This window comes from Arvicola amphibius, chromosome 1 (assembly GCF_903992535.2).
Source record: "Arvicola amphibius chromosome 1, mArvAmp1.2, whole genome shotgun sequence".
In the NCBI taxonomy this organism is placed as follows: Eukaryota; Metazoa; Chordata; class Mammalia; order Rodentia; family Cricetidae; genus Arvicola; species Arvicola amphibius.
Window position 1 is genome coordinate 48,672,414 of NC_052047.1, and position 72,089 is coordinate 48,744,502.

Sequence of the window (72,089 nt, forward strand, 5' to 3'; positions counted from 1 at the left end):
AACGACCACCAAGCACATGGGCTGTAATGTTGTGGAATTCTGCCATCCGATCCAATGACCAATTGGATGGCACATTTTGGCCTTATGCGCGTGTTTTTTTCTCTAATATACATGACCCCTTAAAATAAGTAGGGGAAGGGTTGCACACTCTCTTGGGTGGTCCAAGCAGGAACCAGTTTCCACCCTTGGGTGGAACAGCATGAAGGTGGCAGAGGCTCAGCTCTCTTCTGTGCGGTGAGTGCATCTTATAGTATCTTATAGATTTCATTCCTTAATAAGAGCCTTTTTTTGTTTTTGTTTTTCTTTGTAGCTCTGGCTGTCCTGGAATTCGCTCTGTATACCAGCCTGACCTCGAATTTTCGGAGATCCACCAGCTTCTACCTCCGGAGTGCTGGGATTAAATGTGAATGCCCAAACCCAGAAGTGGTGGCAGCGCAGGCCTTTAAGGGGGGGGGGGGGGGAAGAGGCGGGTGGATCTCTGTGAATTCAAGGCCAGCCTGGTCTACCAAGTGAGTTCTAGGACCGGATCCAACGCTAGAGAGAAACCCTGTCTCGAAAAATAAAAATAAAAATAAAATAAAATAAGTAAATGCGAATGCCACCACCACCTGGCTACAGTAGAGTCTTAATGGCTGAGTTTATTAGCTGATCTCCTCCTTCAGTCTTGGTAATCATGTCTATAAAATGCCTTTCCAGGATCACTCTACTAATGACAGAAGTCGGGTGCTCTGTCACAGGCCTTTAATCCTAGCACTAGGAGACAGAGACAGACAGCGCCTAATCTCTGAATTCGAGGTTAGCCTCGTCTACAGAGCGAGTTTCAGGCAGCCAGGGCTACACAGAGAAACCCAAACCAAACGAAGACAGAGGCAGAGCAACACTCTGGGTGCCTTATGTATACTCATATACGCACAAACGAGGAAGACTAGGGCAGAGGCAAAATAAGGTGCACAGTACGATTACTGCCAATTTTCTGCACCCTATCCAAAACACCTATAGTTTGAATTAATAGATTTTCTCTGTCCTGTGGCAAACGGGCAAAATGAGTCGAGGTAAATTAACATTTTTCTCACCCTGTTGGGCATAGGGCATAACAACTGCAAATTCCGGTTCTGGAGTTATGAAATAGTTGCGTCCCGCTCTGCCACTTATCGGCTGAGTGATGATCATTAGTTTCCTAACCTTGCTGAGCTACAGACCCTAAAAGCAAAAGAAAAGACACAGACGGCTAGATTTCCTAACTCGGATCAGGCTTTTTCAACTTTCCGAGTAAACTCCAGACTGCAAGTAACAGCTCGAGGCGCGTCTCCGTCCCGCCCAGCCGCCACTCAGACTGCCGCACCACTTCGAGGAAGAGGGAGGAGCCTGCGGAGCTCAGAACCTCTTAGCCAATCGCACGGCGGGAGGGGCTGGCGGTCACGCCTCCGCTCGGCGTGCGCGCGCACCGCACCGGCACGCCCGCCGCGGAGGCGCGTGCGCAGGCCCAGCCCTCGTCGCGGCCGCCATTTTAGCTCCTGGTTCGGGCCGCAGCGAGCGGGCTGTGGTGGCGGGAGGGGTGGGGGTCCCCGCGAGTTGAGCAGCGGGCCTCTCCTGTGCGGATCAGGCCGCCGGAGTCTCTCTTCTTCCTTCCTTCCTAAGCGTTCGCTCTAGGAGTGCGAGGATGTCCAAGCGGCACCGTTTGGACCTTGGGGAGGATTACCCCTCCGGCAAGAAGCGTGCGGGGACCGATGGGTAAGGCAGGCCGGGGCGCGCGGTCGCGGCCCAGGCTTTTGTTGGCTTGTGGCGGGGAGCAGGCCCGGCGGCCGAGTCTTTGTCTGGCCCCGGGCGGCCGTGGGCGCGGGCTGAGTGTGTGCGGCGAGGGCGAGAGGCCTGCGGCGGCCACGAGGCCGCGGGCGGCGGGCGTGAGGAGCGGGCCGCGAGGCCTCGGTACTCGCGTGAGGCCGTCTGCCGGGAAGAGCGGCCGGAAGCCGGCGGGCAAGGGCACCGGGTCGCGGACGGCCCTGGGCGGCGGCGGGAGCAGTCCGCTTGCAAAGAGAGGCGCTCCCACCGCGGGGTTCAGTGTTTGGCGGGAGACGACGGGCCTCCTTCCATTGAGGCACTTCAGAGGAGGCCGTTGCCAACTTCCGCCCTCCGTCTGCCCTCCCGCCATCTCCTTTATTTCCTGCTTTGCTTAAAAATCGTCTCTGCTGAGCATCACTGGGGTAGGGTTATGAAAAGATGTGTGCCCACCTCCGCTCCATAAGTTATTTTCTTTCCGTTCTCCACTTTGGACTCACTTTTCAAAAAGTGTTGTTAAGCATGTAGGAGCAAACATACCCCACGTGTCGACTGAGAAATGTTCGCACCGATTCCTGATCTGGCACTTGGGCTCCTTTCTTAGACTTTCGCAAAGGGAAGAGGCATGTATCATGTAAGCAGTTATACATGTAATGCAGTTACCATTTTCCAGGGTTTTGTTTTTCCCAGTTCATACTTAAGATGCAGTGTGGTTTATAGTCCTGCTCGCCGCCTCAGGCCGTCGTGTGTTTTCACTTCGGCAATACAGAGATCTGTGTGGTTAATTAAAGCAAAACAGAATCCAGAGAAGACAGACTATCCAAATTTGTTGCATGATTTCATCGTTTTCTTTTGCCCTGTGAGTTTTTAATTCACGAGCAGCCCTTTGGAGTTTTGAGTTCTAACACTGTGAAGTATAGGTCAGGATAATGTGTTCTGATAATCTCATAAGATTGAAGTACTGGATATGGAAAGCAGGTTTGTCACTTGGATTTTGTAGGGTTGTTTTTTGTTTTTTTCTTAAATCTTGCAATACTGGGCATTGAGATAACAGCACCACAAGACAGCTTCTTAGTATCCTCAGGCAGAAATCCCACTGTTAGTATATGAGCTCTGCCACAGTACTTAGAAGTAGAAACACAGTGTATGATATTTTCCAAGGGAGAGCAAAGTTACAGTGAGCTTTTCCATACTTTCTAGTGGTGTCTAGGACTCTGTCTTTCTCAACATGAAACTTAGTAATGTAGTTAGACATCACCACCTGTCGTAATGACATTTATATTGGGTTGGTAAAGGCGGGGACAACATTTGGTTCTGAACTTCTGTGAAGCTGAAATGTCACATTTGGCTAAGGTGCAACTGACTTTGTCTCCTCAGGGGTCACATTGGAATAAACACTGGAAAAGGGTTCATTAAGTGCTTTTTGTGTGTATTTTCACCATTCAGAAAGCTTTTATTGGGATTAGGGGTTCCATGTTACAAGTGTAGTGGTTTCCTTTTAGCAAAACAACCGTGGTACAATGGACTTTTGGGTGTAGCATGGTAGCTTCATATTTGTTTTGAATATTACATGTTTGTCAGTGAGTATAGGAGAGTTAGTTCATTTGTACAGTAATTCCTTAATTTCTAGAGATTCTGGAGGGTAGCTTTTACTCTGTTTCCTAAGTTTTTTGAGTACCTTTTCTTATAGAAGTAGTTTTCTTTAGTAATGAGTTTATACAACATTTGTGCTTGGTTCCTTCTCCAGCCCCCTTCACTTAGTTTGAATGTACTTTGGACCTCCAGGGAGCCTTTACCCCTCCCTCCCTCCTCTTGTTTATTGTATTTGACAGCATAGGCTTGTGAACCCAGCTGTCACCAGACCCTGTTGTCTTATCTTTCCAATACTCTTTTGTGTGTGTACGTGTGTACACGCCACTGCTTGTGGTGTTTGCAAGAAAACATGGTAGTTACTTTCTTCCACCATGTGGGCCTCAGGGATCAACTCAGTTTTCCAGTCTTGGTGGCAAGTGCCTTTACTGGCTGAGCAGCTCACCAGTTTGGGAAGAATCTGAAGATATGGACATTTTCATTTTAATGCTTTTTAGTATTCCTGATCAGAACTTTTAATTACAGAATAGTACCCGATACTGTTATAGGTGCTTTGTATGTAGACGTGTGTTTCGGTGCAATCTTGTGTGGTATCTGAGATAATAATCAGATGCAGTGGACAAGAAATAATTCTTACGTAAAGATATAAAGGGAGAAAAAGCTGAAAATTCCTCCAAATCTTCATTTACATCTTTGGAGAGCATATTTATTCATGAGTGAGAACAGTAATAACAGTGAGCTCTCAGAATTTGTGTGGATGTATGCTTTGATTTTTTTCACTCATCATTAACATCAGCCTTCCCATAGGTTGCATAGTATTCCAGTTGTAAGGCAAGTCTCCCGTCTTGCTCAGTGATAATAAGTAATTCCCAAGTTTTTGTTATTTTGTAGATGGAAAGTATTTGCATCGTGTGCTTAGAAGTTCTGAAAGTGAGATTGTCAGCATTGATAATGATGAATATTCTAATGTAGACTAGTTTCATCATTATCAATATATTTGTGCCTGTTATTATTCTATGTACAATTTAAACTGAACCATCAGTAGTAACCAGTATTTGTTAGTGCATTTCAGATATGCCAAAGAACATTACCACAGCATCAGCTTATTTAATGTTTTTAGTTCCATATCAGTGGACACAACTTACATGCATGCAAGGAAACACTGACTGTTCTTGAGAAATTTCAGTGTTGACTAAAGAACTATTTAGAGTTTGCTCTTTTCTCTCTCTTCCTCCCTGCCCTCTCCATCATCCTCCCCCCCTTCCCCTGGCCTGCTGCAGCCCCAATAGCTCTGGCTGTCCTAGAAACTCACTGTGTAGACCAGAGATCATTCTGCCTGTCTCCCAAGTTAGGGGATTTAAGATGTGTACCACCACACCAGGATTGTTTTTACTTTCTTTAAAATTATGCTTAACTAGCAAATTTTTATGAACAACTTTTATGATCAGTGCCTATTTAAACAAGAAACCATGCACATAGACAAGTGGACCTATGTATGGAGAGGGATATAACATTTTTTTTAACCTTTGTTTGTCATTCAGAGTAGCCAGTGTGAACTGCAGCATTATTTCTAGGCAGTTGAATTAGTTTTCTGCATTCCAAATGTTTTCTTGATGGTTTGTTAATATTTTCATTTTGCAGAGTAGATAAGCGAGTCTTATGTCTTTCCTGTGGTTTTGCAGCTGTGGTTGCCATGCCCCTCTTTTTGGGCTGTGTGTGAAATTCTCACTTTATTGATCAGCAGGTTCTTGTGTTTTGCATTGCACTTCTTTCTCTGCTATAGTAATAGCGCTGTAGGTGAAATGTTTCCTGGAAAAGGTGTAAGTATAGGTATTATCACATAGCATTACATGGATTGCTTTGTCTAGTATCTCTCTTTCCCCAGGTTTTGTTGAGTCGGAAAGGTTAGGTCTGTATCTTAACTGTCTGATTCCATATTTTTAAATAAGGAAGATGCTTATTCAGCTTCTTTCTGTCCTTTGTAATGAAGAGATATCTACAAAAAAACCCTTTCTGTATGTGGGGGTGTATGCACATACACATTCCTGTTTGTTATAAACAGGGTTTCATCAGAAGCTGACTGTTACAGCTAAACTGGCCTGCAAACTCAAGATCCACCTGTCTCCTGTCACCATCACCAGTGCTGAGGTGACAGGTACCATGAGGCCATGCCTAGCTTACAAGGGAGCTTCAAATTTGAACTCAGGTTCTCTTGCTTTCACCCACTGAACCACTAGGCCTGCAAAGGTATCTAGTCCTTGAGCTGTTTAGTCTATATGATTCTTTCTTTGCTTTATAAACTTTCTTAACTCACATTTTGCGGTGTAAACACCCACTTAAGGAACATCTAAATAAGAAGCAAAATTAACAAAGGTGATGGTTGGGAATATTTTTTAGATAGGTTAAGGTTCAAGTTTGAAATTTTGAGACTTGTATTTCTGTATTTTCTTTCTCTCTCTCTCTGCCTTTCCCTACCTCCCTCTCTCCCTCCCTTTTCCTGCTCCCTTCCCCCTTCCTCCTTCCCCCTTCCTCCTTCGCCCTTCCACCTTCCACTCCCCCTCTCTGTTTTCAAGGCAGGTTTACCTATGTAACAGTTCTAGCTGTCCTGGAACTCTCTTTGTAACCCAGGCTGGCTTTGAACTCAGAGATCTGACTTCCCCTGCCTCCCAAGTGCTGGGATTAAAGGCCTACACCACTATGGCCTGGTCATTTTTCTTAGTATTTTTTAAGTAATCTTTTACCTATATACTTTTGGTTTCTTTGGGTTGTGGGTGACAGATGAAGCTTTGTTTCAGTTTTGTGTCCTGTGTTTTATAATTCTGTAGTGGGTGGATATTAGGATGGGAGAAGTCTCGTGCTATTAAGGCTTTTCTTCACTGCATGTTTGTATAGAATAGAATCCCATATTTTTTTTTTCGAGACAGGGTTTCTCTGTGGCTTTGGAGCCTGTCCTGGAACTAGCTCTTGTAGACCAGGCTGGTCTCGAACTCACAGAGATCCGCCTGCCTCTGCCTCCTGAGTGCTGGGATTAAAGGCGTGCGCCACTGCCGCCCGGCAGAATCCCATATTTTTTTTGTTGTTGTTTTTCAAGATAGGGTTTCTCTGCAACAGCCCTAGCTGTCCTAGAACTAACTCTAGACTAGACTAGCCTTGAACTCACAGAGGTCTGCCTGCCTCTGATTAAAAGTTTGCCACCACCACCCAATGAGAATCCCATATTTTAAGAACTGGATCAGATAAAGTTATTAGTTTACCAGTGCTGTATTTAGTAAGCATTTTAATTGTTGTATTCTGCTTAAGGTCGCTCCCCTACTTGACTGGAGAGTGAATGCTCTTTCTTGCTATGCTATATAAATACTTGAGTCACAGGAAATGGACTTTATTTATGTGTTGTAAGTAAAGAGCAATGACAGGCTTAAGGATTTGTTTCTGTCATCTCCACAATGACTTATTTTAGTTCGAGCCAACCATATGGCAACTTATGGTATATGAGTTGGATTTACTCTTTTAGGATTATTTGTCATAGATGCGAACTCAAAAAGATCAACCTGCCTTTACCTTCCAAGTGCTGGGATTAAAGGTTTGTGTCACCGTGTCTAGCTTCAGGTTTTCTGTTATGTTATATTGCATTTTTTGTTGAGGAGAGTGTGGAAGAGTTGGTCCTCTCAACTACCATATGGGTCCTGGGTATTGACTTCAGACTCTCAGGCTTGATAAAACCTTTATCTGCTGAGTCATTTTGGTGGCCTATGAATCAGTTCTTAATGTTGTCATACTTCAAGTTTTAGAAGGATGAAACGAGAGACCTCTTCTAGTAAAGATGTTAATGGTTGGTGCACAAAGAATCTGATCATTTCTAATAGTTCATTGAAACACATGTTTTTATATATAATCCTCTGATTTCTCAATTTTTGTATTTCCAGGAAAGACCGGGATAGAGACCGGGATAGAGAAGACCGATCTAAAGATCGTGACCGAGAACGTGATAGAGGAGATAGAGAGCGGGAGAGGGAGAAAGAAAAGGAAAAGGAATTGAGAGCTTCCACCAACGCTATGCTTATCAGTGCTGGATTGCCACCTTTAAAAGCTTCTCATTCCGCTCATTCAACCCACTCAGCTCATTCAACACATTCTACACATTCTGCCCATTCAACACACACCGGACATGCAGGACACACATCACTTCCACAGTGCATTAATCCATTTACCAACCTGCCCCATACTCCTCGATATTATGATATTCTAAAGAAACGGCTTCAGCTCCCTGTTTGGGAATACAAGGATAGGTTTACAGATATTCTTGTTAGGCATCAGTCATTTGTACTTGTTGGTGAGACTGGGTCTGGTAAGACAACACAGGTGAGTTGTTAAATATGATGGTAAATATGTTCATGTTTAAACTTAACTAAATGTACTGAATGGTCATGGTGGTTGTTTCCCATTGTCGCGTAGAATACCTTGAAGAAGAGTACTTTGCTGATCACTTTTTAGTGACTTTTCATGGTATTATTCCACTAGAGAGTATTGGGTTTTTTTTAGTCTGTACAGGAAAAATAACTGATGTTTTCTCATCTTGTTGAGTGGCAGGGATAATTTCCAACACATTTTAGCCCTGAGATCGTAAAGTTGTGAGTACAAAGTTCGCTTTCTAGTGCTTGTGTAGGGAGATCTGAACCACTGGGGTAGTTGTTTCTTTGTTAAAATATTTGAATTATGTGAATAGTGTCAAAAGTTCTCAGTTGTGGTAACATATCCCTTTTAATTCCAGCATTTAGGAATCAGGTAGTCAGGTTGCTAAATTCAAGGCTACCCTTGTCTACATGAATTACCATCTCACAGAAAGAAAAAGGTTAGAAGCCAAGCGGTGTTGGTGCATGCCACCTTTAACTTGAAGGCAGATGCAGGCAGATCTCTGTGAGTTCGAGGCCAGCCTGGTAGACAGCAAGTTCCAGGACTGACTCTATAGCTATAGAGAAACCCTGCCTTGAAAATCAAAAAGGAAAAAGAAAGAATGAAGATTGAATTCAAGCTGTCAGGTTTAATGGCAAGTGCCTTTAGCTAGCGTTTACTTGCTGACCACAATGCTTTGTTTGCTGGCTTTGGGGGCAAGTATGTTTATAGATTTTGAACTGACTGGATTTATTGTAGCCCTTCTTTTCTTAGGGAGCACTGTTCCATAAGCATCCATAAACTGTTTGGTTATATCCCTGAACTTAAACTTTTATTAATCTGATAAGTGAAAAGTAGTAGTGCTTATGGGGATTAATAGGCATTTCTTTGCCGAGTTGAGTGAAATTTTCATGTATTCTGAAAATATGCAAAGATAATATGCTTTTATTGGATTATTTTATTCATGCCTGTGAATAGAGGTGAACATTTATAATTGAGTATACTGCTAGGCAAGTGCATTGATCTGTATGCTTTTTTTTGAGCAATGATCTTGCTATGTAGTCTAGGCTTGCCTCTAGTTTGGCATCCTTCTGTAATGTTATTACAGACATGGAACTTCATATATGGCTTAGGATTTATTTTTAAATTTCTTTTTAAAATTATGTGCTACAATTTAAGTATTTCTTGGAGACATTTTGATACTGTAGCAACCAAAAATATTAAAAAGACTTAATTGAGAGACGACATGATATTAAGAGCTCAAAGTTTTAGCTCTGTGTGGTGACACCTTTAATCTCATTGTTTGGGAGGCAGAGGCAAAAGGGCAGCCTGGTGAACAGAAATAGATTCTGTTTCAAAAAACCCACCAACTTTTATGTGTTGAAATCTTTTAAAAAGATTCTTGAAGATTATAGATCTAAATTTATTAATGTCATTGAATTATAAATTATTTCATATTTTACCAGTAAGTTTACATAATCTTTGTTTAACTTGTTTATTACTTTTGGAGAGACAGGGGCTGTAGTGGGGAGCTGTGGGCTGCATTCCTGCCGCCCTGCTTTCGGCCTCCTGACTAGCTTATGCCCCAAAATAACATCACACAAATTGTATTCTTTTAAACACTGCCTGGCTCATTTGTTTCAGCCTCTTACTCACATCTTGATTAACCCATATCTAATAATCTGTGTAGCACCACGAAGTGGTGCCTTACCGGGAAGTTTCTAGCTTACGTCCATCTTGGGCTGGAGCTTCATGCGTCTCTCTCCTTGAGGAGAGGCACGGCAGTCTGACTAACTTAGGAGAGGCGTGGCAATTGTCTGAGCCATCTACCTCAGGGGCTATGTATTTTTCTTACTTTATCCATTTTAAGTTTTCTTATAGCTCCAACTTTTAAGATAATTTGCATTGTGCAGATGAGCATATAATGAGAACCAAGTGCTCTCTATCAAGGCAGACATTGTTATTGGGACTATGTAAAATATGTACCCTACTAGAAAAGTTTTGTTTGAAAAATTTTTTGTAGAAACAAAACGCAAGTTTACAGAAGATGGGTTTTTATTAGAAATTAATAATTAAGTGTATTGCTTTGTCATCAGTTAAGAATACAAAGAACCCCTAAAAGATTGAGATTTGCCAAATTAACCTAACTCTCTTGTTTCTAAAATGAGGTTAAATCATTCATTTTATTGGAATGGATTTTTTCCCAAAATCCAAACACTTTTAAGAATTAAGGATTAATTGTTCGTTTGATCTGCTAGTCAGTGGTTTGAATTTCACATTACTTGGTCACCACATTTTATTTTCTACTTTTGGAGGATGATCTGTGAAATGAAGGCAAATACATAAAGTTTTCCAAGAAAAGCACCTGACCATGGGTCTTTTGGTTTACAGAACTAGGGGAGATACTGTTATTTTAGTTTGTAGTTTTCTTTATATAAGCCCTTGAAAGATACTATTTTCTTTGGAGAATAGCATGGTTACCTCCCCTTTGTGTTATTTTTTTATGCAATAGTTAGCCTATAATGGCTAAAGTAATCTAAATTATGTAACAGTGTGCTAGCTAAGGTTTTTCATCAGATAGCATGTAAATGTTTAGATCCAAACCCTCTGCATTCTGTAGCTTTAGAACCTGTTGTGATCTCAGAAGCTTTGATGGAGGCAGGCCCAGGTAGTTGTAGCAGAGGATTCTTACTGAAGGTGGTGAACATCGGCGTCAGCCTTTTCTTTCCAGTTGAATGACTAGAGAACCAAACAGTGGGAGAATCCCTTCGAGTCTTCATAGTGTAACAGCTCACTATAACGACTACCTTGAGCTTGGAATTTTCTTTTCCTTGGCTACTGCTCTCAATCCTATTGAACTTGAAGGTGGCAATTTTAAGAACTTACTTTTAAGATGGTGCCTAACGTGCTATCATTATGCATACCACTCCTGGAGGAAAAGTAACATGACCTTTTGATGGATTACAATTTATAGTCATAAGATGATATATATATATATATGGTAGTTGTGCTTACATTTTATAATTAAAAAATGTGTTTTTTAGAACTACGTTATATTTTACTTTTGAGACTTAAAGGAAGGGTAGAATTTAAATTGGGTGTTTTTTTCCCCATTGTTTAAAAAATAGTTACGGTATAGCTTACTCTTACGCACATTGAGCAGAGTGAGTAGACTTAGCCCACCCAGGAGTATAGTTATATCACATCAGTGTTACCTATGAACACTTCTAGCTTAGAGAGTTCATGTTATCGTAACCTGAGTTATAAACAGTTTATTTGCATAATAGAATTTTGTCTTAAATTATTAGAGTGAAATAAAGTACTTGGTGGGGCATATAGTTGGTATTTAAGTAAAGTATAAAAAAATTTAAATGTGAAATTGCTTCATAGATACCACAGTGGTGTGTGGAGTATATGCGATCATTGCCAGGACCCAAAAGAGGAGTTGCCTGTACACAGCCCAGAAGAGTGGCTGCAATGAGTGTGGCTCAGAGAGTTGCTGATGAAATGGATGTGATGTTAGGCCAGGAAGTTGGATACTCCATTCGATTTGAAGACTGCAGTAGTGCAAAAACCATTCTTAAGTAAGTACTCTTTAAATCTTTAAAATGGATGCTTTTCTAATTGTTGTTTTCTACAGTTAGCTACTGAGCTGTACTGGTGGAGTTACCAGTTTTAGAATAGTATGAAGTAGACTGTCTTAGACATGCCAGGTGGCTTCTTAATTTTTTTAATAATTTTTTTCTTGGTGATAATATATCCCTTCAGTAGAAATTCCATTTTAAAGGTCAGGTTTAGTTACGTGGAACTACATCTTCTGTGAAATGTTACAGATGTCATAAAATGTGAAGTATTAATAGATTGTTCAGTTGAATATGGTAAAGTAAAAAAAATCACTTATTAAAAAGTTACTTTTAGAACAGTAACTAATATGATTTATTTGTGGGTAAGGGAAATTAATAGTATAGTACTTGTATGTCAACTCATGGAGGAATCCTTTGTAATAATGTATTTATGATGGCTCCTTAAGATCCTGCTTCCTTATAGCTGCTATGCTTATGACCATATTGAGCCTCATCATAACTTGCCTGCCTAGTTGTTTTCTATATCTTATGGTTATGTTCTGCATAAGTAGCGATATATATTGTCTCACAAATCTTACTTTCTTCTATTGCTTTTATGTGTTGGCATTTATAGGACATTTAGTCAGTTTTAGAAATAATTTGGTTACAGTGTGATTTTCAGTTGCATTGTAAGAAGATGATGTGTAGCACGTGTTGAGTGGTCAGTGACACGAGCCTGGTGTGGATAGAACTTATAATGAGATAAATGAGACTGACTTGGTTGAATTAGGAAAAGAATTTTAACTGTCTGGAGAAGTAGAACAGATGAGATGTTTTTGTTTTTAAATATTTAGTATGTTCTTCTCTAAAATGTATAACTTAAAAACACTTCTTTTATTAGACTATCCAGTTACTTTTTAGCTAATATACTTTTTTCTACTTCTTGGGTGTGCTTCCTCATCTCTCAAAGGATGACTTTTTAACATTTGATTAGTACATTTATCGGGAGAAAGCAGTTTGGAATTTAAGGTTACAAGCCTTAATAGCGTGTGTGGTAGAAAGTAGATGAAGGGTAGATTTTCAAAAGATGCATCTTTGTGAAAAACCAGCTCATTTTAAAACAGTGCAATAGTTCAAAGAGAAAACATTTTTGATATTGTATTACCTTATTAAGCATTTCCTAGAAATTGTAATTAAGCTTTAGAAAAAAAATGTTCCTGATAAACTTATTGGTATTTTATAATCTGTTCAGTAGTTTAAACTAACTTGGCATAGCTAACAGCCTTGGAAATGGGTTTATTTCTTCATTTTCTTAAAGAAAAATTTAACTATTATTTAATGAGAAGAGTGCTAGTGGTAGTTTTAATTGACAGACTGACTCCTTCACTAAGCAGCCTTTGTAAAAGTACCTGGATATGTTTGCTATAGTAATGTATTAACTCTGAAAACTCATGTATTAAAAATAGCTAAAGCTTTAATAAATTTAAGGTCAGTTGTACAGTTGATTGAATAGGAAGAGTGTATGCATAGAACAGCTCTTTACAGTAGATTAGCTATTTTCCTATCTAGAAATTAAAGTTCTCATATGTTCATCAAATAGTCAAATGCACTTTTATGGTTTTTCGAGACAGACTTTGTTTGTAGCTTTGGAGCCTGTCCTGGAACTAGCTCTTGTAGACCAGGCTGGCCTTGAACACAGAGATGCACCACCACCACCCGGCCAAATGAACTTTGAATACAAAAGAATAGTAAAGAAGATTTTTCTTAGCGGTATGGTGAGTGGACAGGGTTTTGTAATTGTTAGGTGTCTTGGGGCCTCAAGCTTATTTTCCCTGTTGCTGTTTTGGGATCAAAACTATGAAATACAAACAACAAACAAAAACTACATAGTTTTGAGGAAGCTAAAGAGTCAGTCCGGCTTGTGAAAACTAGTGGGTGAGGTAGGGATGAATGCCTCTGTTAACTGTCATACATCCTGATGTGTCAAAGAAGACATTAGCTCGTAATACCTTTTCAGTGCACTGAAGAACTTTGTAGTATGGAGTGGAGTAAATAATAAGAAACTTCTCAGTTATTTTCATGGAACAGATAGTTTATGAAAGGGAACAGTTTGATACTCATGCCTATAGAAAAATATTTTAGAGTTGACTTCATAGCTGATATTACTGGTAGTTAGGGTGATAATTTTTTTTTCAGATGCACAATTAGAAGAAGCTTGATATTGAGGGAACCCAGCATTTAGCAATGCATACTCAGCTATTTAGCTATTTAACAGTGCTTATGTGTTCGACAGTGTGGTAAGAAATTAAAAAGCAAATAGCAAATACAAGGTTTTGGATCAGAACCTGGTATTTACATGGAAGACTAACTTAAGGATTCGATTTAGATGAGAAATTGGTTTGTCAAGGTATTGGTATGGAGTCTAACCCAGGATCTGCGTTCACTAGGCACGTGTCTCAGTCTTGAAAATTACTGTTTAAAATCTAAGACCCAAGTGAAGCTAATAGAAGGATTTATGTATAAGGTGAAAGAATTTCAGACATGGAATAGAATTTTTTCTTTGTTCCCTTAAGGGAAAGGTTAGTTTTTAAGCCTTTAAATATATAAAATTTGAATGTGGGTTTTAGCACGGCCCACCCTAATGCATATGTGTGAGTATATAACAGAACAACATGTGGTTCTCTCCATCATGTCGATTCCAGCAGATCAAACTCAGGTTATCAGGTGTAGTGGAAGTTCTTTTAAATGCTGAGCCATCTTTCTGTGGTAATTACAACTGTGCGTGTGTTTGAGATAAGGTGTCTGTAGCTCTAGCTGTCTTGGCCTTTGCTAGTACAGACCAGGATATCCTAGAACTGAGTTATGTCTCTGACTCTGCTGCCTGAGTGTTGGTTTAAGGCATGTGCTACCATGAGGAGCAGTTAACTTTTTTGCTTAGGAGAACACTACAGTATAAATAAAAAATTTATACATCGAACAAACTTGTATAAGCATTTTTATGCCAGATTGTTTTTAAGATAATGTGTCTTGTCTAGTTGAGCCATAATTATCTTTGGAATAGGATTTATGTCTCCCATTTTTTACACTTGCCTTGTATGTAACTTTTGTAGGTTCTTCCCTTCTCCGCTTAATCTGAGGAAGTGAAATAGGCAATAGAGGAATGTGAAACTTCTAACTTCAAGAATCTTAATGAATAGCAAAATTAGGAAAGGAAGCAGATTCAGTAAAATCCTTAGAGGTTCTGTTGATGAAGTGGGACACATGGGGATTTAGTGATTTATGTAATTTCCTTTTCATTCTGAATATGTTTTGGTTATCTGAGTAACTTTGGTTTTGGAATGTTAAAGGGGACCCAGTCTGGGGTTAGTATATTAGACAAAGTATTTCTGGGGGACATGAGATTTTTTTCTGTTGATTATTGTTCTGATAGTCTACTTGGGAATTTTATCTGGTGTATAATTTGAGGGTAAGCTGCTGGGAAGCCAAGAAAAAGTAAAGTCCAAAGGAAGTGGTTGAGATATGTGAGAGGGGAAAATGAGCGGAAATCTTGGGTTTCATTATGATAAACTACCTCGTGTAAAGCTTGAAGGAAATACATTTTTAACAAAAAAAATTATACAGTCTAGGTCATAAAATTGGTAGACTTGTTTTAATCCAAAGGTAAAGAAGAAGATGAAAGACACTAAAAGGTCTTACCAAGCAAAATACAAGCCCTGCTCAGTAAGTATCTTGGTACAGAACATTTAGGACTGGCACCAGTGGATTATGAACTATTACATGGCAAATTTAATACTGAAGTGCCAACTAGTTATAAGAATTTATAATCTGAAGTGCTGGCCAACAGGGCACAGTGATCTAGCACATGGGGAATTTAAGAACCAAGATGATGTCTCCTCTGTCCTCTGTTCTTTAGAGTTGCTACCTACCCTCCTACTTAAAGTATGAAAATTAGTTTCAGGTCTTCAGAAGATGGAGCTGGTAACTGTCTCAAGGATTATTCTGAATATGTTGATCTGTGTACAGCCCTAAGTAATTACACGCAGATTAGCAGTGTGTAGTCAACATGGCTAATAGTTGCTGCTGGTGGTAGTGGTAGTGCATATCTGGGTTATGCAATAAATTGAATCTTATTAACCAGTTGTGGTTTGTGTGAGAATGCCCTTCATAGGCTCAAGTATTTGAATCTTTGTTTCCAAATTGGATAGTTTAAGAAGGAAGTGTGGTCTTGGAGAATACGTGGCCTTATTTGAGGAGGTGTGTCACTAGGGGTGGGTCCTAGTTTGTCACTCTCCCTCCGGCTTTCTGGTAATGTAAAAGCTCTGAGCTACTGTTCCAGTGCTATGTCTCTTTGCTCCCATCCTTTTTGCCATGGTGGTCATGGATTCAGCCCCTGAAACTGAAAGCAGGTCTCAAAAAAAAAAAAAAAAAAAAAAAAAACTTAAGAAGTTGCCTTGGTCTTGGTGTCTCCTCACAATAATAGAAAACTAAGATACCAGTTAAACACATTAAAAGGGGGCTTAATAAAGTAATATAATAAAGTTCTATATATCATGATATTTGAGTTCAGTTGAGGGACATTAGCATGTATTGAAATTTGATGTTTGTCATGGGATGAATGTAGGCAAATACTTTTAGGACTTAAGGTAAAAGGTAAAAGCAGGTCTGCTACTACTTTAAGTCCACAAATTGTACAATTTAAAAGTAATTTGTAGTAGTAGCCTCAGTAGTACTTAAGCTAAATGGTTTAGTTTGACCTGTTAGATATAATAAATGGTTAGTTGGCTCTTGAAGCAACTAAAAGACCAAAATAATTGTTAGCATTCAAGTCGAATTCTTTATTTTTTAAATGTTTGTGTAGGAAACTTGTGCCTCACAACTTGTGGAGGTTTGAAGTTGAGTTTTCAAATTAGACTGAACTCGGATCCTTAGTTTATAAGGGAAATGCTTCCCCTCCCCCCTAGAAATAGAATACTATTGACTTGTATCACTGTAAACTAATTAGATTTTCTACTTATATTTCTAATATTATTTATGCACTTGCCAAGAAGTGCTTGTAGAAAGGCTCACTTTGTTTACACGCTACCATTGTTTTAGAAGATACTGCATAAGAAATTACAACCTCGGATTTCTGTCATGTTCTGGTGTAAGAGTATTGTCTTCAAAATTCAGAGTTGTAGGAGTTGTAAAAGTATTTTAAAATAATTTGTTTTTTTTGTTTTGTTTTTACTTAAATTTTTAAAGTTTTTATTCTAAGTCTCTGAACTATAACAAAGTGTGTGTTTAGTGTGTTTAGGGGTCTGGGCTAAGTATTTCAGCTAAGAATGAATACGTATGTATTGGAAAGAGAGTTGGATGCTTCCTGGTTTTTGTTTTGCTTGCTATATTAGAACATTAAGAATATTGTATATTCTTTAGATGAGCATCTACATCTAGTAGTTCTCACTGTTGCCTGGTGATTGTCAACCTGTGGGTTGTTACCCCTTTGGGGGTTACATATCAAATATCCTCCAGATCAGATATTTACATTATGATTCATAACAATAGCAAAAGTGCAGTTATGAAGTACCAATGAAAATAATTTTATGGTTGGGGGTCATCACAATTAAAGAGCTATATTAAAGGATTGCAGCTTAAGGAAGGTTAAGAATTGCTACTGTAGCCAGTAATGTGATATTCTGTTGTACTTTTATTGTTCAGGTTTGTCAAATTATACTTGATCCTGTGGAAGTTACCAAGAAATGTTTGTTGATAAAATCCTGAACTATTTTGAATTAGTAGTAATATTACTATTTACATTGTTAAGATGAAAACATGATCCAATAGACCTAAATTATCTAGGAGATTTTCATTAATTTAAAATAATTTTGGGTGATAGGCTCATAGCAGTAGTTATTCAATTAGTTGGCTGTGAATATATATACAGACACTGAGATTATTAACTATCCAAACTGTGTTTGTTGGAATGTCTATGACATAGCCAGGAATTATAAATAGGCTGTTTGTAAAGAAATCTTAGTATTAGACAATAGAATATCTTTTTGTAAAACTCTTTATTCGTATTGACTAAGTTTGTTTGAAGTTCTTAGTTAATGGCATAAGTGTTTGAGTTAGCCCATCAGAAGTTCCCTGTTTTAACAGGGTAAAGTTGAACTACTCCGGGTTGAGGGCAGTCACTATTACAGAACTATTTTCTGTTAATGAAGCCGTTTTTGCTTTGTTCTGTGTTACTGTTGGCATTCAGAAATTCTATAGCTAAAGGAATGCAAAAAGTAAATAGAGTTGACACTTATTTTGCATTTGTGAAAATGAAAATAATCCAGAAAAAAATCACTATCTGTGTTAAACGTGGACACTTGCTTGTCATTCCTTAAAGATTAAATAAAACTTTATGATTATATGTTGGGCATCTAGAAAATAAAATATGTATAGGAAAACATTCGGACGTTATGCAAATACCAGGCTTATTTATATAAAACCCAGATTTTGGTATCCCCTTGGTGTACTGAAACCAATCCTTCAAGGACACCATATTCAAAAGGTCATAATGTCTTTGAGAAATGTTGATTCTTTACAACCTGAAGTTGCTCTTGCCGAGTATTGGTGGCACACACCTTTAATTGCAGCACTCTGCAGCCGGAGGCAGGCCTGGTCTACAGAGCTAGTTCCAGGACAGGCTCCAAAGCTACAGAGAAACCCTGTCTCGAAAAACAAAACAAAAATAAATGGCCCAGCAAATTGTTTCCTATACACTTCTTTAAATAGGCATATTAATTTGGCTGTATTCATTTTTCTCTTTGCTGTGACCGTATACCAGACAAGCAACATAAGGAAGAAAGCCTATTTTTGGCTTACCTTTTAGAAGGGATGGGAAACACCATAAAGAGTGCATGGTGGTCAGAAGTGTGAGGCAGCTGCTCATACTCTATCTGCAGGAAAGAAGTGGAAATAAAGCTCTGGTGGTAGTTTCTAATCCGGGAGCCCAGCCTGTGGCATAAGGGCACCCAGCCCCACATCTAGAGTCTTCCCTCTCACTTTAAAGTTTCTGGAAACACCTTTATAAAAACATTCAGAAGTTTATTTTCATTAGCAGCCGTAAGTTAGGAGTAACTTTCATGCAGTTTATTGGTCACTCTCTTATGTTATTTGTATATATTAGTTGAAAAATGCTTAAGCTAGGATAGTGTTGCTCATCACCAGCTTTTTGTTTTACTTGGTTTTAACTAAGTAATTATGATTGTAAGCCTGTATAATTTAGAGATATTAACACACCAGTTTTGTAACTTTCTTATGGAAGAGTATACCAATTGGAGTACACCTTAGAATCAGTTGAAGTCTGGTAACTAGTAGGTGTTTGGAGGTTATTACCTGTGAATATTTGATACTGATTGTAACTTCAGCTACACAGTATGAATTTTTGGAAATAACAGACTGCTAATAAATCTGCTAATAAAAATGTTTTCAGAAATGTAGGGTTTCCTGTTGAAAGATTAGCAACTGATAGTCCAGAAAGGTGTAGAGGCAGCACTGAGGTATGATAATAGGTATTTGAACAAATATTGTTGAAATAATTAGTACTTTCTTGTCCCCCTAAAAGTTAAAATAAAAATTTTGTTGACACCAAGGCATTTATCCACAATTACTTTGTCACTCATTTTAGTAACTCATCTGAAAGCAGCAATTGCCAGTGCTCTCAAATAGGTGAAAAATTTCAAGACATCTAGAAGCCACTGTGACTTATTAGGTGCTATGCTGTATTGTTATGACATTCAGTCATTGTTTAATTGACGGTGTCTTTTTTTCTTTCATGTCCTTAAAATCTTGGGAGTTGATTCCAGAAGTGGTGGTGGTTTTTATTTTTAAAAGAACACCAAAGAAACACAAACTGTATAAATAGGGGCTAGGTATGTTGGCTCTTGTATAACAAGCCCTTTCCTGAAATTTGACTCGTGTGTGTGTGTGTGTGTGTGTGTGTGTGTGTGGTGAAGGTATGTTGTCAGGGTTTTTGTCCTGCCCAGTTTCCACAGCCGATAAGTCCCAAAGAAATCACACAGGGGTTTACATTAGCTGTAAACTGATTGGCCCATTAGCTCAGGCTTTGTATTTCTCTTATAACGTATATTAGCCCATTATTCTTGTGTGTTAGCCACATAGCTCAGTACCTTTTTTAGCGAGGAAGTTACATCTTGCTTCTTCTGTGGCTGGGCGAGGACTGCAGACCAAGCTTTCCTCTTCTCAGAATTCTCCTGTTCTCATTGACCCGCCTATACTTCCTGCCTGGCTACTGACCAATTAGCATTTATTTAAAATATAATTGACAGAATACAGACCATTGTCCCACACCAAAGGTATACTTTGCTAATATTTTAAATAAATTTATGATTGCTTAGATGAAATAAAGAGAGGGGTTCATTATTTTGTACGCTGTCAGAATACTGAACTTAACTGCTTCATTGGATGGCATAAACTGAAGTCAAGTTGGCTTCTGAAAGATTAGGGATGGTTAGACATAGGACAACGAGCCAAAATGGAGTCATAAATGATGGCTTCGGATTTAAATTTCTAAATATAATGGTTTTTATTTAACTGACCATGAACCATGGCTTTAGCATTGAAAGGCATACTATGTTTTTGTCTAAGAGCCAAACTTAAAGATAGTTCTGTGCTAGTGACAGCACTGACCTGAGTGGAATGGTCAGGAGATGACTGGCAGTGTTCTACAAACCACCCTTGATCTGATACTGACTCTACTGGTTCCTTCTGTAATGGTTGGATTCCATATTAACTGCCTTCTCTGAAGCCATTTCTAAGCCTAGCTTCTTTCTTTCCTTTTTTTTGTTTTTGATTCACCATTCAGTCTGATGTCATTTACTTTTTATTTTACACTTAAGTATCAACATTCTTATGGTACTGATGCTGTCATTCCCAGAGCTTTTATGAATGAACCCGTTTTTGTCCTTTAGATCATTTCATTGGTGTTGGGGAGAATAGCAAGCAGACTTATATGCTGTCAGCTATTGTTAACATTATCACCTTAAAAAATTAGGGTTTCATTTTCCTCCCAAAATGTACATTTTGCATGTAGTAACATTTTAATTGTTTGATAGCATGAGTTAAAATGGTTTGTTTATTGGCTTGTTTTGAAATTTTTTGGGAATTTTTCCTTTTTTTTTTTTTTAGTTTATGACAGATTGGTTTTAAGTGCTTGTATGAAACCATGTGAACATTATATGCCACAGTTAGGAGTTATATTTCTCAGTATATTGCAGTATTTGGTAAGATTTTATGATTTTTTTTAAGATTTATTTTTAAGGTTTCATGTACTCTTAAACTCCTCTTGAGTCTAATTTTTGCAGTTGTTACTTATGTCATTATGCTTAGTTTTAAAATCACACAGCTGAGTCTTGACTAATGTTGTCTTTGTGATTGTAGGTATATGACTGATGGGATGCTACTTCGTGAAGCCATGAATGATCCCCTCCTGGAGCGTTATGGTGTGATAATTCTTGATGAGGCTCATGAAAGAACATTAGCTACAGACATTCTCATGGGTGTTTTGAAGGAAGTTGTAAGACAAAGATCAGATTTAAAGGTGAAGTCATTTTATTTTTAGTCATGTGTTTGTGTGTGCATGTGCGTATAGGAATGTACACATTAGTGCTGATGCTAGCAGAGGCCAGAGGTATTGGATGCCCTAGTATAACCGGGTGGGAGCAATTATACACAGAACCAGCATCCCCAAAGAAACAGTCTTATAAGTATGGTGACACCTTGTAATCCTTGGGCCAGAAATGTAGGTATGGGAAGATGCCTGGGTGGGCCTTGGACCAGCCAGCCTGAAGACCCTAACATAACTAAGGTTTTCAAAATACACTGCTCATTAAGATAATTTAGGAGAAATGAGCAAATTTTATTATTCAGTAATCGTATTATATTAGCAAATCTTCATTGTCATATTGTATAATGAGTATCTCTTACATAGGGTTTACTTGTCAGATAGTCTCGTATTTTAAAATATAGCTACAATTTATTCCTTTCCGCATTTTTTTATTTATTTGTTTGTGCATTAATTTATTTTTTGAGAGGCAGTGTTTCTCTTTCCTTGGCTTATCCTGGAACTCGCTCTGTATGTAGACCGTGCTGGTCTTGAACTCAAAGAAATCTGTCTGCCTCTGCATCCCAATTCCTGGGCTTAAAGGCATGCATCACCACCCAGCTCTGTTTTTTAAAAATAAGGTTTCACTACATAACCCTGGATGTCCTTGAGCCCATACAGTGATCTACCTGCTTCTGTCTCCTGAGTGTTAGAATTTAGGGTGTGTGCCACTCCACTGGCTTCTACTTTATTTTTAATGTTTCTTATCTTTGAAGATTACCTTTTTTGTGAGTGTGGGGTGTTGAGACAGGTTCTTGCTGTTTATGCTGTCCTGAACTCACTCATGTAGACCATGTTGGCCTCAATCTCACAGATATGCCTGCCCATGTCTCCCTAGTGCTGAGATTAAAGAGGACATACACTACTTAAGGACTGTCTATATAGCTGATAGTATATGTTTAATTAGGACCATAACTATTTTTTCCCTTTGAGATTATGTAAATCTTTAAAACTTCAAAAGTAATTTGCTGTTTTCCTCCTACAGGTTATAGTTATGAGTGCTACCCTAGATGCTGGGAAATTCCAGATTTACTTTGATAACTGTCCTCTCTTAACTATTCCTGGCCGAACACATCCTGTTGAGATTTTCTATACTCCTGAACCAGAGAGAGATTATCTTGAAGCAGCAATTCGAACAGTGATCCAGATACATATGTGTGAAGAGGAGGAAGGAGACCTTCTCCTTTTCTTGACTGGTCAAGAGGTATCATCCTTTATGAGTTTTCGTTCAGTGATTTCTGTTAGCCAGGAGCTGTAAACTTAATAGACAAACACTGGCCATGTTTATGTCACCTTAGTCATTCAAGGTTTTCTTGTTGAAAAGTAGACAGTTGAAATGTATGGGTACCATTTACACTTGAAGGCCTGAGTCCTATTCTAGAATGTTTTTCTCAATAGACTTCTGATCTGAAGGAAGAGAATTTGTTAAAGCAAGTTCTTGTTTCTGTTCAATTTTTTTTTTTAAATAAGTGAAGTTCGAGGAGGAAATGCAAGAGTCAACATTGCATACAAGCTCTTTAAGTCATTTAAGGCGTTGGATTGCTTTTCCAGAGAAATGTTTATAGTTCCAAAAAATTATGGTACATAATGATGCCTATTCGGTGTTACGGAAGATTGCTAGTGTCTTAGACTTCAACAAAACCTTTTTATTGTGTCCAACTCCTATGGTACTGTTATTTAGCAAATGCCATTCAGTTGAGAGCTGTAAATTTTGGATAATTTTTTAAACCTGGAATTGTTCTTAATGATTTGTGCTTTTAGGCATGGTTCCCTTGTAGAGTTTGACTTTTCAGCCTAAATGCTATTTATGTTGTGAGTTGAAAATTTGTCTTGTCAGATGCCTATCATTGTAGGACATTTATCGGCATGCCCAGCCTTTTCATATTAGATGCAGCAATACTTCATGAGAGGTAGCCAGCAAAGACATGTGTAGACTTTGCCAAATGTCTTGGGGAAAGGTGTTTGTGCATTCATTTCCTGTAGAGACTTATGCTTAGTTCTTTTGTGAGCTAAGGTGTGTTGCAAATGCAGTTTTCTGGGTAAAGTTTCCCTCTATTGGAACTACTCGTCCTTTTTATGCAGTTTTAGTGGAAAATTTCCATAAAGCTTCTATAAGACTTTCTGCTTTTCAAACGGCATGTAAACAGCATTCGTCCTGTAACTGTTGGTGCTGATGTTGTTGGTGTGCTCATTTTGTCCTCTTTTTGTTTGGTCTCTACAATTTCTTACTTTCCTCTTTGTTTAAACCTGCTTCAACAACTAGGCATATTTGAATAGTATTGGAAATTTCGGGTGATCTCTTGAGGAAAACCAAAAGGATCTTTTTCTGAGCCAGCTTAATGTAATTTATTTCATTCATAGAGAAAAGGAAGGCTTTTATGTGATGTTTACACGTGTGTGCTGGCATGTTATGAAATGAAGTAGCTATGAACTCTTCATATGTTTTGAATTTGAAGACTGGTTTGTTTTTCGTAGATTTCATTTACTGTGTTTAGCATAGTCTTAATAGGTGAAGTGTAGATGTTAGGTTGATGACTTATTTTTCAATATGTTGCTGACATTAACAAATCTGAAACATTGAGGGTCTAATTGTCTTACTGAAAATCTTTTCACTTTGATAGGGTTCTTAATTCTGTATTTATATGCCAGCAGGGGGCATTCTGATCTAGATAGAGCATTTAAGAGCAATTTTTTTAATATATGGCATTCTATTTTCATTTTCTAGAAACTTGGTAGTCTCAAGAAACAGTGGATTCTTTCTTTTTTGTTTTTGTTGTCGTTTGTTTTTGTTTTTTTGAAGACAGGGTGTCTCTGTGTTATAGCCCTGGCTGTCCTGGAACTTGCTTTGTAGAGCAGGCTGACTTTGAACCCGTAGGGATCCACATACTTCTGCTTCCCAAATGCTTAGTGTGCTGTCACTGCCTGGCTCAAAACATTGGATTTTTAATAGCAATTTTCTTGTGTCAAACAACCTTACAATAGTTAAGAAAATTGGTATTTTATAGTAGGCAAAAGGGTTTTGTTTTATTGTATCCAAGGATTGTATATTTTTTAAAGATTTAATTTTATGCATGTTGCTTGTATTTGTTGTGTACCTTGTGTCCAAGAAGCTAGAACAGAATACTAGATTCATGGGAAGTAGAATTACATAGGCGGTTGTCAGCTGCCATGTGGATATTCAGAACCAAACTCAGGTCCTCTGGAATAACAGTCAGTGTGCTTAGCCTCTGAGCCAGCCCCGAATTTTATATTCTTTAACACAGAAATAGTTGCAAATCATTGGTCTAAAATCATTTTTTGGAAACTTAGTTTTATAGAAACCTAGTTTACCTGAAATTACTTTTTTCTCTTAATGATATTCCTAATGAAAAAGAATTTAAACAATAAACAACTTACTGGTTAGAATAGGTGACTGCCTCGTTATATACATGACAGACTTGAGTAAATTAATGTACTTCCAAATTTAATTGTTTCAGCAAAATATTTGCCCACCAACCATCCCTTTTTAAACCATTTGCCACCCCAGAGTTACTGCTCCTCTTCCAAATGCATTTATTATGTCTTTAAGTTTATATTTGAATATGAATGCACTGCAATAGTTTGCCCTGGTGAGGAAAATTCTGAAGCAGCTCTAAGGCATTTGCATGTCAGCTTGCTTTTAAATATCTATGTTGTTATTGTTGTAAAGGTGCTTGTTCTCATTAGGTACAGTGAAACAATTCTTCCATATAATTGCGGTAGTGATATGTGACATTAAAGCCTAATTGACTTATTGTAAATATCTAACACATCGGCTTCTTTTAGATTGTGAAAATTGAAAAGGTTATGAGTGCAGTTAAATGTTCCTGGGTGAGAAATTTCAATTTTAATACAATTTGTTGAGAATTAATTAGGACATCTGAGTCTTCAAGAAAAGGGGCATGGAATGCAAATATAGCAGTTACATATCTGACTCAATACAGAAATCAAAATTTCATTGGTTGTTTCAATATCACACTGAAATTTGTTTAATTTTTGGTTACCAAATTTAAAGTAGATTATTTATGAAATGATAGGCATTGATTATCGATATGAAAATGAAGGCAAATGATTGATGTCAAATGAAATGTAATGAGGATTACGATGAATACTTTATATTCCATGATTTTTGTTTTCATCATCAATGTTTTTGTTTTGTAGGAAATTGATGAGGCCTGTAAGAGAATAAAGCGTGAAGTTGATGATTTGGGCCCCGAAGTTGGAGATATTAAAATCATTCCGTTGTATTCTACACTTCCACCCCAGCAGCAGCAACGCATTTTTGAGCCACCACCTCCAAAAAAACAGAATGGAGCAATTGGAAGAAAGGTAACATTAAATATTTTGTATAGTTGTTGATAATAGAAAAGTTAGAGAAACCAAATAAAAACAACTACAGATTATAAGCTGGGTGCCATGGTGCATGTCTGTAATTCTAGCATTCTTGAAGAGAAGTGATAAATATTTTAAAATTTTTATCACGATAAAAAAGAATGTAAAATCATCCTGGGTTATGAATAGAAACTTGCTTGCTCTACATAGTGAGACCCTATCTCCACAAAAACAGCAACAAAAAAACCACACCCCGAGGAATGATTGACCACAACAAAATACTCTACATTTCAGAAGTAAATGGAAAAGTGTGTTAAGATGAACTCTACTTTTTTTAATCCTTGTATCAGAAAATGAACTGTGGGTGGATGGTGTCATTGCACATCTTTAATCTCAGCACTCGAAAGGCAGAGGCAGGTGGTTTTCTGTGAATTCAAGACCAGCATGATCTGCAAAGTGAGTTCCAGGACAGCCAAGGCTACAACAGAGGAAACCCTGACTTGAAAAACAAAAGCAAAACAGAACAAATTGCTTTCTCCTACAGAGACATTTGCTTCTTAGTAGATGGAAGAGTGTTTACAGGAAAGCTAGGGAAATGTTGCCTTGTCCTGTTAGATGTATGACACTCCACAGGTAAACGAATTTTTTATTTTTAGTTCCATGCTTTGGCCCCTTTCTAGAGTTTTCTGTAACAAAACAGAATTTTAAGTCAATAAGTACTAAATGTTGACTCTATAGACTCCGAAGCATTAAACACACTGGATAAATACATGGATTCTTTGAAGGCAGAAACCATATTACATTCTTTTGGTAGAGAGATGTGTAATTGGCCTAGGTATATGTATATGTATACTATATATATATATATATATATATATATATATATATATACTAGGTATATGTATACTAGGTATATGTATACTAGGTAGGTATATGCTCAGTACCAGTTTCAAAATAAGCTAAGATGTTGCGATTTCAGGTTTTAATAGTCTTGAAAATAAGACTGCCCTGTGAAAAATACTAGAGCAGTGAACTCAACTTGAAAGTATTGCTACTAATTTCTGATCTAATATGCTTCATTGGGTTGAAGTTCTCTTAGACGTTAGGTAATGCATTCCCTGGGACATGTTAAAACATTTCTGTGGTACTGTTCTGTGGAAGATTCTGAAGGAATACATTTGTAGTGAAAATATTTGTATTTTGTATGCTTTTTGTTTGAAAATACTGATTTATTTGAAGTATGTCACTAAGCTCAAAGATGCGGCAGTTTAAGGGGAGAGAGATTGATTGATTTTAGTTCAGTCTGATCTCAACGTCATTCTACTTGAGTCTCCTGAGTTTTGGAATAGCAAGCATGAAAGAACATTCCAAGCTAAAATAATTAGCTGGGTTCTGTTGCTTAATTTTTAGCTTACTAATTACTACATCTCAAAGTAGGTATTGTTCAGTAAAAGAGATATATAGCTCTTGTAGAGATGATTCCATGGTTTTGAAGAAAGGGTTATTGTTCCATTATTTAAAGATCGTTAACTGCATTAGCTAAGAAATGTCTTTGAGCCAGTGGTGGTGGCACACACCTTTAATCCCAGCTTTCAGGAGGCAGGGATTGCAGATCTCTGTGAGTCCATCCTGGTATACAGAGAGAGTTCCAGGACAGCCAAAGCTACACATAAAAACCCTGTCTCAAAAAAAAAAAAAAAACGTGTTTGAATTAAAGGGAAAAACTTCCTTAAGTTACAATGACTTTTAAATTTTCAAATTATCTTAAATAGATTGTTGTAACTAAACAGTATTCATGTAGGGCAACCCAGGCATCCTGAGTTCTATTTGAAGAGCAGTTGATGAACTAAATATTGGTTCCATTTAGAGGCTAGTTATTGAGGATAACTTATACATTTTATGAATTGTAGTGCTGGTGCCAACTAAGGACATACTCTATATTGTGGGTAATTTATCTTAAGATATTTTCTTAGTCCTGAGATTTTTAACACTTTGTAAGGCTATTTTTGAACACTTACTACACAATTAGTCTAGAAAAGTCTTGTAACATTCCCACTTTGTCTGCTGACTAATTCCTTATTGGAGGGTGAACTGTTTTATCTAGATCTGGTTTACTACTTGCTTTACCTGAAGTTGCAAAACAACTCTATAAATAAAGTAATAAATTTCATTTATTTAACTTTTATCCATTCATTGAGTTTATGTGTGCTTATGGGTTTGTATGTTGTGTTATTTAGCTGCACCTGGTATTTTCAGTTTTGTGAAATCTATATAAGAAATAATATTTTAATTCTAAAAACTTTGTGAATTTTGTTCCCAAAGCTAAACCTCTCATGGTTTTTAAGTCCTATCCTTTTGGTGGTAGAGAGTTGGTGACTATCAAATGAAAAGCCTCCAGCAGACCTGAAGGACTCAGTGAATCCAGTGTGTGATTAATTTTTTTTCTTCCTAGCAAGAGACATTTAAAAGTAACGACATGGAGCTTGCTGAGTTCTCATGATCCTCTTTTTCTAAACTACTGTGTGTGTATATGTGTTGTTTTGGCAGAGCATATATATATTTTATAATAAAAGGTTTCTTTGTGAAGCCTTGGCTTTCCTGGAATTAGCTCTGTAGATCAGGCTGGCCTTGAACTCACACAGATCTGCCTGCCTGCCTTGTTTTCTGAGTGCTAGAATTAACAATGTGCACCACCTTCTAACCTATTTTTTAATTGAAGTAAGGACGCCCGTCTCCATAGTCTTGCTTTCCTTGGTGTTAGTTATTTGTGGACGTCATAGTCTTTAAATACTGAAATTTTAGAAAAAAGAATAATGCCCATGTCTTATGGTCTTAATAACTACAGCAGCTCTTAGAAAGGAAAACATTTGTTTGGGACTGGCTTATAGTTCAGGTGTTTAGCCCATTAACATCATCTCTGGGAGCATGGTAGCACTCAAGGCAGACATGGTGTTGGGAAGGGAGCTGAGAGTTTTACACCTGAATCCCCAGGCAGCAGGAAGTTGCAATGACACTTGAGCTTCTGAGACCTCAAAGCCTACCACCTAGTGACGTACTTCCTCCAACAAAGCTACACCTAACTACAAGACCACACTTCTAATAGTGCCACTTTTCTGTGAGCCTATGAGGGCCATTTTCTCTTCAAACTACCACAGCCCAGGTTTTAAGTTAAAGTTGTTCTAAGCAGCATGATGACATTTCCCACCACCCAGTTCCCTTTTGTACTTGATGTGAATTTTCATCTGTTTGCCCATCCTACCCAGAGGGTATATATTACTTGAAAATTGTCTTGTGAAGTGATGAATAGTGCTTGTGTTCTAATAGAGATGTTTATTTTTCATTCCTTATAATTGATCACTTCAAGAAATTTTATCATATTGTATATTCCAAGAACCCTATGAAATGTACTTTTAACATAACAAAAATAATTATATTCTTTAACTGTCTCAAATGTATTTAGAACCATGATCTTTTGGTGTAGAAGTCAAGTGTACACACGATTTTTGGCATTTAAAATTTCAGATCTCTAATTTTGTTCCTCACAACTGTTAACTAGTCTAATATAGAGATCTAAAAATAAGCTGACACTAAGGGATATTAATACTTAGACATTGTTCTGTTTTGATTTCTAGCTCTGACATTTTGTGTCTCTTTGTTCCAGTTACAACAAAAACTTGACTTTCTACAAGAATAGTGTACTTTCTTTCCAAGGACCGTACTTTTTTCCCCATTACTGCTGTATATTTTATGTGTATTTCATTTCAAATTATTTGTTGTATGATCTATAGATAGAAAAATGGTTTATGCCATTTGTCTTTTTTTTTTTTTGAGACGAAATGGGGTTTCTCAAGTGTAGCCTGGATGGATGTCCTGGAACTCACTCTTTAGACCAGGCTGGTCTTTAACTCACAGAGATCCACCTGCCACCACCACCCAACAAAAGTCATTAAATGATTCTGAAATATTCATTGTTAGATCTAAGGTTTTATGTTGGCATTTTGGGTAATCTTTCCCGTTAGAAAGAAATCAGAAAATAACACTGTCTTTATTATTTAAAGTATTGAATATTAGTCACTGGATTTAAGACTCTTGAATAACAAAATTATTTTTTTTCCTGAGTGAAAGAAGAGAGATAAATATGTGTCCTTTGAATTCTTGAGTGTTTCTGTAGTCTACTTAAATATAAATTCCTGGCTAAGCTGACCCTCTTGTGGCTCAGCTCTTCTGAGAAATTTTGTGTAAACATTCAAGTCCTATGCTTAAAAAATTATTTTATCTTCAAGTAGAAAATAACTCCTTTTTAATTTCAAAGCATTTCTTTGTCATTTGCACTTTCTATGTCTATAACCTCACCTTCCAAATTATAATGTATTAGCATACTTTGATATATGTGTCAACTACTTGCGTACCTGTCTCCAAATGTCAACATTACCAGCAAGAAACATCTACTTCCTTTTGTTTCTATAGGAAAAAAATTCCACCATTTCCCAAGTCAGACCTGTTTTTCTCTTTTCCTCTATTTTTGAGCAAGCATGGTTTCTTTGGCTTGTTAGTCAAGCACTCCCTGAGGTGAATGAGCTCAAACTAATTTTTGAAGAGATTCTAAAATCTAGGAAAAACATGCAGATTCTGAAAAGACTGTAATAGTATGTGAATGCATCAAGTAGTATTCCTTGTTAGTAAAATGTGATTTTTTTTGTTTTGTTTTGCCAAACAGTGCTTTGTATGCCATAGACACTGCACTCCGTTTTGTAAAACTTAACATTTCGTTTTGAGAATTTATCAATTCTTACTGGATGGTAACTTTTCTTCTGACATTTTAAGAACATTATTGGGGTGTGAGTTTGTGTTATGTGTAAACTTTTTCTTGTAAATATTGCCTGAAAATAAAGAAATACATGCTGTGTGAACTTTGAAGAGATACTCATTTTGTTTATAACTATGCTTATTTCTCATTATTGATGCTACATTTCTGTTTCTTTGGATTATCATTGTGGTTTATAGTCAAATTTTGTTGATAAAATTGCTGTTGTGACATAATTGAAATGGTTAGTCTTGCACTTTCAGATTGTCTTTTAAGGTCTTAGTCATTGAAGAAGAATACTTAGATCTTTTTTTTTATTTACTGGTTTAAAAGTCCCTTTGTCCCTTTGTCAGTGTCTTAGCATTAAGTCATGGCAATTGTGCTTCTTGAACAGGTGGTTGTGTCAACTAACATTGCAGAGACCTCTTTGACAATAGATGGTGTGGTGTTTGTGATTGACCCTGGATTTGCAAAGCAAAAGGTAATCGTCCTGGAGCTTACTTCATACAGTGTGAGCTTGAGTGTGCTAAATGGTTGCTCATTTTGTGGTTTAAATAATTTTTAGGGTTACTTCCCCAATTTGGATTTCAGTTTCAAATTTCTGACATGATCCTTGTGTTCTGTCTAGCTTTCAGAAATTAATGCTGTGTTCAGTAATAAATCTAGGCTACATGCCCCACATGTTCTAGTATCAGGCTGCTTCCGTGTCCCTTCTGTGTATGATAGTGGTGATTTAAGCATATGATAAGGAGAAAAGTGGTAGTAATAGAAAATCCTGGATCGTCTATTTGTTTGAAAATTTTAGCTTCAGTCTTTTGGAATGGTAGCCAGAATGCCTGAAAGAAAGGTAGACCATAAACAAGCAGTTCTCATCATGGGAGCTGATATTCATGGTCAGCAAAACTACCTTTTATTTTGGCATTAATCGTGGCTCGTGAATGATTGTATTGGATTTAACTTTGTGTTTTGCTGAAGAGAGAATCCTTGTTTCCATTTCAATAGGTATATAATCCTAGAATCAGAGTTGAGTCTCTCTTGGTGACGGCAATTAGTAAAGCTTCAGCTCAGCAAAGGGCTGGTAGAGCTGGACGGACCAGACCTGGGAAATGCTTCCGACTTTATACAGAGAAAGCTTATAAAACAGAAATGCAGGTAAGGAGTATTGCTGTATCTTACGCATTTGGGAGAATATAAATGTATTATGTTCTAGTTGAAGGAAAGGAATAAATTTCGGTTAACATTTTTGAGCCTTAGCTCATCTTTACACTGAATGAGTTATGGCATAACTTATTGACATACCTGTTTTATTTCTATGGCTAGCTCCAAAATGTATAGATTGTAGAAATACTTGGAAGGAGTGACCTGTTTTTTGTTTTGGTACAATTCTCAAGTGTTTTTCCCCATGAGATAGTGATATACAGGTTATGTAATGACAAAGCAAGGGGCTAAGGAATTAGAGATGAAGGGTATTATTACCATAACATGTGTTTTTCTTTTATTAGGATAACACCTATCCTGAGATTTTACGCTCTAATTTAGGATCAGTTGTATTACAATTGAAGAAGCTTGGTATTGATGACTTGGTACATTTTGATTTTATGGACCCACCAGGTATGACTTAAAACAGGACCTTTGTCAGCTCTGTATCCTGTAGAACATAAATGTATTAAGTACATTTTGCCTATTGACTCCACTAATGCATTAAGCTTGGTCTTACAAAGTAGTGTTAAAACTTTAAAAAGGGGGCTAGAGAGATGGCTCAGAGGTTAGGAGCATTGCCTGCTTTTCCAAAGGTCCTGAGTTCAATTCCCAGCAACCACATGGTGGCTGACAACCATCTGTAATGGGGTATGGTGCCCTCTTCTGGCCTGCAGGCATACACACAGACAGAATATTGTATACATAATAAATAAATAAATATTTAAAAAAAAACTTAAAAAAGGGTGGCAGTTATGTTAGTCTGGGATTTTAGGTTTGAATTATTGCCAGGGCATGGAAATGTAAAAATTGTAATATTTCTAATTTTTTATGAAAAAGTAATTTTCTGCTGGCTTCAATCTATCTTAACAAAAGACATCCTTGAACTAATTCACCTGGTTTACATATAGGTACTTTTTGAAAGTCATTTTGGTATAGTGTTGTTTGCTATATATGATTAAATTTGATGACAATTTGAGTTCTGAACTGGGTCCAATATAGGGTGAAAAATGAGATTGCTATAATAGTTTGTGCTTTGTCATATATTTGCTTACTTAAGACAACTTGTCTAATAAGATTGCCTTTTTCCTTAGCTCCCGAAACTCTGATGAGAGCCCTAGAACTTCTGAATTACTTGGCTGCTTTAAATGATGATGGAGATCTAACTGAATTGGGATCCATGATGGCAGAGTTTCCTCTAGATCCACAGCTCGCTAAAATGGTTATTGCAAGTTGTGACTACAACTGTTCTAATGAGGTCCTATCTATTACTGCTATGTTGTCAGGTAATAGAGGGAGAGGGACCTTTCAAAAGCCCAACTCTTCAGAGTTTGGGTGGACTTCCCTTTTGTTGGTTTTTATTATCATTATTCAGCATGACGGTAGATTTTATAGATGGTTTTAAGGATCTTAGTTTGCTTCCTAAATACCTTGTAAATAGCTTTATAAAAACCCTTACAAAAGTAAAGTTTGTGTTCATAAAATATAGTAAAACATTGGCTCTATTGAGTACAAATAGAAGTTGCAATAAGAATATGTTTGAATGCAATTGTAACTGCATTTTTCTTTAGATCCATTAGTGCTATTTTAAAGGTTTATTGAAAGTACAAAAACTTGGTTAGTACTTGACACTATTCAGGGAGCCTGTCTTATTTAAATTGAGCCTTTCCTTACATGTATGTGTATTAAGTGACAAACATGAGTTTCTGATTCAGTGTCACATAGAAGTAGTAATGTATAATTTGGGACTTAAAAATCTGATTTTGATACTCTTTTACAATGGCAGAAACTTTTTGATACACTTGATAATTTTAAAAAAAATTGGCCCTTACATTGAGAAAGTAGTACTATTTCTTAGTGGCAATGAAACTTAATCTAACTTGGAAATTAGATTTCCTGAAAGGAGAAGAAATACTGCAAACATGATTTTTCTTTTTAAAACTAAAAATAGAATATAAGAATTCTGATAATCAAAATACTGTATACTACTAGTTTCAGTCCTGGAGAGAACTGACTTCTAATTGCAGAGTGGTTTATTGGTCCTGATTACTTAATACTGTAAATTCAAAATCTATGGAATTAAAGGATAACTAAACTTTCTAAATATAAAATTATGGCATAGTTCAGATGTATGGTATATTCTAATGGTGTGACTTATCTAAGCAGTAGTTAAATGTTTTCTTGCAGAGTTATGACTGATCAGACTCAGAGCAGATGGGCAGGGCAGTATCAATGCTTTAAGTCTTATTTGCAGAGGTGGTGGTAGGTTGTTGTCTGCCTTGCTTATATGTCTTGTTATATTCTCCCAGTTGTTTTTCTCCCAATATAAAGTTTTAGAGGAAAGTTGGGGCAAGAATTATTAGTGTGCTTGTCTGTTACCTACCAGGATTTTTTCCCCTCTAGGTTCTCATATCAGATATAGTAAACAGTACTTTTGTGTTTAGAATATTAGTCCTTTGGAGTTGGTCATTGTGGTGAGAGTGAACTCATCCAGCTAGATCTTAGTCTTATGTATAGTAGTAATTAGGGAAAGTAATTTTTTGGTGGTTGTCTTTATCAAGAGATTAAACGTACAGTGGTTTTTAAACAGGCCATTTCTGGACAGTGTTAAAATGTGCAGTCAGGGAGAAGTCATGCCAAAAGCAGTTAGCTTGTGAAGCTTGTTTGCTGGTTAGTTTGAGGTTCTGAGTTAGAAACCAGAGGCCTATGGAGCTCTATTTTCTCCTATTCAACTCTGGTGGCTGTTTCATGTTAGTGCTTAGAGCTGTCATGTTTCTGTACTTACGAGTTACCTTGCTTCAGTTATATTAAGCAAGATCTTTAAAGTTTACTATGATTGCATCGATGTCTTTATTTGGCTACTTTGGCATCTTTAAAGGGGAAAACTGTATGGGAAAGAGTAATACTGTATTTGATCTCGATGTTGATTATTCCCGTTATCTTCTATCTTAACTGATAATTCATGATTTTTATTGGTAAGGTTATAAAAGCTTCAAAACATTGAAAAGTCCCAAGCTTGTTAAGTATTTATTTTGATACTACTTTTTATGACTATGAAATTGCTAACGTGAATTAAGGAAGGTTGTATTTAAAAAAATGTAGTGCATACTTTGTAAGAACTTAAAAAGTTTGTGAATTAATGTTGAGGCTCTAAACAACTACTGTAGTTCAATATTTTGACCCTTGAAATACTATTTCAGACTAATTGTCAACTCTTTAATATTGGATTTACTTTTATATTGAGGGTTTGATTCAGTTTTTTTTTTAACTTGGGGCTTTCTTTACTACTTTTTAATTAAAATGCTGCAACATTAGATTGAATATTCCAGCCTTGAATTTTCTTAATTCTAAGGCGGTTTAACCTTCCACCACTACTGTTATCATCAAGCCCAAGAGTTCTCAAATCTTTTTTTTTTTATGTTTACATATGCTTTGCTCACCGGTGCTAATAGTGATACCCACCAGTTGGTAATAGCCAAAGATTTAGGGAAACAATTTTGATAGAAATGTGGCAGTAGAATGGTTGCAAAGTTGTTATTGTTATTCAGTGGGCAAGTACAGCTTCCTAACTATAGCCATTCAATGGGTTGAATGGATGGCCTTTTGAAAAATTAGTTAATTAAAAGGCTATTGATACCATATTTCTGGTTATTGGTAGAGCTATCAGCACTGGTTTTTGAAATAAGTTGAGCTTTCTAGTAATTGATGGCCTTCAGAATAGCTGTTTTGATGCCTACTTTTAGATCTAGTTAAAATAATCAGGTACTCTGTAGCTTTGAAACCCTCTTGTCTTACAGATGTGGTTAGGTGATGTACCAAATCAAGGTAGTAAACAGTCCAAGATGCAGTTGGAGGCCATCCTGCCCTGCCCTATGCTCTGTGAACTGACCTAGCTAGGCCTTGTTCCTCTATCTGTGAATGCGTGACTCATCGATATGGGCGTTTGTGTTGGGCCCATACCAACCTTGTTTAGTCCCACAGTGTTTTGTTCGCCCCACGGAGGCCAAGAAAGCTGCAGATGAGGCCAAGATGAGATTTGCCCACATAGATGGAGATCATCTGACACTGCTGAATGTCTACCATGCTTTTAAACAAAGTAAGTAGAAGTAGATTGAAGGACCTCTTTTGTCTAAATGTCACTTGCAACCTAGGAGATGTTTCTTCATCTCACTTTCATTTATTATCTGTGACAACTTTACATTAGAAACCCAGAGGTTGGCTAGAAAAACTCCTGATGAGCATTTAAAATAGAATTGCCAATCTTTTTCAAAATTGTTTGGGTTTATAATAAGGGAAAGAGGAGCAATCACAGAAAACTTGAGAAATACAGTAATAAAAATGGGCCCTGTATAAATTTACTACTAACACAAAAATTGTAATGTGTTTCATATTTTATGTATATATTTATTTTTCAATCATAAAGCCCAACAAATTGAATGAAGAGTAGGTTCGCGTTACTGTTCTCAGTCAAACTACAAATAGTCTGTAAACATGAAAGGGAAAGTTCACCTACATTATTTCTCACTGTGAAACTGGACAACAGTAGTCAGGCACGCCTTGAATCCTAGCATGTGGGAGGCAGACCTTTAAGAGTTGGAGGAAAGCCAGGGCCACACAGAAATCTTGTCTCAAAAAACTGAAACTATACTCATTTAAATATTAAATGTCTCTAATTTCTCATACTGTAGTTTTTACAATTAAAATAAGTTTCAAAATATCCTCAATTTCATTGCAAATCAATTATGAAATTATAACATTAGTTTTATAAGTATTTTGACTTTTGGGTAGGTGAGTTTGGTGAAAGTATTAATAGATATCTACAGATGTCTTACTCTGACTGTGTAGTTGGACCAGAAGCCAGAGGGGGTGAAGACTTAGACAAAAACATTAATTCTCTAGAGGCATGATCGTTTTATACTAAGTGCTTGTAACTACCAGGAAACCTTTTTTCTGGTAAGCCTTGGTTATTTTTTAGGCCTGTTAAAATACTCTGTGTCCTTGTATTAAACCAGAGGCAGCAGACCCTTTTAAAGTACAGTTGTTAGCCATTATTCATTCACTAACTGCTACCTTTTAAAATACACACTTTTCCACATCACCATACCATTACTTGATTATTTCTTACTCTGTTTATTGAGTCTGAGATTTTAGTCTTGTTTATTAAAATATTTGAATGCATTGGACTTGTAGGTAGCTTCAAATACTGGTCAAAGTAGTTTTCATCGGGGACTATGGATAATATGGGAAAGCTTAAGATGTCATGTTAATAAGATGGCATTTTAATATCTGTAACCGTATATGCAGACAATAAAATGTTGTAACACCTTTGTGTGGGAGGTTTCATTCTAATCTACAGTTAGCTTACCTTTGAATATTAAGAGTAGCTCTTAGCATTGTAAAGAGTAGGCAGTATTAGTTTTAGATGATTGTCTCACTTATTTAGTTATTTCTCGCCAGTTTATGAATATGGTAGAACCATCAGGTGACACTTGTTTATCTTTAAAATTGTCATTTGATCAGTCAGTTGGCTAGTTTTACACAATCCGATATTGAATTTAGGTGACACTCCTCTGAGTAACTAGATAACAGGCGTTTTTAATAACCACACCCTGCTCTTTGATATTTGATTTCTAAATGCAAAATTTTAAAAGCTGCATTCTTGATCAGGGTGTGCAAAGCAACAACACCTTAGAGGATTTTCATTGCCCAACTTTTGGTCATATTCTTTAGTTTGAAGTCATACTCCTGCTTACTCTATTCTGAAATGGCAATGTATTTTGTAATAATGAACCTATCAACTTACTCAGTCTGTTTAAGACAAAGTTGAACCTTACATTGCTTGAATCTCAACCCCAGGAACAAAACAGTATACCACAGATATACTATCTGAGGAAGATCAGCATGATCTAGTTTTAATGCTTTTTTTCCTCACGCTTTTTTTATTTTGCAACCTCAGTTTATTAAAGGATCTATGAAGCAGATGAGGGAGATTTCTTTCATGATTGTCATTAAAAATAGGTCACTCCAAAAGGATTCTTTTTCTTTGATATAGTTAGTACTTTTTGAACTTTGAGCTGAATAGTACTGGGTTGGTTAGAATTTTTTCAAGAAATCATTCAAAGAGAAATATCTTTTTGATAATACATGTAGTAAAATTATTAATTCTTGACATGCTTATTCATAGACCTTGGAGGACACAGATAACAAAAGCTTGCTTGTAATTGCAGAGGCAGGTGTGCCACAGTTACAAGTTAGCGTCTTAGTTCAGGCACAGTTAGAGAGTATCATGCTAGGTATTTGAAATTCACTTCATTACTTAATGTTGTATTTGATTTTCTTCAGTTAAGGCTGTGATTTCTTTGAAAATGGGCAAAATCTGGCATTTTACCAAGTTCTCTGAATCTACCAGTGTCTAATAATCCTTTGTTGGAAACAGCCAGGTGGCTGTTAATAGGTAAATAACTCAATTTGCTAAGAACCATTGATTTAAAATCATTGTTTTGGCATTTATTAGTCAGAAACTTTAGTACTGTTTCTTTCAATTCATTTGAATTGGGCTTATTTGTTCTGAATAAAAGTTGGTAATATACAACTTATTTAGAGAAAATAATGTGTATAAATATTTTTCTCTAAAGTTGTTTAGTTTAAACTTTTTTCTTATTAAAGATTTTATCAGTGTGTGTGTGTGTGTGTGTGTGTGTGTGTGTGTGTGTGTGTGTGTTCGTCGGTGGTTGAATGCAAGTGTCCTAGGAAACCAGAGGCTTCAGATACCCCTGGAGCCAGAGCTACAGGTGTCCCACTGTGAGCTGCCCAACATGGGTGCTTAGGAACCAACCTCTTGTCCTCTGCTAAGACGGTATACACTCTTAGCCACTTAGTCATGTCTCCAGCACTATAGCTTTTTTTTTTTTTTTAATAAAAAGTTGCCTTTCAGAATTTTCTACTGTGTGGATGATTCATGGTTCCCTTTTTTGTCCTTCTGCCCAACTTTTTAGATCATGAATCTGTTCAGTGGTGTTATGACAACTTCATTAACTACCGGTCGCTGATGTCTGCAGACAATGTACGCCAGCAGCTATCAAGAATTATGGACAGATTTAATTTGCCCCGTCGAAGTACTGATTTCACAAGCAGGGACTATTATATTAATATAAGAAAAGCATTGGTTACTGGGTATTTTATGCAGGTAAGTAGTTAGATCAGGATTTTATAATTAAATGTTCATGTACTTTTTGCTTTTTTAGTAAACTTAATGGTTTGGTTTGACTTGAAGAATAATATATAAATTGATTCTAAATGTTGCCTAGTTTCTTCAAATGAGTGAGTATGAGCAGAATCATGTCTAGTGTATAATAAGTTAATACTTTGATTAGCAAAGTTAGAAGACTTATTTGTTTGGATATAATTTTAGAAGTACTTATTTTTGTTACTGGAGTCTTTGTAATAACAAATGGATACTTTGGCCATTTTCAGATACAGATGGGAGTTTCAGCTCTTGATTTTGGATACTTTAAGGTTTCTCAAAATCTTGGTCTTAGTTGGAAATGTATTATCCTAAGACCACCAAAATGAAATTTAAGTGCATGAATCTATAAGTCGATTTTCCTCTCTAATTTAATGTTTTATGGGTGACTATTTTGCCTTAATCTGTCTCTCTCTACCTCTCCTCCCCTTCTCTCTCTCCCCCCTCCTCTCTCTGCATACACATATACATATTTGTTTTTGTATGTGTATGCACATTATATACAGATATATATGTGTATATTGATACCTTGTGGGTGCTGGGAATTGGGCCTGGATCCTCTGGAAGCTAGTTCTCTTAATCATTGAGCCACCTCTCAAGCTCCTGTGTCTCCACATCTAAATAACTATATAGTTCTACACAATTCCCATTGGGGTGTTGCAAAGTCCAGTGTCATTTGATTTAAACTATTCTTATAAGTTACTTAATTTAAATTTACTATATTAAAAATTATTGAAAGTGGAATTTTGAGGAAAAATCAGATGAATACCCTGAGCATTTTTTTTAACGTTTTATCTTGTATGGGTGTTTTGCCTGAATGTATGTGTGAAACAGTTGCATACCTGGTGCAGATAGACGTATCAGATCATCTGAAACTGGGGTTAAAGTGGGTTGTGAACCACCATGTGGTTGCTGGGGATGGAACCGAAGTCCTTTGGATGAGCAGCCAAGTGCTCTTACCTGCTAAGCCACCTCTCCAATGCCTGAAAATATTTTAAAGGTTAAAGTAAACCAAAGTGATACTTTAAAAAAAAAAAAAAAAAAACCTTTGGTATAAGTTCAAAATCCATTGTTAGAATTGAAATTGGTTTTTTAAACCATCCCCTCTCGCTCATGCTTATTTAGTCTCCCTATCATTGGATATTTCTTAAACTAAATATATCAGTCTCAAAGTCTGCTCATTAGCTAAAAGGAACCTGATGCATTTGGTTCCATCATCTAAAGTCAAAGATATTCTGTGAAGTTGCTGTCTTTGAATCAAAGTAACAGAAAAAGTGGGTTGGTGGATTTGTGAGAAAGGGTCTCATGAAAGGGTGACTCTTAACTCCAGTAGACCTTTACTCCCTAGGGGTGGAGATTGCAGATGTGTGTGGTCTCTAACTTATTGTAGTATGAAGTGAATAATACAGTAAGGAATCAGTGTTTTTTTTCTCCAGACTTAATTATATTCTTAATATTTAATTTAATATGTAGTCTTTTATTGATATTTCTTAAATTTGCTTTTGTTATTACACACACAGATAAAGCTGTGCTTAAGTACTTAGTATCAGCTGGAGAGATATCTCAGTGGTTAAGAGCACACTGGCTGTTCTTTCAGGGTTCCTGAGTTCAGTTCCCTGCAACCACATGGAGACTCATAGCCCTCAATTTCTGATGCTTTCTTTTGGCATAAAGACATACATGCAGATAGGTGTGTTTGTGTGTGTGTGTGTGTGTGTGTGTGTGTGAATCTTACAAAGAAACTAGTTTTTCAGCTCCTATTTTAGCATCAGCAAATGTTAACTGGCACCTAGTAGTATGCGTATAGTATAAATATTTACTAAATGACATTGATTCACATTATCTAGAGTTCTAGAATTGGAAAAGGCAAAACATTCTTGTCATCATTATTTGGTAGATACTGCCGTGTATTATTAGCAAAAGAAATATAGGAAAGAATTATGTGATCTCTTTTTTTTACAGTTTTCTTTTCTTTGTAGGCTGCTTTTGTGTTTGCTTAGGTTTCTTTTCTTTAGTTATGAGTGTGGTACTTGTTTATTCTGTCCAGACAGTAGATAATAGTCTGTGGTTAAGAGTACTGACTACTCAGCCGATGGACTTGGGTTCAATTGGTAGTGCCCACAGCGTGTAACTAAAATAGTCTATGACTCCATTTCCAAGGGGGTCCAGCACCCTCTTCTGACCTCCTCGGGCAGCCACACATGTGGTATACTGATAAATATTCCGTTAAAACATGCGTGTGTTTGTGAAATACCAGAAAAGATCATTTTTTCTTGTAAATACCTCATACTGTTTTTTAGCTGTTTCACTAGTTACTGTTTTGGTTTCAGGTGGCACATTTAGAACGAACAGGGCATTACTTAACTGTGAAAGATAACCAGGTGGTCCAGTTGCATCCCTCTACTGTGCTTGATCACAAGCCTGAATGGGTGCTTTACAATGAGTTTGTGCTGACAACAAAGAATTACATCCGGACATGTACAGACATCAAGCCAGAATGGTAAGCATGCTGTTTGTTTTCAGGTTCAAGTTTAGTATTGTGCTGTGGATAGAATTTTACTGTGGGTGTATTAAATCTAGCCTTCTCTGCTCATTGTATATCTTGATCCTCTTAGCTAGATGTGCATATTCCTATGTATAGATCTTGGATTTGTATAATATGGTGGAATTTTAATCAGTTTTTTGTTTGTTTTGGTGAGAGGACAGTGGGAATTTTGGTGTGGGCAGGGACTTGAATAGTATCAGGACTTTCTTTGCCATTTTGTAGTCTGTGGTTACAGATGTTTGTCTTTGATATTTTGGTTTTTTTTTATTTTCAGAGAGAGTAGGTATTTATTTAGTGGGTTATAGAAGGGAAGGGGGAATAGCAGAGAGAGGTAGAGAGAGAAAGAAAGAGAAACAGAAGGGAGAGGAGCCACTGCCAGCTACCTCTTCGGGAGAGAGATGGAAAGGATGTTTTTGTTATTTTAACTGTTTTATTTGTCCTTAATTATTCATTAAAATGTTGGTATTTTTGGACTTAGGTAAAGATAATAATTACATCAAGTTGTATGTTAGCTAGCAATAATTTCTAAACATTGTAATTATGCCTGACTATTTAGCAAAATTCCACTTTTGTGATTCTTCCCCACCAGTCCATCCACCATTTTATAAGTTATGGAAATGTCAGCTAAGAGTGAACTGGAAGGCATTTATGTTAGTGGTATCAGTATTTTGCAGCTTCCATCTTTGTCACTGGTTATGACTTTTGATAATAAAATGCAGAAAATAACCATTTTATCCAATGTTTTGCTGAGGGGGCAAATGTATAGTGGCCTTTATAAGCCATACAGCTTTATGTTTGTAGTTTAGAAAACATTGAGAATGAGAAAATAAAGTCATTTGACTATCAAAATGGTTAATGGAACGTGTCTCATTTTTATAATCTTTAAAACACAGGTTAAAGGAGTATGGTCAAATGAGACACTTCATAGCTTTGTATTTTCATATTATGTAATATTTAAATAAATACTTTGAAAATTCTGATATTTTTCCAAAATTGATAAGTTCAACAGAAAATTAGTATTCTTGCTAAAATTAATTTCTAAGAGTGATGTTTGTAAAGATGTGGGCTCATATTTATTATTGTTCTGCCTTAATTCAGCAATGAGATGATTGAATTTATAACTTATTAGTAACCCCAGTGCTTACTTAAAATCCTGATTTCCTAACTTCCACCCCCTTTCTGGACAGGTTGGTGAAAATTGCCCCTCAATATTATGACATGAGCAATTTCCCACAGTGTGAAGCAAAGAGACAGTTGGACCGCATTATTGCAAAACTTCAGTCCAAGGAATATTCACAGTACTGAATTCAATGCTTAGAACTGAAGTTATTCAGAGGACAGCTTTAAAAGATGAATGAAGTCAAGTTCAAGTTGTGCTCTTCATGGTGGTTCAATAATGGCCTTTATTTGAAAGCTTTTTAATTTTTTCTTTACAGTAAATATTCCATTCTGATTCATAAATTAAACATTTATGCCTCCCTTTTGTGTTGACACTGTAGCTCATACTGGAAAAGTCGATCAATGTTTTGCAGTTTATTGAAAGTAGTTCTATATATAACAATGTTACAAGCATTTCTTTAGAAATGGTTGAAAATGCTTCTAAAATGTGATTATCGACCATGGTATGCATGATCGTTGTAATTGTTGACATTCCTTTTAGAAGTTGTGAAATGTTACAACTTGTGCTTATGTAGACACAATCTTCTGTCTCCGTACAGAGGCACTGACTTCAATAAAGTCTATTTATACTAATCTTGGCCAAGTTCTTTGGTATCTTTTATTCTAGATTCTAAGTATAGCAGCTGCTTTTCCCAAGGGTTAGGTTTTTTCTTTTCTCATTGTAATCATATTGTTACTACATATTTAGCATTTTTTAAAAGGTGTGCTCCTTTGGTACAGTAGTCATTAAAGCCAAGTTTTAAACAGCATAATGTAGTGCTTTGTCAGGTTAATCAGTATGTGATCTAATGGGATAAAGTGTGTAATATTTTTTGAAATTGGATCCCCAGAGACAGAATAATGAAAGAATGGCTTTCTCCTCATTCTTCTTAAAGTTCATTTCATAAGGCTGATAATTTATTACCTTGTTAAATGCATTTTTGTCAGATCTTCCTGTACTCAGACGAACAGTTTAAGTACTCCAGACTCTAGCATATGTTTATTTGTGCTGGGTAGGAAGGAACAGTACTATGGATCACCATTAGTTTACTAAATATTGGATGTTGGAAGCTTTTCCTAGTATAATATGTATAGTATGTTATAGTAAAAATTTGACCTTCCTATTAACAGGCAATAGACAAACTAAAATCATTTTGAAATCAAAATGATATGCTTGATATGGCCAGTCAAATGTAATGCAATAAATTTTTTAACTTATAGACTATTATTATTACTGTTATTATTAAAATCGGGTGCCCCTTTCTCTTCTGTTTTCTTTTGAGACGGGTCTCACTATGAAATCCTGGCTAACTTTGAACTCATTGTGTAGACCAGGTTGACCTCAGAAATCAATGTTTCTCCTGCCTCTGCCATTTTTTTTAATATGAAAGAAATGTATCGTTGGGTTCTGTTGGTGTTTTAGTTTCGGGCAATTTGATCCTTTTTAGTGTGCCTCATTTTTAAATGACATCCTGTGGTTCAGGATATCTAGAAACCATATCAGAGAGATGAGGGGAAAACAAAACTGACTCATTGGCCTCAACGATAAGAGAAAGTGAGAGTTACCTGCAAAGAACTACATGGCAATCCTTTCTTGTTTTACTATGTCTTAAGAAAATGTGGATGCATTGGCCACTGATTCTGGTCAGTGAGCTGTGCATATCCGTTTGTTGATCCATCTTTATCTCCCCTGTGTTCTTGGGTTACAGATGAGTGCCACAATGTTCTGTTTTGCTGTCATTTTGAGAATCCAAACTCAGGTCTTTATGCTTGATTAACAGGTACTTTAAGTGTTCTATACCATTTCTAGCCCCAGGAGGCATTTTGTGAAGCCATCTTTAAAAGTAGACTGGGATTGTCCAGGATCATCTCAATATAATGTGATGCTATGTGCAAAGAATATGGCAAGAAATGGATACCCAAGGCAGGATCAGTTAAACAGGTGGTCTGGAGAGATGGCTCAGAGTACTGGCTGTTCTTCTAGAAGTCCTGAGTTCAATTCCCATCAACCACATGGTGGCTCACGGCCATCTATAATGAGATCTAGTGCCCTCTTGGCATGTAGGCAGAACACTATATATAATAAATAAATTAAATCTTTAACAAAAATGATTAGATGAGTAAAGTCACAGGAGAGTGAAACCAGTAAGCAGTGGAATAAATTAAATTTTAAGTATGAACCATTAGGGTCAACCACCTCTTTTTTATAAGGTCTATAATTTTAATATTTTACATTTTCTATATGATTTGCAACATTTTGGATATTGAAGTATAATTTACATATAGGAAACTGCCTTATAGTTTAATAAAGTTAGGCAAATACACAGCAATTTTTTATTGCCTCTCCATATTACTGTCTCTTCTCATTGTTCTCATCAGCCATTCTACTTTTCTGTTTTTAGTTTTTCCTTTTAACAGGGTCATAAGTGGAATTACACTGTTTTATATCGCTTTTCAAGACTCAAATGTATTTATCAGTGTTATTGTTCATTACTCGTTACGTACCATGTTTATATATCTGGTTAGAAGTTAAATCTATGGGTTTCTAGTGCTGTGTATTTATAAGTCTTTATGTGGACATTATTTTTAATTTTCTTGAGTTAAACTTAATTGAGGTTGTTTGAGTATACAAGAAGTCACGTGTAACTTCGAAAACTGCCATTTTCAAATGTTAAACTTGCTAAAGTTTTGTCAGATTTCATTACCCATCATTCTTAAAATTAAGTAGGTGAAAATAGAACATTTTCGCAATTTCCCATCACAGAACAGTCTACATTGGTGACGGCTGTGAATTCGAAGGGCTTTGGATTTTAGCTAGCCAGTTAATTTAAATTTGAGGCAGAAGTGGTAGGCAGGTAGCTATTGGGGTCAGATGCAGACTACTGTGTCTATGTGTGACCCTCATGAAGTATTTTTTCGTCTTGGCTGCCCAGCTAGCTTAGCCCCGAAATAATCACAGAAACTGTTCATTAAATCACTGCTTGACCTGTTAGCTCTAACATCTTATTGGCTAAACTCTTATACCTTGATTTTAGCCCATTTCTATTAATCTGTTAACATGGCAGCGGCTTACCAAGAAAGATTTGGCATGTCTGATTCTGGTGGCTCCGTGGTGTCTCCCTTTCTCCGCCTTTCTTCCTCCCAGCTCCCTGCCTACCTAAGTTCTGCCCTATCAACTAGGCCAAGGCAGTTTCTTTATTCATTAACCAATGAAAGCAACACACAAACAGAAGGAACTCCTACACCAAATAGTCATTTTAACATTCAAGAGGGAGCTCACATTTTTTTAACATGCACAAGTTGATCTGATCTCTGAAGTCTAGCATGTAAGCTTGCGCCCATGCCTGACCTTGTGCAGTGACATGATTTCTCATTTTTTAGTTTGCTAGCTTTCCTTGCATACTGCCATCGATGTTCTGACTTGAGTTTGTAAGGTAAGAGGTTGCTTAAAATAAAACCTGCAAGCTTTTAATTTTTAAAATTGTGTATATGTTTGTGTGTGGGTATGTGTGTCAGATCCCCTTGGACTGGCTTTAAGTCAGTTTCGAACTACCCAACGAGGGTGCTGGGAACTAAACTGACGTCCTCTGCAAGAACAGTATGGGTTCTTAACTACTGCTCCATCTCGCGCCTCCTGTGAGCTTTATAGGAGCTACAGGAGTTAACACTGACACTAAGGACGCGAACACTTTCTGAAGAAAAACATTCACTGTTTGTGAAAAGCACTCAGTCACACGTGAGAAGTAGAACTGAGGCCAAACCTGATAGGCTTGAAAAGCCACACTTTTCTTGGGTCATGGTGAATATAGAAAGGAAGGTTGGGAAAACGCTTGACTGTAGTGACCTCTTTTATCTTGTCAGGGAAGAAGGTGTGTATAAATGTGACTGAACTAAGCAGCCTGGGGCCTGAAAACAATGGGAATGGGAAGGCCACCTCAGTTTAAATTAAGATTTATAATGCATTCATTGTATTCAGATTTGTGTGGCTTCTATAGTATATAGATTTTCTGTATTCCCTGCAGTCCTGTGAGGCTTGATTGGGGGTATTCAGGTTAGTATTGGTGATACTTGCTTACGGATTTGCTGCCTGCAGAAATAATTGGGCATTTTAAAGGAGAAATTACAATTTCCCCCAGTCTGAAGACTCGTGAAAAAGAAGCATAGTGAATTAAAATGTGGCTATACTATAGGGATGGCAAAGACCACCAGTAAATGGTAGCTTAATGCTTACTATTGGCTGCATGTCAGTTTAGAGTGCATAACTGTTGGCAAGGCAAGGAGGTGGGAAATACCTTAGGTCTTTGGGTGTCACTGTTCAGTAACTTAACAAGGAACCTGGTATTTCATCCAGGGGACAATTTACTAGTGCTTTAAAAAACCATTCTCAAAGAGAGAAACACGTTTATTTTTGGAAAATTATTTAATTAACTTTAGAGAATAGTTAGGGTTTTTAAACCCTCTGACTCTTGGTGGTGAGAATGCAGTTGCTTTTAGTATTCTTTTCAATGTTTAGACTAAAAAAGTCACTGAAGATTACTTGGACAAAATAAAATTCTTAAAACTATAGTGTTTTATGTAACTTAGTTTCTAAGCTTAATTATATCCCAGAGAAACTGTACTTGAGGTTAGTTTACCATTCATTTTCAATTTTACAGTTAGGAGGAGCTGACTTTGAAAGGTACTCACTAAGCTTTAAGTGGGTTACTACCTTGCAGGGACTTTCTGGAGGAATTTTATTTTCTTGATGCAGTAAGACTTTCTACAAATAGTTGGTGGCTTTAGCAGTATCTCCAGTGGATAGGTAAAGTTAGATTGATGGAGACTGGTGAAGTCTTTGAAACTCAAACTTGTCACAGTTATCTTCTTGACAGAGATGTGGTGGCAGATAGGTGTGTTTTGGTAGAGGACGGTACAGGTTGTAGAGAAAAGAGCATAGTGGGAGAGAAGAATGCCATCAAGTAGTGATGGTTGTTGCCAGGACCCAACATTTCAGATCAGAACTGATTGGCGAGCAGTGCAGGTGACCTTTTACTGATTTTGGAAGAAGTAGAACTAAAGACCATGTGTATGACTGTTTGGATATGTGCACTGTGTGTGGGCCTGGTGCACTCAAGAGTTAGGGATGGTTGTGAGCTTCCACTTTAGTCGTGGGAACTGAACCCCGGTCCTGACCAGTGCTCTAACTGATGAACTATCTCACCATCTCGGTGGGTTGTGTAAAGCTAGTGGTTGCCTTCCTATCCTAGTAGGTTTCAGTGCAGCCACTCGTGATGGCACTAGTGGAGCAGTGCTGTGTACTTCTATGCAGGCTTACTCCCGAGTTTCTGTTGGTTAGAGAGCTTGTGTGGTAAACTTACCTTCTGCTTGTTCATATCAGACTGCCTTTCATTGAGACTGGGGACCATTCTGGTGATGTATTTGTTATCTTTTCCATCTCTGGACTTGGAAATTTGAAATTCAGCAGTTTTCTGCTAACCTGTGAGAGCCATGTTTTAGATAGATCTCTGGTATAGCACCAAGCCATAATTTTTCAGCAAACATTTTACTTTTTTTTAGTTAATGTTTTAGATGAACACATACAGAAACAGGTTTCATTTTGGGCTTTTAAATTTAAAAAATTATTTTGTGGTCTGGAGAGATGGCTCAGTGGTTAAGAGCACTGGTTGCTCTTCCAGAGGTCTTGAGTTTAATTCTCAGCACCCATATGGTGGCTCACAGCCATCTGTAATGAGATCTGGTGCCCTCTTCTGGTATGGAGGCAGACATACAAGAAGAACACTGTATACAAAATAAAAAATATTTTAAAAATTTTTTACATTATTTACGTTATTTTGTAAAAACAAAAATGGTGGTGGTGCACACCTTTAATCCCAGCACTTGGGAGGCAAAGGTAGGTGGATCTCTGTGAGTTCAAGGCCCATTCTAGTCGACAGAGCAAGTTCCAGGACAGCCCAGGCTGTTACACAAGAAACCTTGTCTGAAAAAAAAACAATAAAAACAAAATCAAAAAAGAAAAAATTACATTGTGTTTGCATCGATTCCCATGGCGCGGTTCAGCTGTTTCAGGATATCAGGTTATCTCTACTACGCTTATACCCACTAATCCATCTGGCAGATAGATTCTCGTGGCAATTTTTTATACATGTGTTATTCTAATTTATTGCTTTCCAGCATGCCCTCCAGGTTCACGCCCCTCCCCCCCAATCTATTAAAGTATAATGCTATGACTTTATGGTTCTCTTCCATTCACGGTAATGAATTTCTTCCTTCTGCATCCAGTTTCATCCACCAAGCTAGAAGCAACTGTTCAAGTACCGAGGTAGGATGAGGTAGGTAATCTGAAGAGCTAGAGCATCCCACATAGATGGAGCTAGGTTTAAGTTAGCCCCATGCTTTTTTTGACAGCGAGATGATGGGTTTGTGGCTTTCTAGAACCATTTCATTTACAGAGGGGAAGGGTTGGTTACTGGAGTTTATAACCAACCAACACCTAGGGGCAGAGGAGGGAGGGCACCCTAACTGACAGTTTCCCATCCTTCATTGCGGAAGAGCTAAATTAGCAGTAGTTGTAGAGTGTGAATGAAGTTGCTTAGGCTTGGAAACATTCTCTGCGGTGTGTCAGAGGTCACAGTAGTCCCCAGTGCTTAGGATGCTTAGTTGAAGTTTTCTGAAGAGTAGCTGCATCACTTTGTGCTGGGAGGCTTTTAATGAATGTGAGAACCACAAGCTTTCCATGGAGAAGCCACATTTTTTTTAAATTGACTCCTTTTTTTTGTTTGTTTGTTTTTTTTTTGTTTGTTTTTTCGAGACAGGGTTTCTCTGTAGCTTTGACTCCTGTGTAGTGTTTATGATAATGGTAGTTGTAGATTTTGTTCTGTTGAATCCGACTCCACAAGTGAATGGCCTAAGTGTGTGTCTATAAAAGGTGTACTGTTAGGTTTTCACGGAAAGAGACCACTTGTTCTAACCTTCCTTTTCAGTCTCCTGGCTTAGTACCCTGCACGGACAGAAGATGTGAGCCTTCCGAGACACAGCACCTCCCACCCCAGTCCCCAGTTCCAAAAAGGCAAAAGGATTAAATATGTAACCCAAGTGGCACAAAGCCTGCTGCACTGCCTATTAAAAAATAAACAACAAAACTTGTGTAGGGAGAGAGGTGTGGTGTGATTGCTTCTGGCCAGGTTGTCTTTGCCTAGTGATTGTCGTTGGTTCAGCTTATGTCATACTACTGACTTCTGATACCGATGGTGCTCTGAAAGCTGCTTGTAGCCTTTGGGTTTCCTGTAGACTCTCGGGTCTATTCCATTTCTTTTCGTGGTTAACTTTTAATTTAAGCTGTTCATTAGGAAACTTTGGAAGTAAAATGTCATTTCACCGCCCCTGTTCCTTTTTCACCCAAGTAATTATCTGGTTTCTGGCTACAACATTGCCACCCTGAGCATTGATGCTCTTAGGCGTTTGTGATAAGCCCTTAGTACTGAGGACTGCCTAGGCCTTTTGGTGGGGGTTAAAGGAACTAGGCTGACAGGCTATGAAATGGTGTTGTCATATCAGTGGGTGGTAAATAGGGTGGTTGCCTTCTCACACCATTTGAGTGAAAGTAGTTTAATTGCCTGGGTTCTCTTCAGGGAAGCCCTTGGGATCCACAGGCAGATGTGTGAAGGCTATAGTTAGAGTATTTTTATTTAAGATTTGGTTTCTTAAGTGATTTATCCCCATAAGTTCCACTTTACATCAAAAGTCACTTGAAAAATGTCTTACTGTATCCACTTCTAGGAAATTTAAACTTAGAATCATCTGAAGATCCAGTGACTAAAAGTTGGAGACATGAAAACCCAGTTGGTAGTTTACTGTTCATACAGTCAGCCAATTCATATGTGTTTGTAGAGTTTTTAGTCTTAGTTTTTGAAGACTTACCCTAGTGACTGAAGGTTCAGCTTCTAAGCATATCATATTCACACTGCCAGCCTCACTGCTTCTTGTGACATAAACAATAAACACAAATCGCTAAGCATTTTCTGAGGTACTCAGAGAAAGGCTGCAACCATTTAGGCTAATTTTTGCATGCTTTGTCAACACCAGTGAAACCAAAATGGATTTTTAACCTCATAGAAACTCTGAGCTGACACCAGGTCATATCCTTACTGATGTGAGCCCACCTTTCTGCCGTTTGAGAAAGGATTTAACTTCTGCAGTCATGTGGTATAAGACTCCAGAGTCTGCCTGACTTTGAAAGTGATGCTGTGTTTTGTTTTTCTGGAACGGGAGGGCCACATGAGTGGGGAACTCCTTTGTAATTGGAATAACTGTCCTAGAATTATAGGAGGAGCTCAAGAGTCATTGACTTTAAATCTTCATTTTCATCTTAACCAAGTCATAGAGATAAAAAGTTGTGTTCAAGGTCATTCAGATTGTTATCCAGCTCTGTATTGTGAAGGAGGCAGGCTCTGCACATTTCTGGTGCCCTTTCAGTTTTAAATCCCGCTTGATCACCCCAGTTTACCCAGTTTTATATTAGATTCTTCATCTTGTGTGTATTTTGCTTGAATGCACATGATGTGCATGCTTGGTACCTGCAGAGGCCGGAAAAGGGCATTGACTACCCTGGAACTAGAGACCAGGGAACCCCTGTGTGGGTGCGGGGAGCTGAACTCGGGTCCTCTACAAGACCAACAAATGTTCATTGTTGATGAGTTATCTCTCGGCTCATAAATTATTTTGAACTGAATGTGGTTGTGCAAGTCTTTAATCCCAGCAGAAGCCTGTGTCTCTATAAGTTAAAGGTCAGCCTGGTTTTCAAAGAGACCCCGTCTCAAAAAACAAAGTTATTTTTGAATCCTATAAGTGGCATGAAGGTAAAAGATATAAAGCGAGGTACTTTCAAAAGAGTATGCCTTCCTCCATTTTAATGATTTGATTGTGGCCATAGTGTATGCCTTTGGTAATTGTAGACTGAGTAGCTTCTGGTAAGGCTCCAACGTCTTGGTTCTTTACAACTGCAGGCGAAATTTGCTTATTTTTCTTTAATTTGTAGGTAGGTAATAAACATATAGTGATTATCTTAAGAAAATAAGATAACTGGAAACTTATCTCCCAGAGATCAAACTTTTCCATTTGGTTGTACCCCTTCTCTCCGAACCTTTAGTTTGGTATGGGTGTGAAGCTAAGCACTTACCCCTTGCTGCTCAATGTAGCCCGACCAGGACAAGAACCCTGTGAAGGTATGTTACCAGCCGGCCATGTCGGTGCTCAGTTACAGATGTTGGGAGCATCATAGGATTCACAGTGCAACCAACTTACTCGGTATCATGCTGGATTTTGGTTGTCTTCTAAGTTGGTGACAGTCACTAGCCATTCCCACTTCATCTTTACATCAAGAGACAGGATTGAAGCACTCCTCTGTCTAATGAATTATTTGTACAGATTAGGACCAATAAATATTGATATGTTCAGATGAGTGAAAATTTAGTCAGCTTTCCCTGCCGTAACTAACATACTTGGGCAGATTGATTTTCAGGCCTTTGGCAAATCTCACATGAGTTCTGTGGGCATAATTAAGTGGAGTGATAACCACCTCTTTATTTTCCTTCTCCTAGTGACTGACACCAGTGGTCAGGCTTCCAGATCAGAAAACTGAAAACAAATTCTCAGCCTCCAGCTTCAGTCTCCATTGAAGTGGTTGAAGCACTGGGCCAGGGGCCAGCTGGGGAGTGGTGTGGTGTGGTGTTCTGGCTGCATCCAAGCTGGCTGGTCCAGCCCAGGGCAGGGATAGCTGCCGGTTCCCTTCCTTTTGTTATAGAAAACACATTAACATCTCATCCAGACTTGGCTCCCTGAGACGTGGTAGAGATGCACACTAGATTTTTTTGAGGAATGCTTTTAAAAATGGCCACATTTTCCTCCAGCCTTTCAAGGAACAGTTTTTGAGCTAAGAAATGATGTACTTGGCTTTTGTTCAGGTGTGTGCATATAAAAGAAGCCCATCAAAAACAACAGGTCCAGGGGAGGAGACTAGGAGAGACAAGAGGCGGCCCAGGCTTGAAAAGAGCCTACTGTGCAGAGTTGCTCAGAACTGTTGCATTGGATTTTCTAGTTGAACCCACGCCTGTTTACTGACACCTAATTCAGTTATGAATTAATTCCTATCTCGGTACTGAGAGGATTATTGCGTGACAAATGTAATGTGAGTTCCCTGTGGTAGGCTCTGCTCTGCTCTGGGTAGTTCAGACTAAGCAGACTGACCTGAGAACTTACACGGAGGGAAGCCTAAAAAATCCATGCACCGTTCATCAAGCTCCCTCCACTGTGGCACCAGAGAGCAGAACTCACAGCCCACCCAAGATGGAAGTGAGCATCTAATGGACTGGTGGGACCCATGGAGACCTTGTAACTTAGCAGGCCCTGAGCGCTGCATTGTACACACAGGTCTTACCAGAGACACAGTCAAAGGAGGTGTAAGGTGAGGGCAGAGCTGTCCATTGTGAGTTTTTATTTTTTGTCTTTTTTGTTTATTGAGACAGGGTCTCTATGTAGCTCAAGCTATTCTGGAACTTAGTATGTAGACCAGGCTGGCCTTGAACTCAAGAGAGCCACCTCTCTCTGCTTCTGAAGTGCTGTGGTTTTTGTACAAGGTGAAAGATAACTTTCTAATTTCGTTCTTCCGCTGGTGGATAGCCAAGTTTGCCAGCTCCGTTTGTTGACTAGGCTGTCATTTTTCTGCTTGTTCTTTTGTTGCCTTTGTCGAGAGCTAGATGACCATACATAGAACATTGGTTCTACTTCTGGCCTTATTTCATAGACCTGTTTTCATGTCAGTACCAGGCTATTTTTGCTGCTATATATCTGCAGTATATATATTTGAGATCAGGTATTTTTGATGCCTCTATTGCTGAGAGCAGCATTCCAAACCGTTAGGGATATCATTTATAATGAATTATGAATCCTCCATTTATTATTTAACCGTATTTACCTTGGTGAATTTCTGTGTATGAGTGGGAAGTAAGAGATTTGTTAGTGTTTTAGGAACTACTTCACTGTGGTTCAAACTGGTTCTCACTTCAGAAATTTGTGGCCAAAGCCTGATATGCCAAAAAGAATACACAGTTGAAAACCATGATGTAAAGTTATGGGCTTGGATTCAAATTACAGATCCACTGTGGAGGGATCACTTGACATTTTAGATTTGTACTTTGTGAGTGGGTATGTAGCTCCTTCGTGTTTGTGTTAAGTAAGAAAACACTTAGCACCATAACCCCAAACCCCCATCAAGGGTTCTGTAAGTTTCTGTGACTTGTTTTAAGTGAGTGGGACATGCACACCATAGAAAGAAGGCCTTTTGCCATCTTGCTTTATTTCTCTGTCCTTTTCTCTTCGTTTTTAGTGCAGTCCTTAGGGTTCACTCATGGGGCTTTGTACATGCAAGTCTGGACCAGTGTCTGTTTGAGTGACACAGACCCAGCAAAGACAAGGTTTGAGATGGCTTGCCTGGGTTCTCATGTCTACTCTGGGATCTTTCTTTTTCTCTAATCCAGATTTTCTAGTCATCTTTCCAGAATGTCCCCTCTCAATCTCAGCTTTCACGTGATGTTAAAAAGATCTGGGCCTCCATGGAGGGAGCATGAGCTAGCTTGGATCGGCCTGCGAGCCTGCACAGCCCAGGCCCGTCTGCGTTTCCCTACTAAGTGCTGCTAGATGGTTATACTCAGCTGAGTGGGGGGTCTTCTCTGTGTTTGGATCTGCCCACTGGAATCAGAGTGCCCGTCTTCAGTCTTGGAAAGGTGGGCATCAGACAACCGCATTGAACACAGGCCTTGGCTCCACATGCCCAGGTGACGGCAGTTGACATCTGAGAGTCTGTTTGCACATCCCAAAGTCCTCTTACCTATCTGGTCGATGATGATGTTGCCCACTTTTTCTGGTAAGAATGAATATACTGATTGGTTGTTGCCCTTTGTATGACCTAAGGTATACCTTAATATTAGCCATAAATGAGGTGGCAATAGCATTAATGTACAAGGCCTTTGTTCTGATTTAGAAACATTCACATCTGAAATGTCAAACATGTTGGCACCTCAATGACAGTAGCTACTGTCAAACCTTATAGGACATTATTGGCTTCCCCTCCATCTGCGGTGACACTACGCTCACATGGCTCCCTGTCCTGAGAGCTGACAAGACAGTAGCCACAGAGCTAGGGTTGAACCCCAGATCCGTGTATGAAAACCGGTTCCGTATTACTGGTGTTGTGTGGCCTTCCCAGGTCCCAGCATGCTTGGTCTGCAGCTTGCCTTCTGGTGTCTGTCTTAGCATGGAAAGTATGACTGAGCCCATCTGGGTTGTGGGGGGATGCATTCCTACTATGTTACCCCAACCATGGTCTCTGACCATGGAGCAGGGTCCAATTCCCAGGATGCTTGGAGGTGTGTTGCCTCTGAAGTGGGTCTTACTTTGTTTTCCCTCTGGGAAGACAGGAATGCTTAGGCCCATCAGTGTTGAAGACTCGGCTTAAAGTTTCTTCTGTGGAGGTGACTGGGTGCATGTGGAAGCCAGGACAACTTGTGGGAGTTAGTTTTGTGGTGTGGGACAATTCTATATTCTGTCAATTATGTTTTAAATAAACGCTGATTGGTCAGTAGCCAGGCAGGAAGAATAGGCATGACAACCAGACAGGAAGTAGAGGCAGGTAAAAGAGAACAGGAGAATTCTGGGAAGGAGGAAGCCCATTTCTCCCCAGTCCTGTCCAGACACCAAAGAAGCAAGATGTGACCTGCCCTGCCAAAAAAGGTACTGAGCCATGTGGCTAACATAGACAAGAATAATGGATTAATATAAGTTACAAGAGTTAATAAGAAGCCTGAGCTAATGGGCCAATCAGTTTATAACTTATATAGACCTCTGTGTGATTTTCTTTGGGATTTACCAGCTGTGGGAACTGGGCAGGACAGAAACCCCAACAAGCAGTCCTCATGTTAAAGTTCCCTCCACCACCTGGGTACCCAGCACAGAAATTGGGTCCAGACCTGGCAACAAGTGCTCTGGCTAATGAGTCAACCTCCCCCTACCCCCCCCAGCTCCTTCAGTTCCTTTTAGTCCCAGGTCCCAAAGCTTGTGTGAATCATGCCTGATCTTTAGTAATTGACAGCATCTGTCCAAATAAAATTCTCCTTACAGTACATAAAGAATGGGCATGGCTGTGAACAGTGAGGCTGTGTCAGACTAAAGTTGGGTTTGACCAGAAAGAACGGTAGTTTGTTGGTCTCTGCTCCCAGATAACTATCCAGTGCTTCGCAGGAACTTTCTTGTCTTATGTGTCGTTCCAAGTGCATGTTTTGTTTTGTGGAGCTGCATTTTGAGTTCAAATATTACTTTTCCCCTCCCAGCTCAGTGCTCACGGTATTGCCGTGGGCATGTCTCACCTGTTGCTTCTCACCCCCCGCCCCTCCCCCTCCCCACGCTGCTACAGCTTCCATCTCCGCACGCTCTCCCAGGCTCACGCCAGTCATCATCTTCAGCTGCCTTCTGGTCTCTGTGATGCTGCTGTGGGTACATGGCTCCATGAGACCAGACTGGCTTACTCAAGCAACAGCACAGTGTTAGTCTTCCCCATGGCTCCTCAGTGCACACTGCCACCTCTGTTGCTGCCAGCAGTTGGCCTATGTTCGCCTTCTCACTTTCCCCAAGTTGACAGCTTACTGTTTTCATTTCCATTCCTGTGTTAGAGAGTTTGCACAGGTGCTCGTGCGAACAGAGGACTCTCCTTTTGTGGTAGAAAAGCCAAGCTCCTCCTGTAAGCTTCAGCTGACTTGTCTCCAAAAGGTTCAGCTTTTCAGTGAGACATTTCAAACCTGGTTGGGTTTTCTGTAGCGAAGTCCCGTGCTTGCATCCCCCTGTGCCACCAGTTAACATTCTGCCCCCTTTGTTACAGTGCTTGCCTTGTAGCTTTCTAGTTGACACGGGAACGTTTTAAAGCCAGTTTGAGACCACATGTCCTTACATTAAAATTCCATTTGCAGCTTTGCTTTATCGTGATGCTTTTTAAAGCAGCAGGTAGGCTGTTAACCCAAAACACAGTCAATAGTTCCACATCCAGATGGGGGTAATGGTTTGCTTCTGGTGTCCGCTTGGCCCTTTACTCTGGGCTTCTTATCTCTAAGTGTACCTGTAGTGTTCCCACCTGTGGGAGTCTCACCTGTGTGATTGCCTTGTATGGGCTCTCTCCCTACCTCCTCCTCCCTTCCTCTCCCTCTCCCGTCTCTCTCTGCTTTCATCCCCAGTGTTCCGCTCTCTCGTCATCTACTGAATACACCTTCTCTGGTCTCCCTAACCAGGCCAGCAGGGTGTTGTAACAGGCCTTTTCTGCCCTGCCAGTCAGCTCTCCAGTAATGGCTGGGAGGCTTATTATTATGAGAGCTAGGCCTGAGCTTGTCCCACTATCTCTTATAACTTAAATTAACCTGTTTCTATTAATCTATATTTTGCTTGGTGGCTTTTTACCTTTCTCTCATTTTGTATGCTCCCTCCATGGAGTCTTCTGCGCACCGTATTTCTCCTACTTCCTCTCTTTGTCCGGAAGTCCCACCTATACCTTCCGCCTAGGTATGGGCCACTCAGCCTTTTATTACACCAAGCACAGCAATACATTTTCACACAGTGTGCAAGCATTCCACAGCAGGCCGTGAAGACTGAGGTCCTAGCATTTTGCCTGGTCGGAGCTTGGCAGTGTACTTACATGGTAAGCTGGATAATGGATGGTCTAAGTGGTCAACATCCTAATGCCTGAGTGTTAGAGTCTGTTACCCTGATCCCAGAAGGGACTTTGCAGGTGTGCTTAAGGATCTTAACATGTGATAAATTATTCTGGATGCTGACCTGGACCCAAAGTAATCACAAGGGTCCTTGGTAGAGGAGGCAGAAGGGCCACAGTGATGGATATGATCATCAGCAGAGGTTGAGTGATGTGAGCAAGGGAGGAACGGCTGTAGTCTGGAAGCTGGAGAGGACCAGGAAACCTCATCCCCAAAGACTGCTTCAGGAATTTGCAGGTCTCCTGGCAGTCTTTAAGGGCCTCCAGTTATAAGGCTTTTTTTTAACATCAGTAAGCTCCAATGGTTTGTCCAAACAGCAATAGGAGACCATCCTTTTGTAGAAGCTGTTGGTCACTGTGGCCATCCCTTCTCATTGCCTCTTTCTGAAATGCCTCCTTCACATACCCATGTGGTTTCCTTCCTAGCCTTGCTTGCTTCTGCAAGCGTGGAATGTACCTGCTCAGAGGACCGCTTCAAATCACGCCCCACCACAGGATTCTCCCTACTTTTCTTATTTGTATGCCCCTCATGGGGCTTTTAAATTTAAATAGATAAATGAATCAAAACAGTGATAATAAGAACAAAAAATCTTTTTTGTGATTAGGAATCCTAACTTGAACTTGGGAAATTCATTCACCCTATTTGTGGAGCATCCTGACTGGACGTGCGTTAAAGAATGAGATGACTGGGGCCAGCGAGAGCTGGGAATGGGTGCGGGGTGCCCTCTTTATGTTGAACTTTTTAGCATTCATTTTGTGTGTGTGTGTGTGCACATGGCAGTCAGAGGAAACCTATGGAAGAGGTTTCTTTCCTTCCTTCCATCATGTGGGTTGCAGGGATTGAATTCAGGTCACCAGGCCTGGCAGCGAGTGCCTTAACCTGCTGAGAATCTTGCCAGCCCCCAAAGCTTATATTTTATTTCCATGTGAGAGCAGGGGCTTAGCACAACTCACTATTCACTAGCACAGAGTGGGGGCCCATTAAGTCATCGTTGAAACAGGAAAGGAAGGAAGGAACTCGCTTGTAAGGATCCTCTCACTTAAGAGCTTCCCAAGTGATGGTTCTACTTCATCTGCATTCTCATGGTATATAGCTTGTATATTTTTCCTAAAATTGTCTACTAAAAATGAAGATACTGCTTCGGTTATGGAATTTTTGAAGCACTGCCGATTGCCAGCAAGACATCCGAGTTCATTTGGCACAATATATGACAAAAATGAGTGCCTAGACCAGGACCAGTGGGTTTTTAAAAGCACAGTTACAGGGATTTAGGCTGCTGTGCTTGGCCAAGAGCAGAGGAAACAGCCCATTAGGCCCACCTGGGCTCTCCTAAGCTATGCTGCTTGGTAAGGTTGGATCCTAATGCAGCACCTAAACTTATCAGAGAAGGTAGAGCTGAGTGCAAGCCTTGCCAGTCAGTGTGCTCCCACACCAGTCTCAGCGGTACTCAGTAGCCAGCTCCTGAACATCTTTTTATTCTCTTCAGAACCCCAGCTTTCCGGGCACAACAGGCTTTGTGCTGTGGTAGGGATAGAAATCCTGACTCTGGGCTCAGTACAAAGGCTGACAGGTAACTGGTGACCTTATGATTTTTTTAGGCCTGGTAACGTAGTCTCCGCCCTAGGCTTTACCTAGACGGAGTTGTCTGAAGTTAATGGCCCCAGGAAGAGCCTGAACCAAAGGGGAAAGAAGTGAACAAGGACTCCTTCAGCTGACTTACCCAGTGTCCCTAGCAGGCTGGAGCTTGTTAGTAAAACTCTCTGATTGGCTTCCAGGTATCTCACAGTGCCTGTTTGCTCACCTGTTCGCTGGAAAGAGGAATTTCAGTACCTACACAGTACTTAGAGTACCTACAGTGCTGTGTCTTAGACCCTTGAGGCTTCTCTAATGACATACCATTGACTGGATTGTAGGCTGAGACTGCTCGTTTGTTTCCTGGCCACCCAGACCCAAAATAATCACACAGAAACTGTATTAATTAAAATACTGCTTGGCCTATTAGCTCAGGCTTCCTCTTTACTAACTCTTACATCTTAAATTAACCCATTCCTATTATTTTATATTTTACCACGAGACTCATGGTTTACCGGTAAGGTTCCTGAGCATCTGTCTCCTTTGGCAACTACATGGTATCTCCCTGACTCCACCTTCTTTTCTCCTCTATCTCTGCTTGGAATTCTCGCCTTGATCCATTCTGCACTGCCATAGGCCCAAAGCAGCTTCTTTATTAACCAATGGCAATAAAACATATTTACAGCATACAGAGGGGAATCCCACATCATTGGATAGTCTATAAACAGCAGCCTGTTTCCCATGGTTCCAGATGTAGGAAGATGCCCAAGATCAAGGCACTGGTAGACTCTGGTGGGGGCTGTTCTCTAGTTCAGAGATGGCATCTTATTGAGACTAACTACAAGTGATAGAAGGGGTGAGCAAGTTCTCTGGTCTCTCCAGAGTGCCAATCCTCTTAAGTACATGAGAGCACCACCACCACCACCACCACCGTCACGGACTAGTTCGCCTCCCAGGCTCCCTGCCTTCTGATCCCATCCCTGATTGGTTAGAGTTTCAACATGAGCATTTTGTGGGAGGCCATACTTAGGTCCCAGCACCTACAGTTAGTAGTGCACTCAGAACACTGTCTCGTCCACAGGACCCACTCAGTAAACATTTGCTTTTACTAGAGTAAGCCCATGAAATGCTTTGCACATCGTAGAAGCACTTCCCAACAAGACTGGAAGTGGCTAGTCATTAGTGAAGTGACGAATTGTTCATAATGTTTTATTCTGTCCATGTTTTAACTTAAAGCATATGTATGTCTGAAGGTGGCCGGGCAGGCCTGGAGCTGGGTGAGACAAGCAGGTACTCATTGGAGTAGCCCTGAAGGATGTGCTGGCTCAGTGCCTGCCCCTGTGTCTGCCTGCTCCTGAAAATAGGGGCCTCCTGAAAATGTGCACCACAGGCTCCTTGCTGGCCTAAGTTCCTCTGTGTTCCTAGGCGTGCAGATTGAAGTGCTTTGTCTTGTATAAGCTACACCCTTAACTAATGAGCAACTGTGGTCTCTAAGAGGAGCTTAAACACACTTGCAGAACTGATCTGAGAATCTTACTTTAACCTCCAACACTTTATGTGTTTCTGGACCATTGCCAAAGCCTACAGCATGTTCTTTTAAGCAACTTGCATCTCTCCAGTCATGCCAGAATGTTCCACTCGGTTTTTATAGGAATGTGAACTTCTTTTCACATTTGTTTTTAAATAGCTTTCATAATTTGTAATGCAAGCGTAAAAGTAAAACAAAACAAAAAAAATCAAAAAATACAAAACAAAACAACGGAATAATGCTTTCTGGTGATGGGTGGCTGCTGTCTTGTTTTATGTGTTTCCAGAACTGGAATTGACATCCTCCTCATAGGCTTCAGGTGTCTGTTGTAGGACGGAGTAAAACAGCCTTGATGGCTTTCCTGAGCAAACGTTAACTCACTAGGTAGCCATCTGGGGGCAGACACAAGTGGCGCTTCCAGCATGTTACCAGCTGTGTGCGTCATCAAATGGTCCATGGGTAATAAATAAGCTGCTTAGTTGAGAAAACTACTACTCTACGTAGGTAGGGAAAGGGCCCAGAATCGGCTGGCTTGTTTCTCCTGTAAGCCAGGGACATCCCTCCACTAAAAGACAGGAAACAGCAGTGTGAGAGGTGGCACATCTGGTCCGGCAGGAGTGAGCATACGGAGTCAGGAAGAAACCTCCTCCCATGGTCACTAGGGATGAGACAGGCCCACGCCTATGGCTGTCGTAGCGTTATAGAATGCAACATGTGGGAGACGCGGTTCTAGAGCGAGGTTCCTTGAAGGTAGGCCTAGTTGATTGTCTATCCATGACCAGTGCCTGGCTTCACAAAGTCTTGCTTCACAAAGACTATGGAAGGAGTTCAGTTCTAAGCATGAAGCGTACCCTGTTAGGAGCCATTCATTCTCCGAGCTATAGAAATGGGGAATGGAGCTTGTTCTTCACAGTAGATGAGTTTTTAAAGTGTTGGGAAACAATGCTTAAGTGTACAGTAATAGCTGAGCATGGCGGTGCACACGCTTAATACAAACAGATACATCTCAGAGTCTGAGGTCAGCCTGGTCTATATAGCGAGTGCCAGGGCAGGGCTGCACAGTGGGGCTGTGACCCAGTGATAGCCATTAGACGAGATGCTGGCGTGCAGCTTAGTTTGCTAGAGCAACTAAATTAGCCCAGCTTAGCAGAGGCCCTGGACTAGATCCCCATCACCACATAAAGTGAGGTGGTGGAAGCACCCAGGCACTGCAGAGGTAGGTGAGTTGGGTCATGAAGTCCGGGCTACTTTATACCTTGTCTCTAAAACAATGAAAGGAATATTAGCTCATTTACCCAGTGTGTGAAGCTGGTTCTGAGACTGTGGGGATAGGATGGCCTTGAACGGGGTTACTAGATACTCATCGAACCAGATGTCAGTGGTAGAATCCACAGTCACTGACGCTTCAGACGAACCCACTGTGTTTGTGGGTAGGGGGAGTGAAGAGGGGACTGATAGAATTCATTCAGTGCACCAACGTTTTCCACAAAATTGTGTAAGTCACTGAACCTGGCCCCCTCAAGAGGTCAGCCCCGAGGTTCCCTTCCCTACTGCCTGCTTCATTGCTGGGCACACCACAGACAGTCCCAATGGCTGCCTTTTCTGATAGAGGCTCCAAGTTCATCACCTCCCATCAGGTCCTCCTCTTTCGCCTCTTTCTCTTTTTTTTCTGAATCAGTATCCTGAGGATGCTGAGCTAATTTGTTACGTAAACGTGTTGAGCTTAATTTTTCCACATCTAGAGCGAACTTCGTTTCCTTGACTTTCTCCTCAGAGTTAGTAAAATGGAACAATGACACTAGCTGTGTCTTTGAGACAGGGGTGTGGCTGTTGTGTTTGTCCTTTGCATGAGCTGTTACCTCAGCTGAGTGTGAGCTTGCAAATTGCCGACTCCTGATGCTCATACCCCCACTCATCCTCATGTTTTAAAATATCCCAGAAAGAGACAGTCCCTACTCCCCGCCCCATCTGAGTAGAGAAAGCTGCTCTGTAAACCCACCCTACTTGACTTGCTTTTTCTAACCCCGAGCTCAGTGGTTCTCAGCCTTCCTCATGCTGCGTTGTGGGTCAGAGGTCATGACCCACAGGTTGAAGATTGCTGTAATCTAGCTTATCAAGGATACAATTACTTCAGGAAATGGTAGAGTCGGAGTGGTAGAGTGCCCATTCCAGTGTCTTCCCAGCGCTATGTCGGTGACCCATAGCAGAAGGACGTTTTAGCCCAGGCTGCCCACGGTCGAGTCACACACACACACACACACACACAGAGAGAGAGAGAGAGAGAAAGAGAGAGAGAGAGAGAGAGAGAGAGAGAGAGAGAGAGAGAGAGAGAGAGAGAGAGAGAGAGAGAGAGAGAGAGAGAGAGAGAGAGAGAGACCTAGAAGACAGAAGCCGAGTTTCAAGGACAACTGAATGCTTTGTGTGGTACAGGTATGAGCCGGTTGCACCACCTGACTCATGGCAAACTTGCCTGTCATCTCATATCTGAATTGAGAATTGTGGTGTAGAACCTTGCAGGCTCCTCTCTCATGTAGCTCATCTATCTACAGTCTCTGTGAAGAAGGCACCTGCACCGTGTTCAGAGCTGGGTGGTGGGACAGTGGCTAAGTGGCCAGCCTTCCCGTGGTACCCTTCAGTTGCCTCGACTCCACCTAGCTCTGCTTTTCATGTTTCTCTCAGACGGCCTCAAGTTGACCAAAAGCCTCTTAAAATAGACATTGCTCAGCATAAAGAGTCCTTGGCACCTGTGCGTCGTTTTCCTGAGACACTCCAGCGTCATTCTAGTATTCTCCTGAGAGAAGTTCAGGGTAGCTCTGTTTCCCCGGGGGGTTTTCACCTCTGCACTGTTGCTAGGCTGTCTTTTCCCAGGTTGCGTGGTGGGGTAGAGTCTTACAAGGGTGAGTTTTATGTTTAAATTTGGCTAAACCACAGGCCCCAGGTAGGCGGTCCAACATGTGGAGGCACGCGCTGGGTATCTAGATTTGATGTTCAATTCAGAGGACTGGGTGAAAGCTGATTCTCAGCTGAAGACTTTCCTGGTTCTTCATCCTCCTGGTCCACACTATAGATTCCGTGTCTAGTCTTCCTGGCTCCCCAGCCTCCTGGTCCACACTGTCGATTCTGTGTCTGGTCTTCCTAGCTCCCCAGCCTCCTGGTCCACTCTGTAGATCCAGTGTCTAGTCTTCCTGGCTCTCCATCCTCCTGGTCCACACTGTAGATTTTGTGTCTAGTCTTCCTGGCTCTCCATCCTTCTGGTCCACACTATAGATTCCGTGTCTAGTCTTCCTGGCTCCCTAGCCCCCTGGTCCACACTGTAGATTTCGGTGTCTAGTTCTTCTCATCCTCATATGCACACACACATACTCACCTGTAGAGTCTGGTTGCCTTCTCCCTTTCCAGTGTACCCAGGTAATTTTGGACACCCCCATTAGGGCTAAATGACATTCGCTAAGCTCAGGACCCAGCACTGCATGGGATGTAGTGTTCGACTCCACACGATGCTGAAGTTCCCCCTGGGAGCCCTCTGGGAGCAGCACTGTGGGAGGCACATAGAGGAAATGGGCTCCCATCTAGTGGATGTAGTGGGGGAGGAATTTAGCAAGTGTGTGTTGGAGACTTCTGTACGTAAATCTCTGGGGAGTGGGACTCCATGTCCAGGAAGCACATTTGAAAGTATGGATTTGGACTGAGTGTGAAAACGCCATCAGTGTTACGCAGCCTCTGTGCTGGGAGTTTGCTTTTTATTCGAATCTTGATTTCACCAGAGAGGCAGTTCCCAGCACTGGTTTGACAGAACTCTGCCAGGAAGTTGTCTGTGTGGTGCTGCCATCTTCAGATACCCACCTTCTGGCAAAACAGACCCCCTGTTTCTCCAGGATCAAAGTCTACCGTTTCCTGATTGGTGTAGCCTTGGTCACATGCCTGTGTCTAGCTGCAAGAGAGGCTGGGAAGGCGCCTTTCACCTGAGGAGGAGAATCACATGACTAGGAATTGAGTTGCTGGGTGTGGGGATGGTGTTCCCTAGCATCAGATACTAGGGGAGCATCGAAATGTCCTAATGTGCCTACCAGATAGTTTTTCCAGCAGCCACCTCTGCTTGAATCCCCCCCACCCACCCCCAGTGAGGGAAGTGTTCTTGCTGAGCTCAGATCTGGGTTGGAACCTTCTGCCCTCCATTCACTTCAGACATCTCAGGAAATGGTTTGGCATCATAGTGTGTTGAACAAATCAGAATTCAGTTCTCTGCTCCATCTCGGAGCTGCGTGACTTTGTCCACTCTCTGGACTCTGTTCTGCTTTCCTGTCCTTGTGGGATAATAGGGTACGCCAGGAGAGCCTGGGGCAATAGGGGAGGAGGTGGGACATGGAATCCCCACAGGGCACTGCACACATTAGTGACTGGCAGTGATGACAGTGGCCTCGTCACAGTGAAGACACTGAAAGCTGCCACAGCATTGAACACATGCTCCCATATCCTTCTGCCCCCAGAGTTTTCTTCCTCAAGAGAACATCTGTACCTGCTAGAGGGCCTCCTTGGCCTGCATGTGAGGCCTGAGGTTGGCCCTTCCTGCTCTCCTTCAGCTCTCTGTGAGCATTTCCAGGACCAGGATGCTGGATTCTGAAGCATCCCTCCCTGAATGTCCTCACATGCTCACTTGTGACTGACCCTGCACCGGCACCCACTTCATGCAGTCCAGCAGGTCTCAGCCTACCTATCCACCTCCTTCTGGAAACCTCGTTACCTTAGCTTCCGTCAACACATGGCATTCAGTGCTAAAAGGACGACTAGACTTGGCTGTCTTTAGTTTCTCCCTAGATGAGCCTTCGGAACTCTGAGGACCAGATATTCCAGTGCCCTCGTGACCCACACTCCTAACCATCTGATTTTTCCCGAGCTCTCTTCCTCTTCTCTCCCAGCTCGCTTTTGCAGCATCCTTCTCTTCCTCTCTGTGGCTACCAGTTCTCAGGGTTAAAGGTATGCTGGCCACTGCTGCATATATGCGTCATCTCATTTAATCTCTACAATTTTATGGAAATGGTTAACACGATCCTCACTCAGAAAACTGCTAAGTCACAAACAATAACCTGGCTATTCCAGAGGCCTTAGCCTTTCTTAGTCACTTCCCTGGGTGGCTTGACCATGTTTTATGAGTTATTTTTATTTCATAGGTATGAGTGTTTTGCATGTATGTATGTCTGTGTAGCATGTTTACCACCAGAAGAAGGCGTCCGATCCCCTGGAGCTGGAGTTACAAGCACTGATTGGCCATGTGGGTGCTGGGAACTAAACTCCGGGCCTCTGTAAGAGTAGCGAGCCCTCTAAACTGCAGGGCTGTCTTTCTATGTTCCTTGATTTTGTTTCCAATGTGTCCGCTGTTGATTTGGGTCATCATTCTCAATGAACGTGCAACTGAAGGTTATGGAGACACCAGGGTTGGAAAACCCAGCACGGTGCTGCGCTCAGGATGTGGACGAAACAAGGGCATCAGGATTTCAAGGTCACCCTTGACTGCACAGTCAGTTTGAATCCAGCCTAGGATATGAGAGACCCTACTTCAAAACTGGGGTTGGGGGAGAGAGCACAAAGGCCGAGCTTTGGTGCCTTCCACATAGGGACGGCACAGTTAAATGGTGAATTATCTTTGCTGCTTAATAAATCCCTTCAAATACAGCAGTGTGAAACAGCCATTTTAACCTGGGGCGGTGTCACACACCTGTAATCTTAGTACTTGTGTGCTAGTGGCAGGAGGATCACTGCAAGTTTAAGGCCACCTTGGGCTACATAGTGAGTTCTAGGCCAGTCAGGGTTACATAGTGAAATTCTGTCTCAAATCCTCAAACTAAAAAAGCAAAAAAAAAAAAAAAAAAAAAAAACCAGAGAAAAGCTGAGAGGAATGTAGCGCTGGGGTTGGGTTCATCAGGCGGGGTGTGGCTGGATGGCTTGCCACTCTGGCAGGCTGCTTCCAAGAAGATTGAGGCAGATGGCTAGCAAGATGCTCCTCACCACAGCTCAGCCCCTGATTTGTGTGGACTCACCTGGCAGCTTGGCCTTTCTCACAGGCTGGGTTCTGAGACTCAGGATTCCTGGAGATGGAAAGAAACTGCAATGCTTCTCCTGAGCTAGCCTCCGAGAGCCCCTGGGACCGCTATTGCCTTCTCCTGAGGACACAGGTATTGCCTTTTCTTAGTCATGATAGCCATTGCAGCCAGTTGGGATTCAAAGGGGGAGTCAGACCCCATGCCCTAAGAGCAGGGGATTGAGGGACTTCAGCCCTTCTTTAACCCTCTCCTGTCATCCTGAGGGGAGGTCATGTAATCTGCAGGCCCCTGTGCTGACGGAGGCTCCCAAGGCTCCCGTGCTTACGGAGGGTCATCTGAAGGTGGTGCCCTGCAGCTTCTGCAGCTGGGGGGCAGCACTGGCTCCCTGTTTGCCCTCTGGCCTCTGTGGAAATGAAGATGAGAGACCTCTGGAGATGCTGCGGAGTGGAGACTGAGCATCCTACACCGTTCCGTGCATGCACAGCAAAACCTTGATGACCATGGCCATAGCACAACATTGGGACCCACGCTGGGATGAGGCTCTGAGCATATTTCCAAGAACAAAGCCACGTAAAGCTTAGCTTGTTTGCCTGTGACGTAACACACTTTGTCAGGATCTGTTTGCTTTCCAGGCTCATTTCCGGAGCCCCTGAGCACTGACACGAGCCTTCTTGTCTTACACACTTTATGATTCTGGGTCCGATTTTGTTTTACAATCCAGACTTTCCAGAAGCACCTTGGTCAGGTTCTTCCTCCTCTGCCCTGGACACAGTGATGCCAAGCTGTCACTCAAATGCACAGTGCCCCACAGCCTTACTTGCAGGGCATCTCTTATTTTGCCAAGCCCTAAGTTCTCGAAGTGACCATTTACACCTGTCTTCTCAGGGCACCCAGCAGGCCGGGCCAATGCTGGGCAGCTTCAGCACAGTCGATCACACCGGCTTCTTGCAGGGCCTTCTTAGGACTGTGCCCTTTTTGTTTGAGAAGGGCCACCACTGCAACACTTCACTAACTGCTAAGACCCGAGGCCCTTCTCACAGGGCACCTACAAACGTTTATGTTCTCAGTGGAACACTAGGTAACAGCCCACACCCGTGCCTGTTTGGAGTGGCCCACACCTCTTCCCTTCTTGCAGGCCAAGTCCCGTGCTGGTCTTCCCTGGGTCCTGGAGACTCCCCGGCCGAGCAAGAGAGGTCCACTTTCCATCACCATTGCTCCTCTTAGCTCTGAGAATCCTGGGGGAGTTGACTAATCCCGCTAGTCTCAGATTTCTTAGGTTTAATATGGAGAAAATTCAACCTTGAGCTAGGCAGTGGAGGAATTGCCTGTAGTGGTGCACACAATTGAACCCCAAAGGTTCCTAGATCGCCCTCCCTCCCCAGCACGGGGCCTGACAAGAGAACGCATGCGCCCCCTAGTGGGCACTTCTGCTGCTGCCTCCTGAGCTGAGGCGTCCTCGGAGGGAACATGTGGCTTGATTGCTGTCCCCAACCGGTGTGTAGATAGTTGTCTTGGACTAAAAAGGCAAGAAATTATTTCAACGAAGGTGATAGATCTGAGAACAGGGATTGTGGGCTCCATCCCCATTTTACAGATAGTGACATTGAGATCACACAAAAGTGACATTTTGGCATTGGGTTGGATGGGTGGATCATTTCCATACACCTGAATACCTGTGTGGATAGCCAGAGCCAAGATTTTATCACCTTCACCACATGCGCTCTTTGTCGTGAAGGAACATGAGTACTGTAAGAACCATTTTTGCTTTCGTATGTGTAAGGACTCATTGAGTATCTAAATTCCTCCCAAAAACTTCCTCAAAGAATGCAAGTTACTTATTTATTTATTATGCTGAGTTTGGAACCCAGAGCCTTGCTCATGCCAGACAAAGTGCTCTCTCTACAACCGAGCGCTATCCCCAGAGCATAGGTTATGCTTATGCAAAACCCGCTTAGCCAGGTTTCTGTTTGTTAGATACTAACTCCTCACCCCAGGATGGTAGAAGAGATTCTCATTTTGCACAGAGCATTTGAGTCAGTTGCTTACGGTCACACAGCTAACCTGAGAGGATGCCGCTGCGGAATGCACACAGCCTGATTTCTCCACTCCGGTGCTACAGCCTGCCCGGCAGGAAGCTACCTGTTCACCACACGGATTAGCCAATGAGTATTTCTGATGTTCCTGCAGGGTGCCCACCTATGTGCTGGAGCTGTGGAGAATACAAAAGATTCATGAGACTATTTGGTATATATGATTGCTCCAAAATTGGTTTTGACTTCTTAATAAATGGTAAAATCCCCTAGGAAATACTGTATGATGAAATTTAAAAAAGTGAGTTTTCAAAGTAGGAAGAAACTGGTTAATAGCAGGCTGAAGGGCAAACATCTTTTAAAAAAGCAGCCTAGGGAGAAATCAACACTGTATTAGTGGCACGTATGATTTGTATGCCTATGAGCAGAAAAATGCAAAAGGGTGCGTGTGTGCGCCTTCTCCCCGAGTAACTGAAGCACGGAAGTTCATTAGGGCTTTGAGGAAGTGTTAAGAGGAAGCCCACCCTTCAGAGCATCAAGGGACGGCAAGATAAACGATGTCAGATAGGTGCAAATTGGAAACTGCAGAAGCAAAGGCATGATCTGAGGAATGCATTTACAAAAATATCAGATAAATAATAAATTATTAAATATGTTAAAAGCTAAAAGGATCCTTGTGTCTGCAAGGCTCTTAAATTCAAGAGGGAAAACATAGCAGGTTGGTTTGGCCGGACATGGTAAAGGGAGTGGACTGGAGACCGTCTGGCTAGATTAATTCTCCTCTGAAGATGCTAGGAAGACCACCCCAGCAGAACAGTTACAGGGAATCGTGGGCCCAGGGTAGGAAGGGAGAACCGTCAAGAAGTGATGGAGCAAGTTCCAAATATCCTGACATTTGGCACATGGGAGGTCCCAGTCCTCATTCTTGCCCAGGAGGATAGACCAGGCACGAGATAGCACTGCTATCCAGGCAAGGAGATTTGGTCTACCAAGACTCTTTGGACTTTCCTACAGCCCCTTGGCTACTATCTCTGTTTCCAGCAGTTAGCAGTTGCTCAGAGCAGCCAAATTGCAAGGGTAATCTAAAAGCACAGGAGACGGTGATGTGTGTGTGTGTGTGTGTGTGTGTGTGTGTGTGTGTGTACCACCCACTTTGGAGTGGGTCCCTTCAATCCTCAGGAATTGGTTCTCTCTTTAATTGTCACCATGTGGGTCTCAGACTCAAACGCAAGTCTTCGGGCTTGGCAGCATCACCTTTCCCCCATTGAGACATCCATTGGTATTGCTAATACCTGAGATGAGCAATTTATTGAGAGGAATGGGGTTATTTGGGCTCTTGGTTTTGCTTTGGACCCGTGAGAACATGTCATGGCAAGGAATGCATGTGGAGGGAAACTGATCATCTCATGGCTTGGAAGAGAAAGAAAGGAAGAGCCCAAGGGCACTAATGACTTTCCTGGTTATATTCAAAGAGCTGATAAAAAGCAGTGTAGGAAAGATGCACTCACTGCAGCTTACGGCTGGAGGGGAGGAATCTATTGCAGTTGGAAGGACATGGAGTAGGGATGAGAGCCAGCTGGTCACATTGTGCCCCTAGCCAGGAAGCAGCACTGAGTGCTGTGCTCTGTCTGCTTTCTCTTTCCCCCAAGTCTCATTCTGGACCCCTAGCTGGTGACTCCATACTGCCTACATGCAGAGTTCAGAGTCAGTCTTTCCAACCCTGTGGTCTGAATGAGAATGGCCCCTGTAGGCTCAAGTATTTGAATGCTTGGTCCCCAGTGGTTAGGACTCTTCGGAAGGGATTAAGAGGTGTGGCCTTGTTGGAGGTTATGTGTTACTGGGGATGGGTTTTGAAGTTTTAAAAGCTTACAGAATTCCATTGGCATAAAAACAGACAGGTGAACCAATGGAACCAAACTGATGGCCCAGATATTAATCCACACACCATCGAAAACCTGATTTTTGACAAAGAAGCAAAAAAATCAAAAGGAAAAAAGAAAGCATATTTAACAAATGGTGCTGGCATAACTGGATATCAACATGTAGAAGAATGAAAATAGGTCCACATCTATCACCATGTACACAACTCAAGTCCAAATGGATCAAAGACCTCAACATAAAGCCAGCCACACTGAATCTCATAGAAGACAAAGTGGGAAGTACACTTGAACACATTGGCACAGGAGACTACTTCCTAAATATAACCCCAACAGCACAGACACTGAATCAATTAATAAAAGGGTCCTTTTGAAACTGAAAAACTTCTGTAAAGCAAAGTACATGGTCAACAAGATAAAACGGCAGCCTACAGAATGGGAAAAGATCTTCACCAACCCCACATCAGACAGAGGTCTGATCTCCAAAATACACAAAGAACTCAAAAAAATGGTCATTAAAAGAACAAATAATCCAATAAAAAATGGAGTACAGACCTAAACAGAGAACTCTCAACAGAGGAATCTAAAATGGCTGAAAGACACTTAAGGAAATGCTCAACATCGTTAGCTATCAGAGAAATGCAAATCAAAACAACTCTGAGATTTCATCTTATACCTGTAAGAATGGCCAAGATCAAAAACACTGAAGATAACTTATGCTGGAGAGGTTGTGGGGTAAAGGGAACATTCCTGCACTGCTGGTGGGAGTGCAAGGTGGTACAACCCCTTTGGATGTCAGTGTGGCGATTTCTCAGAAAATCAGGAAACAACCTTCCTCAAGACCCAGCAATACCACTTTTGTGTATATATTCAAAGGACGCTCAATTGTACCACAAGGACATGTGCTCAACTATGTTCATAGCAACATTGTTTGTCATAGTCAGAACCTGGAAGCAACCTAAATGCCCCTTGACCAAAGAATGGATAAGGAAAACGTGGTACATTTACACAATGGAGTACCACACAGCAGAAAAAATAATGACATCTTGAAATTTGTAGGCAAATGAATGAAGCTAGAAAACATCATATTGAGTGAGGTAACCCAGACCCAGAAAGACAATTATCACATGTACTCACTCATAAGTGATTTTTAAACATAAAGCAAAGAAAACCAGCCCAGAAAAATCACAATCCCAGAGAACCTAGACAACAATGAGGACCCTAAGAAAGACATACATGGATCTATCTACATGGGAAGTAGAAAAAGACAATATCTCCTGAGTAAATTGGGAGCATGGGGATCATGTTGAAGGGGAGGGGAGGGAAAGGGAGGGGAGCAGAGAAAAATGTAGAGCTCAATAAAATCAATAAAGAAAAAAAGCTTACAGAATTACCTTAGCTTTCTCTCTGCCTGGTTCTTGTGGATCAGAAGCAAGCTCTCAGCCACTGTGCCAGCACCAACCCCGCCGGCCTGCTGCTATGATAATCATGGATTCTAATCTTCTGGAACCATGAGCCCCAATAAACATTTTCTTTTAAAGCTTACTTTGGTCATAGAGTCTCTTCACAGCCATAGAATAGTAACTGAGCACCAGTTCAATAAAACTTTCCTAGAAATGCCCTCATGGACACACCTGGAAATATGTTTCCATGGTGATTGTGAATCCCACCAATCTGACAAAATTGACATCATATGAGAGTCCCACAATCTATTTGAAGGGCACAATCCAGTAACCGGAAGACCTTCTATGATCCCCCCTCCTCCAAATGTTCCATCCCTTCCATAGACATCAAAATGGGGATTAGGCTAGGGCCAAGCCTTCAATCTGGCAAGCAGCACTCACGGTCCCCAGGACAGCACCCCTGCACCGCTGTAGCTTCTAGTTAGCTTCTTCCACTTTGCCTGTGAGAAAGATCCCATGGTCGCTGCAGAGCTAAGGAGCAGGCTCAGGGGCTTTAGCCTCAGCCTCTAA

The 72,089-nt window shown here is 40.1% G+C and overlaps 1 protein-coding gene across 1 annotated transcript; it reads left to right on the forward strand.

The window, feature by feature from the left end:
* The first annotated feature begins 1,502 nt into the window (after positions 1 to 1,502).
* On the forward strand, positions 1,503 to 42,861 carry Dhx15 (DEAH-box helicase 15). Its single transcript, XM_038323029.2, has 14 exons — positions 1,503 to 1,731; positions 7,290 to 7,725; positions 11,146 to 11,339; positions 20,748 to 20,907; positions 21,956 to 22,174; positions 25,150 to 25,317; positions 30,519 to 30,605; positions 31,127 to 31,276; positions 31,627 to 31,735; positions 32,416 to 32,607; positions 35,295 to 35,417; positions 38,317 to 38,507; positions 40,895 to 41,064; positions 42,297 to 42,861. Exons 1-14 carry the CDS (start codon positions 1,661 to 1,663, stop codon positions 42,412 to 42,414), a joined length of 2,388 nt encoding a protein of 795 aa, XP_038178957.1. The 5' UTR covers positions 1,503 to 1,660; the 3' UTR covers positions 42,415 to 42,861.
* Positions 42,862 to 72,089: the final 29,228 nt, after the last annotated feature.

Coding starts and splice junctions, on each gene's coding strand:
- Dhx15 (XM_038323029.2), top strand. CDS start 1,661: ATGTCCAAGCGGCACCGTTTGGACCTTGGGGAGGATTACCCCTCCGGC. Junction 22,175..25,149: donor TTTTCTTGACTGGTCAAGAG/GTATCATCCTTT, acceptor TTTGTTTTGTAG/GAAATTGATGAGGCCTGTAA. Junction 31,736..32,415: donor TGATTTTATGGACCCACCAG/GTATGACTTAAA, acceptor CTTTTTCCTTAG/CTCCCGAAACTCTGATGAGA.